This window comes from Pseudochaenichthys georgianus, chromosome 3 (assembly GCF_902827115.2).
Source record: "Pseudochaenichthys georgianus chromosome 3, fPseGeo1.2, whole genome shotgun sequence".
Taxonomy (NCBI): Eukaryota; Metazoa; Chordata; class Actinopteri; order Perciformes; family Channichthyidae; genus Pseudochaenichthys; species Pseudochaenichthys georgianus.
The window spans coordinates 52,967,339-53,039,427 of NC_047505.1; positions in this window are offsets into that span (position 1 = coordinate 52,967,339).

Consider the following 72,089-nt stretch of genomic DNA (forward strand, 5'->3'; position numbering starts at 1 on the left):
CCGGAGCTGTCCCGTCAGCGCCTTCCTGCCCGGCCTCCGGAGCTGTCCCTTCAGCGCCTTCCTGCTCGGCCTCCGGAGCTGTCTGGTCTTCGCCCTCTGAGAGCCCGGCCCTCTGAGAGCCCGGCCCTCTGAGAGCCCGGCCCTCTGAGAGCCGCGGTCTTCGCCTTCGAGCCCGGCCCCCTGAGTGCCACGGTCTTCGCCCTCCTGCTCGGCCCCCTGACTCTTCCTGCCGCTGCCTTCACTCTCATGCTCGGCCCCCTGAGTTTGCCCGCTGTGGTCTTCGCCCCTCCATGGACTCTGCCTTGCCCCCGGGCCGTCCGCCCGAGACCCCCACCTTGAACTCTGCCTTGCCCCCGGGCCGTCCGCCCGAGAGCCCCTCCTTGAACTCTGCCTTGCCCCCGGGCCGTCCGCCCGAGATCCCTTCCTGGTCCTCTGCTGTGCTCCTTGGCGGTCAGCTCAGTCCCGTCCTCCTGACCCCCTCCACCCACCCTGGTGGCCTAGTGATACGTCCCTCCGCTGGACCCCCTCCACCCACCCTGCTTGAGGTTTTGGACTTTTGTGTTCTTTTTCTGGGACGTCTGGGATCCGTCTCTTGAGGGGGGGGTACTGTCACGATCTGTCTCTATGGTGTCTTGTCTAGATCTATTTTTGGTTTTCTGTCTGCGTTTTGTCTTGTTTAAATCTGTCTGTGGTTCCCTGTCGTTAGTTTCCCTGGTGTGTCTAATTTACCCGATTGTGTTCACCTGGTGTCCCCGTGTTTTCTCCTCCCTCCTCACCTGTGTCTTGTGTGTATTTAAGTTCTGGTTTTTCTGTCTGTCTTTGTCGGTTCGTCTTTTGTTGGTGACTGAGTTCACCGGTGAGTGTTCTGTTTAGTCTGTATTAGTTTCATTATCCTTGAAATAAAGGTTTATCAGAGTTATCTGCATTTGGGTCCTGCTTCCTTCACTCAACCGTGACAGTAATATTGGTTTTAAAGAATTCAAAAGCTATAAATAAACAGCAACAGGCTCTTTAACAAGGCACTGTTAGTAACATGTAAACTAGCTGTTCACACTAATCATAATATTATCACTCAATATTAGCAAATTTTATTTTTTAAAACATATCGATGTAAATACATACACATATCGATTTGTTGTATAAATATTGCAAATCAAAACCTTTATTCACTAATAATTACCAAAAATCGTAGTTCTATCTCCTGTTATCAATGCATTCACATTGCCCGCTATGAACTTCCGGGGAACGATCCTCGTCCACATAAACCACGTGACGATAACCGTTTTTGGACTTCCGTTGTCGTAACTCTTCTATCTATATGGCGCTGGCTGCTACGATAGCCACCCGAGTGTATCGCAGCTTCCGGTTCCGAGGCCTTCTGGCTACGCATCACTCATTCACCAATGGGTAATGTTTAGATGGATTTTAGGAACTTCCCATCGATTCTATCGGCTCTAACGGTTAAAACGAGATGTCAATCATCAACATCGACCAAGGGGGGGCGATTTCACTTGTTTTGCATCAATATTGATACAGGGCACTTATATGTTATAGTTTGGATTCCTAAAGCTTTTAGTCCACCATCCCCTCATTCAAGGGAGGTTTTCACTATAAGTAATGTTTTGTTCTACATCCAACACACAGGTATATCACTGCTTTGAGAAAAAAGATTATTAATTTACCCCTTAGAAGGGAAGATATAGTAATGTGTTCTGGGAATGTCATTTTCGAGCCTGAGACCTGAAAACAGGCTCCGGGCTCAACAGGTTAAGGACGAGGGTCTTTCTTTTCCCCAATCAAATTAGCATTACCTCCCAAAGCTTCTAAAAGTCACCAGATGCCATCATAAACTAATTTGTATATTGGTGAGACAATAACTAATTAATATGCAAACAGCTTAGTGGTTAAGACATAGCCATTGAGCTGAAGATGGTTTTCCTAAAGCAGGGTTCAAATAGCAAATTTCAGAAGCTCGTAAAAATGTATTCGGATTAAATGTAATGTAACACAAATACAATAAAATCAGGACTACCTCACCTCCTCCTTCCTGTTTTGATCACATGTTATGTTAGTTGTGCACGCTGCTATGTTCAGTGCCTGTTGCATGCTGTGCAATACTACAATTTGGTGGAAGGTCTAGCAGGAGGAATAAAGGGGGCGGGGCTTCTCAGACATTCACTCCCTATAACATAGAACAAAACACTGGTGTTAAATGTTCTTAAATGAGAAACGCATGCTATCTAAGGAGAGGTGCAGGTTATTTATCCTTTTTCTGCCACAATCCTTTTTATTCTGACACCGTTAGATATTTTTGAACTGCAGGTCACGCTCAATCTTTCATCTCTTTGTAAAAAAAGAAAATCTATCAGTGGGAAAAGTCATCCGAAGCCACCTCCTGTGACATCTCAAACTGGAGCTGTATCTCTCAGAGATCACAGGTGATCTGTCATAGCAGGCAGGTGTTTTGTATTCAGGGTGTCCTTCGTACAGCATATGCTCACACACACACACACACACACACACACACACACACACACACACACACACACACACACACACACACACACACACACACACACACACACACACTGGTCTAGTCGACTGGAGAATGTCTTTGTGCCCCGTGCACTCTCCAGCCCTGCTGTTTATCATTCAATTTCCCCGACACAATCCGACTCAACGTGAAGGCGACGGAGTCAAACCTGAGGACTTGTGTTCTCTAAGCAGCAGAGTTTACCGTCAGCAGGTCAGCGTTGCTCGGAGGCTTCCTGAATGCTCGGGGGATCAGAGGCCGCCACGCTTCGATGAGCGCGGTGACAATTAGTTGAAGAGGAGGATGGAGGAGAGGATGTGAATATGTGTGGCTCTGAAAACTTTCTGTCATTGGGACTTAATGAAAATGCACAACTGAACAACGGGGCACCGAGCAGAAAGATTAAACTGGAGCTAAGCTACCAAACTAACTTGAGTGTTACGCTTTTAGAGTAACGCTTTCCGACAGACTCTACCGGTCTCTGCAGATCTGCGTCCCTGCAGTGAAGCAAACGGAGGAAATAAGAAAATGTGTCATTGTGTAGATATTGAGTATAGAAAAAGTGTCCGAATCAGGATTTGTGGTTGTCATAATGGATGATTAATTATATTGGGAATCCAGAGGTGGGAAGTGTATTTACTCAAGTACTGTTTGGAAGAACGTGTACTTTACCTATGTCCATGTTATGCTACTGTGTACTTCTACTCCTCTACAGTTCAGAGGTACATGGTGTACTTCTTCTCCTCTATAGTTCAGAGGTACATGGTGTACTTTTCCTCCACTACATGTATTTAGTACCTTTAGTTACTTCTCAGATCTGGATGAATGATGTGAAATCTAACCAAGTGTTGAATCAGACTTTAGTTCCACCTGGAGTAAATCCACCAGCTACCCTGCAGTCTACAAAGTACTTCAAACAAGCTGCACCTTCACCAGCTTTGAGAACACTTTAATGATTAATCATTATAAAACATATCACATATACAGTGGGGCAAAAATTTAGTCAGCCACCCATTGTGCAAGTTCTCCCACTTAAAAAGATGAGAGAGGCCTCTAATTTTCATCCTAGGTACACTTCAACTCTGAGAGACAGAATGGGGGGAAAGAATCCAGGAAATCACATTGTAGGATTTGTAATGAATTCATTGGTAAATTCCTCGGTAAATAAGTATTTGGTCTCCTCCAAACAAACAAGACTTCTGGCTCTCACAGACCTGTAACTTCTTCTTTAAGAGCCTCCTCTGTCCTCCACTCGTTAACTGTATTAATGGCACCTGTTTGAACTCGTTATCAGTATAAAAGACACCTGTCCACAACCTCAAACAGTCACACTCCAAACTCCACTATGGCCAAGACCAAAGAGCTGTCAAAGGACACCAGAAACAAAATGGTAGACCTGCACCAGGCTGGAAGACTGAATCTGCAACAGGTAAGCAGCTTGGTGTGAAGAAATCAACTGTGGGAGCAATTATTAGAAAATGGAAGACATACAAGACCACTGGTAATCTCCCTCGATCTGGGGCTCCACGCAAGATCTCACCCCGTGGGGTCAAAATGATCACAAGCACGGTGAGCAAAGATCCCAGAACCACACGGGGGGACCGAGTCCATGACCTGCAGAGAGCTGGGACCAAAGTAACAAAGGCTACCATCAGTAACACACTACGCCGCCAGGGACTCAAATCCTGCAGTGCCAGACGTGTCCCCCTGCTTAAGCCAGTACATGTCCAGGCCCGTCTGAAGTCTGCTAGAGAGAATTTAGATGATCCAGAAGAGGATTGGGAGAATGTCATATGGTCAGATGAAACCAAAATAGAACTTTTTGGTAAAAACTCAACTAGACGTGTTTGGAGGAGAAACAATGCTGAGTTGCATCCAAAGAACACCTACTGTGAAACATGGGGGTGGAACCATCATGCTTTAGGGCTGTGTTTCTGCAAAGGGACCAGGACGACTGATCCGTGTAAAGGAAAGAATGAATGGGGCCATGTATCGTGAGATTTTGAGTGACAACCTCCTTCCATCAGTAAGGGCATTGAAGATGAAACGTGGCTGGGTTTTTCAGCATGACAATGATCCCAAACACACCGCCCGGGCAACGAAGGAGTGGCTTTGTAAGAAGCATTTCAAGGTCCTGGAGTGGCCTAGCCAGTCTCCAGATCTCAACCCCATAGAAAATCTTTAGAGGGAGTTGAAAGTCTGTGTTGCCCAGCGACAGCCCCAAAACATCACTGCTCTAGAGGAGATCTGCATGGAGGAATGGGCCAAAATACCAGTGTGTGAAAACCTTGTGAAGACTTACAGAAAACGTTTGACCTCTGTCATTGCCAACAAAGGGTATATAACAAAGTATTGAGATGAACTTTTGTTATTGACCAAATACTTATTTTCCACCATCATTTGCAAATACATTTTTTAAAAATCAGACAATGTGATTTTCTGGATTTTCTTTTCTCATTCTGTCTCTCATAGTTGAGGTGTACCTAGGATGAACATTACAGGCCTCTCATCTTTTTAAGTGGGAGAACTTGCACAATTGGTGGCTGACTAAATACTTGTTTGCCCCACTGTATTATTCTGGAATGGACCAATCTGCACAATGACTACTTTTACTGTGGCTACTTTCACTATATTTTGATGAGAATACTTTTCTACTTTTACTTTAGTAACATTTTGATTGCTTTTACTTGTAACAGAGTATTCCTCCCACCTCTGTCTAACGCTCTCTAACTCTCTCCCTGGTCTCTCAGCAGATCTGTGTCTCTGCAGTGCTTCAGGAGGACCGATGGACTGGAACGATGCCAGCGGAGGTCCCTGACTCTGCATCTCTCTCCTGGATCTGGCCCGGCTTCAGATAAGGACAATGGCGGCCAAAAGGATTCCTGATATGTCAGCCCGGGGGTCGAAAACCCACCAGGCCGAGGCACGGATGAGTATCGCTGACTAACGCTGAGTCGCAGCGCCCGGCAGGTGGGCGTCTGTTCACTGTGGCAGCAAGAGGTAACATCAAAGACTTGTGTAAGTAATAGCGAGGCTGATAGCAGCAACGTTCAGAAAACCTCATCACGTCTGACGAGGAGGAAGATATCTCAAATGACACATGTGTGACTTTTATTACTCAATAATATTTAGCTTGGAGCTGCAACCCCAGAAACGATGGATATTAACTTGGCTGATGACAGATGAAGAGACTGATGAAGATACTTCTTTTTTTAAATCCATGTGGGGAAAATCTATGACGCCTCAATTTGTTTTTTCGCAACCGTCTTCTTCAGCTTTTTTTTGGGTCGTATTTTGACAAACAGTGAGACACAGGAAAACAACCTACAGTTACATGCATTTGTTGTTGGTATTGGTGAAAGAAAAGACTTAAGTAAGAGGACATTTAAGCATTTCTTTCGCTAAATACAGAATGATACGTTTGAAATGCAAATAGGTTTGCATTAATGCTGTAACAATGTTTCTATTTCAAGAAAAGGATTCATCTTTCTTGAAATTGCAACTAAACTGCAATCTATGAGAAACCCCCGAAAGAGTGACTTTTTGTAGAATTATAAAATCACACTTAAACATCTCTCCGGCTGCCATAGTTTACCTTTAACTCCATAAAATAACCATTAACATGCACTAAAACCTACAGAACACACTACAGGAAAGGGGGGGAACGTAATAGTGAGCCTTAAAGGGCCAAGGAAAGACTTGACAAAGCAACAAACAAAACATTTGACATTGAGATCAGGAAACTACGCCACACACGTCATTATAGTGTTATTCAAACGCTACGAAATCCAGTTTGAAATCACCTCGTTTCAGCTGCAAAACAATAATCTATCATGTTGTTATGACCTGGCCCAAAAGGCCACAACAAAAAGGAGACACACCATGTCAACGGTTATCAACATGTGTTTATTTAAAGGAAACAATCCAAATGAAATGAAGTGCAACAATAAGCAAGGCATGAGGTGTGGACGTCAGTGGTATCAGTAGTGTAAATGCAGGGTGAGGGTTGCATGAATGTGTGAGAGGGTTGAGGTGCACAAAGGAAAGCAACTAAAGTAACAACTAGTGATGTTACGTATTGCGCCGAGGCTTCGGAGCGTGTGTCGAGTAATCCCCGAAGCTTTTTGTGAAGCTTGTATCGAGGCTTGTGTCGCTTTGGGCCAGTGACGTCACCGATGACGAACGAAGCCTCGCTGCCTGTCGATACCACGTGACTGCCTCACGAAGCGATTCAGATCGGTTGAACCGTTGAACCACGAAGCTCATAATACCCATGGATGTATACTAAGAACCGTATCACCCCTCCTGTACCCGGGCCCGGTGACACGATGGAGTCAAGAGAGCTCAGACCCTCACTCATATAGAGGGCGGAACATGTCTAAGTATAAATGGATACAAGCATAAATAAATGTAGGAATAAAAACATGAATAAATAAATGAATAAATAAAAACATGAATAAATAAATGAATAAATATGTTGCAGTGTGTTCAGGGAGCTTCAGTGTGTGTGCTGTGGCTCAGCTGGAAAGCAGTTGACTCGTGACCGCAGGGTCCCTGGTTCAACGACTGAACAATACGTCTTTGTTGTTGTTTATAAAAGCTACAGCTAAATGAGATAATGTAGTTAATAAATGTATTCTTTGATATGGTTTAGCCTTTCTCCGGCTACAACGTGGTTAAGTTTACGAATATTATTAATGAATACAAATCCCTCTTTGCAATATGCAGCCTCCTTAGGCTTTTCAATCACAATCATTCAACTGGAATAAAAACAATATTGTTAACATGGAAATATGATTTAATGTTCGTTGTTTAGAGTTATTCTAAGGCTTTACTCAATGGGAACTCGGTATGAGACAGAGCACACTGTTGAGATGTCCAATCTGCCTGTTTTACACACTTTGACCAGCAGGGGGTTTGTGTTCAGATGAAGCCCATGATGGAGCCTCATGAGATGAACCCTTTAGCGAACCAATTGGCTGCAAAGCTTCAAAGCTTCATAAGGCTTCATCTCACCATCACTAGTAACAACAACATATACTCAACAAAACCGGGGGCCTGTAGGGAAAAGCCGAGAGAGACCACAGACAGGAGCAGAGAGGCTTTAAAGTAGCTGTAGAGCACCAGACCAATGCAGCCAAGACAGGACAGCCACAGCCTCTCCACTGATGAACCCACAGGGGCATCACACATGTGGAATAAACAAAACTCTAACGGAGCGTCCACACTACAGCTTCAAAAAAATCTTGGAGCTGGGCGTGTCTGGAGCTTGGGGATTTTATTCAAGCAACGCGACCAACAACCAATCACATGAATCTCCCGCCCCCGACATACAAAGCAAAAAACCCCGGGGATTTTATGAGAGCAATATATATATATATATATATATATATAAACTCCCCAAACAGGCGAAACCCTACCAGTTTCCCCCACTGTCTCTGCCACCTCCCTCCATGCCTGGTTCCTCCGGTTTGTGTCCCGGTAGGTGAAGAGGGGCTGGTCATACAAAACCGGGTGATTGCTACGCCGATAGTTAGTTTCTCCTCCGACTTTTTTTGAAATATAGAAATGAACGGCGGGATATCTCTCCCAGCTTAGACGCGGTTTAATTGGCTACGGCTTGAGCTGTCAGATTTTGGGAAACGGGATTTGATTGGCCGGCACTGGCTACTCTGGCGTCTCAGGAGACAGAAGTTGAACATTGTTCAACTTCTGACGCCGGAGACGGCGGAGACGGACCGCTCTGCTACCCACAATTCAGTTCGGCGAAAAAGCGAGGCTACGTGACGTCACCCCATTGAAAGTGAATGGGCAGATTGGAGTTTTCGACGCTGTAGTGTAGACGGGCCGTTATAGCTCAGGCAGGACATCGGATGCTGAGGCGCTCTTCACTCTTCACACGTGGACATCTAACTTCCCAGATGTTTTAAAAGTGTGAACAAGAAGTACCTGCTCTCCAAAGGGATGATTTACCTCTATAGTAAATGTTGATTCATCCTTCTCCAACTCCATCATGCAATAAGGAGAGTGGAGGCCTCTATGTGTGCGCTACCATCTGCTTCCCTTTCAAAATCATTGGGCATCATCTCAGCAGTCGGTACAGGCTTCTCCTCGTGTATTCAACAGAGGAAGAAAGCCTTCACTTGACAGTCAGACACCAGCCATGGTAGTCTGTCAGCTCCTTGTTCTCCTCTGATTCCCTCCCACTACCTCCTCTGGTCTTCTCCAGCTCGTTCCTTTCAACTAAATCGGGGAGAAAAGGATTAATTATTTGAATATATATCCGCTATTTCCCTAATTTGTAGGAGAGCGAAACGGAGACTGGTGCCCTCGCTGACCCGAATCTGCTGTGTCTAATTATTCCTTCTACCTTTCTTCAGGTCGCACCTGGTGTCACGGCGCCACACTCCAGCAATGTTAAGTGGTGCTTTTAATGGGTTTCCTGCCACAGGTTCGGTTTAAAAAGCCTGAGAGAAGGGGCAGAATCATTTAATATCTGGAGGAGGAGAGGTGAGATGAAACATTTAATTAAGCATTTCTTGTCTCCATGTCTTGCGGTTCTGTTTTAGAAGATGAATAATTGGGATTTCGTTTATTATACTTGCCACAGGCCCTCGAATGCGGTGCGGTCTAAAGATATTTAAAGTATCTTATTTCAGTGTTTACCTAATCGTTAATCAGTCTCATTTTCAAAAAGGGTTTGTATACTGTAGGTGTTTTTTTTCCAATCAATTCCTGGTCAGAGATTACACATATTAATTAATGTACATAACTGAAACCCTTTAAAGGCCAATTTATTATAAAAGTAATATAACTAATAATACAAAAAGGTCCTAATAATAATAATATATTAATTTTATATAGCGCTTTTCTGAACCCAAAGACGCTTTACATTTGGGAGGGAGGGTAGACAAACAAAACACAACAGAAAAGCAGTCAGGAGGAAGTTGATTGAGAGGGGGCGGGGCTTATGGATAGAGAGTTGAAGAGGTGGGTTTTGAGGCGGGACTGGAACAGGGTGAGGGACTCAGACTCACGGAGGTCTTGGGGGAGGGAGTTCCAGAGCTTCATAAGGCTTCTGTGTCCTGTTCCAATAAAGGTTAAAATCAGATTTCTAATAAAAAATGTGGAATTCTGAATCCCGGAAATTAAAAATGCACCTTTGGTCCGATTTTCCAAATGTAACCCACATTCTCTTTATATTAATATTGTTAGCCACGTATACGGAGTCAAATGTATATCCTTGAACATCATTTAAAAAACGTAATTTTGACCAGTATGAAAATGTTGGTTTTTATTTGGGACATTTTGGTTAGTCTTTGTCTTTTGTAGATTATTACAGACGTATTAAAGGAACACTACAATAAAACATTTAAATAACACAGATTTAGAGAAAAAAATACTTCATGTTTTTAATAATTTGTAAATGTATACTTAAAGTACTCACTTGTGTTTATACGTTGTTTTTGTGTTCACTTGTTCAACATTTTAACTCAAAAAAGATTGTCGTGCTAACGTTAGTAGGCTACGCTAACTAGCTACCACCTTTAAATTGAGACTGACACTCTACTTCAGACAATAGTAGTGAAATGCTCGTGACAAAAAATGTGGACTTACAGGAAAGACACAAACACATGGAGATTATTCGACTTCCTCTAGACGAGTAGCAGATTGAAGTATTTTTCTGTGTCTGATTATATGAATGTTTGATAGAAGACTAAAGATTTAGCAAATCAAAAGGTGAGATTGTCCCGCTCGATATCCCTTCTGCGACGTGCGTTTCTGTCCCACTCCCCTGACACCGAGGCTTTGCTTAACAGGGAGAGTTGTGACAAAAAGCCCTGGGCGAAGAAAAGGAAGGACTGTTAAATTATTTCTGTCAGACGGGGTGTCGAGTTGGATTTAGGACGACAAGGCTTCAGTAAATATGGGACGGTCCTGTGGGGGTAAGTGTGTGTCAATGCCCAACACCTGCCACAGCACACACACACACACACACACACCTGCCACACACACACACACACACACACACACACACACACACACACACACACACACACACTGACACATAGGCTACTTTACAAATTGAAACCCTATTTGTTCAGGGAGATTTCTGTGGTCACAAAGATATACATATCAGCACATGAGAGTCATAAGCTCAGGATCAGACACCATGAAGAACAAAGACTGTATATGAAGAGGAAATAGTCACGAGGAAAACCAAGATGTCGACGGTCAGAACGGTAGTCCACAAAAAACCAAGGCCCCAGGAGGTGCGCTGGACTCTGTGCCAATATTCGTTATGTCCAAACGGCGGCACTGCAACTTCCGTATCAGTCCGTGACGTCACCCGGCCCAAATCAGCTTTTTCCCATTGACTAACATCGAGAAAGAGACGTCTGTAAATCGGTGGATCTTTTTTTGTAACTAAATAAACTACCCAGTATGAACTATTGTACAGCCCTTATTAGAATCATTCGGTCCTTAAAGTTATAAATGCACTAAAAGCCGAATCTAGATTTATATTCTCTCTCCATTCATCAAGTGAGCCGAGAGTGGGAGCTCGGGGGGCGGGGCTTAAGGGGCGCATGCTCTGTGAGCGCACATACGGGTTCTTCTGCTCCGACAGCTAGGCATGCTGGGTAATCTGTGACGTTCCAGTTCTTATTATGCATCCATGACAAAAACCAATGAGTGATTTTTTGTTTTGGACTACCGTTCTGACCGTGGCCATCTTGGTTTCTTGGAACAAGAAGCATGGATGTATAAAGAGAACTTGATGCAGCGTTGGAGGCGGGAAACCTCGAGCAAAGGTACCCGTATCTTGGCCCATAGAACATGTCTTGGCCCCTCCTCCAATCGGCAGAGAAGATAGCCGCTGATTTCCAGACGTCTTTTTCCCAATGTTAGTCAAAGGAAAACATATTTTTGGGTCCAATGACGACACGTACTGAACAGAAGTTGTAATACAATGTCCGGGCACAGTTCCTGGGTCACAAAGAAAATGGACCCAGGTGCAACCAAACGCTGAACACTGAATACATGTTTAGATGACCGGACAACATGGTGTCACTGCCCTGTCAATCAAAAGGTAGCCCCGCCCTAAAGCATATGCTGTTTTACCGCACAGTTTTTTGCCGAATAGGACCATATTTCACTAAATGAACCTCATAGTGTATCGAAGAAGATTGCACTAGTGTTTTGATACCAATCACCCCTCTGGGACCATCTTTACTGAGGGAATAAATCAAAATGAGAAAGTCGGGTCATTTTCTCATAGACCTCTATACAAACGGTTCAGCCTGTTTTTGCACACCTTTGACGTCTCCCCCTGCTGGGGACAATACAGGTATTACTGGCTTTATTGATATTTCTCTGAGACACTAGAAACTAAACCAATAGGGAAGGAAGTATAAACGTAGTGCTTGTATCTGTCTTGTATGCATCCTGCTGAAGATGCCTTTGAGACCGTGCAGTGATGAAATATGAAAAACTCGGTTTATTTGCTCCCTTTTGTACATCAATAACTCTCTCCTCTTCACACTCATTCCCGTTCAGTTCCCCTGAATGTTGCCTATCAGCATAGGATGGAGATTCTTTAGTTTGTTCCCTGTTACGTCCCCAGCGTCGCTTAGGGTAAAAGGGAAAGCCACACGAAACAGGTGTTTCTTGGTAAGAGGTTGCTTTTATAATACATTCAAAATAAAGATATAACCGAAAATACAGCTCTTAAAACCAGCTATCTGTTCACACTAACGCTACACAAAACAAAGGCCCCAGATTATCACAGTCAGAGCACACTATGGGCACTTAAGGCTAAAATAGTGAGGCGTCTCGCACAAGTTCAACGCCACTAACCACTGTAGCAGAACTAGCACAGAGCTACACAGAACGTAAGGAGCACCGAGAGCCGTCTGACACAGATTCAGACCTCTCCCGTCTAACTGAGATGCACACCTCTTGTAAGAGTCCCCGGAAGGTGTGGGCAGGGATTGGTGAGTCGGGCCGACCTGCTCCAATCCAGATCTTCGGTCACGCCTACCGGAGGAGGGACAGGAAACTGGCATCCAATGGTGTCCGGGCAACGGCACAGCTCATATACATATAACATACACAGCTGGAAACAATCCCGACGGGTTAACGAGCAGACAGCAGCAGCAGCAGCAGCCGTGCCACAAAGTTAAGACACAAAGTTGTGTTAACCATGCCTACTACTAAACCTACCTAATCATTCTGAAGGACTCTGAAGGACTCGAAGGAAATCTCTACACACAATACACATAACGACCAGGGTCGTAACATTCCCCCTAAAGGCAAACCACTACACCAGGGGTGCCCACACTTTTTTGGCTGGTGAGCTACTTTTGAAATGACCAGCTCACCGAGGTCTACCAACCAAAAATAAAATCCCAATTTGCAAGGGTTGCTGAATAACACGTTTTATTTATACATGGGATAATAGGGCTGCAACAAACGACTAATTTGATAATTTGATCGTTTCATTAATCTATCGATTAATGAAACGATCAATCGACTATTCGGACTATTACTGTACGCCTTGCACAATTTCTCAAACGCTCTTATTTAGCCATCAACTTTAGATTTAGCTTGAGGTTGTTTTAGGCATGTGGAAACTAGCAATGAAGACAAAGATGAATACTTGATTCAAAAATACATATATTTAAATTAACAAAAAACATTGCTTTTTATTTAAATAAAATAAATAATATTTCACATCAAAAGAAACAACAATGTTTTAACAAATCGTATTAAATAATCTGATGACAGAACTGTGAACAGAATAGCTGAAACTTTAACAAAATAAAGAACTCAGTTACCTCTAATCATTACCCCATGTTTGTATAATTGAGTTAACTCGTGTGTTGCTGCTAGCATACATAACACCTGACGTGGAAACGTTCCTCGTGGATGGGGCTACAGAGCTGCTAGAAAGACAGTCGAACCCGGTGCATTCCTCCATCTGGATGTGGAGCACTTTTGCTAAATGTTTATACAAATTGCTCGTGTTACCGCCCTGACATGCTAAACACTATTGGCAACGAGCATTGTCCACCTCAAGACGGGTAACATTTAACCACCTTGGAGCGCTTCTCTCCGCCATCCCCGCCGTGTGTTGCTGCATGTAGCAGCCGAGTGTGTGTAAACTGCCCCGCCCCTCACACACAGACGGGGGAGAGAGATCTCGTCTCGATTGGAAAGATAAAAAATACACCATAGACGCATTTGTTTGTCTTTTTGCATGTTAGAAACGAGTTGGCGACACTAACGGCCCGTCCACACACAGGCATGAAAAAAATCTTGAAAAATCTTGGCCTGTGTTCGTCGTCCATTACATACGCCTGCCCATACCATAACCCCACCACCACCATGGGCCACTCGATTCACAACATAACCCTAACCCTACCCCATTACAAAGTAACGCGTTAGTCCCAACACTGGCAATAATACATGACCTTTCTCTTTTTCAACTCGCTACTCGGAGGGAAGTCGCTGTCATATGCCTTGTGAACACTCCGATAATGCCTCTCCACGTACCTTTCTTTGGCAAAGCGACGCTAGCTTTACAAATAAGGCAAATAACCTTTGAATGTGACATCAGAAAAAAATATTCTTCCTCTGGGTGGAAGTGGTATGTCTTTAGCTTTTTGCTTTTGTTTTGTCTATTTTAACGGAGCTGGATTTTTTTTTATGAATGACTCCACCAGCATTGTCCCGTACTGGGCACCTCTGCATACACCAAGATAAACTTTGAAGCTTATCAGCAACATACATTCTTCAGACTGGGCTTTCAGAGGACAGATTAAAGGGATTATAAAATCTATTTTTATTTAGACAAAGAGGTTTTTCTTTCTTGCTCAAGGTTCCCTAGTAAAGTTTTCATTCTCCAAAAGTAGCATCAATCATTTACAGCAGGTATAAATTGATGCATGGCTTGTAAGAGGATCCAGAACGTGTGGTTATATTAATCCTAATCAAGTTTCCCCCCATTAGCTTCAAGGGTACTTATAGAATTGATTTGAACACTTTAATTGTAATTAAGCTCCCTATCGTCCTCTGAAAACTCTGAATCTATAGAAGTCTTTGAGAAAATGACCCTACTTCTCACTTGAGTTTTTCCTTTAGTTAACATGTTCCTGGTGAGATGATCTCAATTGTTGAACGCACGATGTCAAATAAATTATGGACGGATTTAGAGTAAAATAAATACAAATGTCAAAGAAAGTCTGAATCTATAGAGGTCTAGGAGAAATGTACCTGTTCTTCTAACTTAATGTATACATTTTCTGTGATGAGATGGTCTTAACCACAAGCCCCAAGTCTTCTTCAGTACAGCATGATTTCAAATGTCTAAATTATTGTCGAATTTAGAGTAAAATAAACAAAAATGCTTTAAAAACGTCTGAATCTATAGAGGTCTATGAGAAAACTACTGTTACCTTTCACTTTATTTATCCCCTCAGTGTTGGTCTAAATCACCAGCCTCAAGTCTTCTTCATTACAGCATGATTTCCAATGTCTAAATTATTGTCGAATTTAGAGTAAAATAAACACAAAGAAAGTCTGAATCTATAGAAGTCTATGAGAAAATGACCCTACTTCTCACTTGATGTAAGTTAACATTTTCCTGGTGAGATATCTCAATTGTTGAACGCACAATGTTAAATAATTATGGACGGATTTAGAGTAAAATAAATACAAGGCGAAAGAAAGTCTGAATCTATAGAGGTCTAGGAAAATGTACCTGTACTTCTAACTTAATGGATACATTTTCTGTGATGAGATGGTCTTAACCACAAGCCCAAGTCTTCTCAGTACAGCATGATTTCAAATGTCTAAATTATTGTCGAATTTAGAGTAAAAATAAACACAAGAAAGTCTGAATCTATAGATCTATGAGAAAATGACCCTACTTCTCACTTGATGTAAGTTCACATTTTCCTGATGAGATGATCTCAATTGTTAACTCCAACTCTTGATGTCCAATTTGTAAATTATGGACGGATTTAGAGTAAAATAAATACAAAGGCGAAAGAAAGTCTGAATCTATAGAGGTCTAGGAGAAATGTACTGTACTTCTAACTTAATGGATACTTTTCTGTGATGAGATGGTCTTAACCACAAGCCCCAAGTCTTCTTCAGTACAGCATGATTTCAATGTCTAAATTATTGTCGAATTTAGAGTAAAATAAACACAAAGAAAGTCTGAATCTATAGAAGTCTATGAGAAAATGACCCTACTTCTCACTTGATGTAAGACATATCACATATACAGTGGGGCAAACATTTAGTCAGCCACCCATTGTGCAAGTTCTCCCACTTAAAAAGATGAGAGAGGCCTCTAATTTTCATCCTAGGTACACTTCAACTCTGAGAGACAGAATGGGGGGAAAGAATCCAGGAAATCACATTGTAGGATTTGTAATGAATTCATTGGTAAATTCCTCGGTAAATAAGTATTTGGTCTCCTCCAAACAAACAAGACTTCTGGCTCTCACAGACCTGTAACTTCTTTAAGAGCCTCCTCTGTCCTCCACTCGTTAACTGTATTAATGGCACCTGTTTGAACTCGTTATCAGTATAAAAGACACCTGTCCACAACCTCAAACAGTCACACTACAAACTCCACTATGGCCAAGACCAAAGAGCTGTCAAAGGACACCAGAAACAAAATGGTAGACCTGCACCAGGCTGGAAGACTGAATCTGCAACAGGTAAGCAGCTTGGTGTGAAGAAATCAACTGTGGGAGCAATTATTAGAAAATGGAAGACATACAAGACCACTGATAATCTCCCTCGATCTGGGGCTCCACGCAAGATCTCACCCCGTGGGTCAAAATGAATCACAAGCACGGTGAGGCAAAGATCCCAGAACCACACGGGGGACCGAGTCCATGACCTGCAGAGAGCTGGGACCAAAGTAACAAAGGCTACCATCAGTAACACACTACGCCGCCAGGGACTCAAATCCTGCAGTGCCAGACGTGTCCCCCTGCTTAAGCCAGTCATGTCCAGGCCCGTCTGGAAGTCTGCTAGAGAGAATTTAGATGATCCAGAAGATGATTGGGAGAAGGTCATATGGTCAGATGAAACCAAAATAGAACTTTTTGGTAAAAACTCAACTAGACGTGTTTGGAGGAGAAACAATGCTGAGTTGCTCCAAAGAACACCTACTGTGAAACATGGGGTGGAACCATCATGCTTTAGGGCTGTGTTTCTGCAAAGGGACGCAGGACGACTGATCCGTGTAAAGGAAAGAATGAATGGGGCCATGTAATCGTGAGATTTGAGTGACACCCTCCTTCCATCAGTAAGGGCATTGAAGATGAAACGTGGCTGGGTTTTTCAGCATGACAATGATCCCAAACACACCCGCCACGGGCAACGAAGGAGTGGCTTCGTAAGAAGCATTTCAGGAGGTCCTGGAGTGGCCTAGCCAGTCTCCAGATCCTCAACCCCCATAGAAAATCTTTAGAGGGAGTTGAAAGTCTGTGTTGCCCAGCGACAGCCCCAAAACATCACTGCTCTAGAGAGATCTGCATGGAGGAATGGGCCAAAATACCAGTGTGTGAAAACCTTGTGAAGACTTACAGAAAACGTTTGACCTCTGTCATTGCCAACAAAGGGTATATAACAAAGTATTGAGATGAACTTTTGTTATTGACCAAATACTTATTTTCCACCATCATTGCAAATACATTTTTTCAAAATCAGACAATGTGATTTTCTGGATTTTCTTTTCTCATTCTGTCTCTCATAGTTGAGGTGTACCTAGGATGAACATTACAGGCCTCTCATCTTTTTAAGTGGGAGAACTTGCACAATTGGTGGCTGACTAAATACTTGTTTGCCCCACTGTATTATTCTGGAATGGACCAATCTGCACAATGACTACTGTTTACTGTGGCTACTTTCACTAGTATTTTGATGAGAATACTTTTCTACTTTTACTTTAGTAACATTTTGATTGCTTTTACTTGTAACAGAGTATTCCTCCCACCTCTGTCTAACGCTCTCTAACTCTCTCCCTGGTCTCTCAGCAGATCTGTGTCTCTGCAGTGCTTCAGGAGGACCGATGGACTGGAACGATGCCAGCCGGAGGTCCCTGACTCTGCATCTCTCTCCTGGATCTGGCCCGGCTTCAGATAAGGACAATGGCGGCCAAAGGATTCCTGATATGCAGCCCGGGGGTCGAAAACCCACCAGGCCGAGGCACGGATGAGTATCGCTGACTAACGCTGAGTCGCAGCGCCCGGCAGGTGGGCGTCTGTTCACTGTGGCAGCAAGAGGTAACATCAAAGACTTAGTGTAAGTAATAGCGAGGCTGATAGCAGCAACGTTCAGAAAACCTCATCACGTCTGACGAGGAGGAAGATATCTCAAATGACACATGTGTGACTTTTATTACTCATAATATTTAGCTTGGAGCTGCAACCACCAGAAACGATGGATATTAACTTGGCTGATGACAGATGAAGAGACTGATGAAGATACTTCTTTTTTTAAATCCATGTGGGGGAAAATCTATGACGCCTCAATTTGGTTTTTTCGCAACCGTCTCTTCAGCTTTTTTTTGGGTCGTATTTTGACAAACAGTGAGACACAGGAAAACAACCTACAGTTACATGCATTTGTTGTTGGTATTGGTGAAAGAAAAGACTTAAGTAAGAGGACATTTAAGCATTTCTTTCGCTAAATGACGAATGATACGTTTGAAATGCAAATAGGTTTGCATATAATGCTGTAACAATGTTTCTATTTCAAGAAAAGGATTCATCTTCTTGAAATTGCAACTAAACTGCAATCTATGAGAAAACCCCCGAAAGAGTGACTTTTTGTAGAATTATAAAATCACACTTAAACATCTCTCCCGGCTGCCATAGTTTACCTTTAACTGCCATAAAATAACCATTAACATGCACTAAACCAACCTACAGAACACACTACAGGAAAGGGGGAACGTAATAGTGAGCCTTAAAGGGCCAAGGCAAAGACTTGACAAAGCAACAAACAAAAACATTTGACTTGAGATCAGGAAACTACGCCACACACGTCATTATAGTGTTATTCAAACGCTACGAAATCCAGTTTGAAATCACCCTCGTTTCAGCTTCAAAACAATAATCTATCATGTTGTTATGAACCTGGCCCAAAAGGCCACAACAAAAAGGAGACACACCATGTCAAACGGTTATCAACATCGTGTTTATTTAAAGGAAACAATCCAAATGAAATGAAGTGCAACAATAAGCAAGGCATGAGGTGTGGACGTCAGTGGTATCAGTAGTGTAAATGCAGGGTGAGGGTTGCATGAATGTGTGAGAGGGTTGAGGGTGCACAAAGGAAAGCAACTAAGTAACAACTAGTGATGTTACGTATTGCGCCGAGGCTTCGGAGCGTGTGTCGAGTAATCCCCGAAGCTTTTTGTGAAGCTTGTATCGAGGCTTGTGTCGCTTTGGGCCAGTGACGTCACCGATGACGAACGAAGCCTCGCTGCCTGTCGATACCACGTGACTGCCTCACGAAGCGATTCAGATCGGTTGAACCGTTGAACCACAACGCTCATAATACCCATGGATGTATACTAAGAACCGTATCACCCCTCCTGTACCCGGGCCCGGTGACACGATGGAATCAAGAGAGCTCAGACCCTCACTCATATAGAGGGCGGAACATGTCTAAGTATAAATGGATACAAGCATAAATAAATGTAGGAATAAAAACATGAATAAATAAATGAATAAATAAAAACATGAATATAATGAATAATATGTGCAGTGTGTTCAGGGAGCTTCAGTGTGTGTGCTGCGGCTCAGCTGGAAGCAGTTGACTCCGTGACCGCAGGGTCCCTGGTTCACGACTGAACAATACGTCTTTGTTGTTGTTTATAAAAGCTACAGCTAATGAGATAATGTAGTTTAATAAATGTATTCTTTGAATATGGTTTAGCCTTTCTCCGGCTACAACGTGGTTAAGTTTACGAATATTATAATGAATACAAATCCCTCTGTGCAATATGCAGCCTCCTTAGGCCTTTCAATAACATCATTCAACTGGAATAAAAACAATAATTGTTAACATGGAAATATGATTTAATGTTCGTGTTTAGAGTTATTCTAAGGCTTTACTCAATGGGAACTCGGTATGAGACAGAGCACACTGTTGAGATGTCCAATCTGCCTGTTTTACCACACTTTGACCAGCAGGGGTTTGTGTTCAGATGAAGCCCAGTGATGGAGCCTCATGAGATGAACCCTTTAGCGAACCAATTGGCTGCAAGCTTCAAAGCTTCATAAGGCTTCATCTCACCATCACTAGTAACAACAACATATACTCAACAAAACCGGGGGGCCTGTAGGGAAAAGCCGAGAGAGACCACGACAGGAGCAGAGAGGCTTTAAAGTAGCTGTAGAAGCACCAGAACCAATGCAGCCAAGACATGACAGCCACAGCCTCTCCACTGATGAACCACAGGGGCATCACACATGTGGAATAAACAAAACTCTAACGGGAGCGTCCACACTACACAGCTTTCAAAAAAAATCTTGGAGCTGGGCGTGTCCTGGAGCTTGGGGATTTTATTCAAGCAACGCGACCAACACCATCACATGAATCCTCCCGCCCCCGACATACAAAGCAAAAAACCCCGGGGATTTTATGAGAGCAATATATATATATATATATATATATATAAACTCCCCAAACAGGCGAAACCCTACCAGTGTCCCCCACTGTCTCTGCACCTCCCTCCATGCCTGGTTCCTCCGGTTTGTGTCCCGGTAGGTGAAGAGGGGCTGGTCATACAAAAACCGGGTGATTGCTACGCCGATAGTTAGTTTCTCCTCCGACTTTGTTTGAAATATAGAAATGAACGGCGGGATATCTCTCCCCAGCTTAGACGCGGTTTAATTGGCTACGGCTTGAGCTGTCAGATTTTGGGAAACGGGATTTGATTGGCCGGCACTGGCTACATCTGGCGTCTCAGGAGACAGAAGTTGAACATTGTTCCAACTTCTGACGCCGGAGACGGCGGAGACGGACCGCTCTGCTACCCACAATTCAGTTCGGCGAAAAAGCGAGGCTACGTGACGTCACCCCATTGAAAGTGAATGGGCAGATTGGAGTTTTTCGACGCTGTAGTGTAGACGGGCCGTTATAGCTCAGGCAGGACATCGGATGCTGAGGCGCTCTTCACTCTTCACACGTGGACATCTAACTTCCCAGATGTTTTAAAAGTGTGAACAAGAAGTACCTGCTCTCCAAAAGGGATGATTTACCCTCTATAGTAAATGTTGATTCATCCTTCTCCAACTCCATCATGCAATAAGGAGAGTGGAGGCCTCTATGTGTGCGCTACCAATCTGCTTCCCTTTCAAAAAATCATTGGGCATCATCTCAGAGTCGGTACAGGCTTCTCCTCGTGTATTCAACAGAGGAAGAAAGCCTTCACTTGACAGTCAGACACAACCAGCCTGGTATCTGTCAGCTCCTTGTTCTCCTCGGATTCCCTCCCACTACCTCCTCTGGTCTTCTCCAGCTCGTTCCTTTCAACTAAATCGGGGAGAAAAGGATTAATTATTTGAATATATATCCCGCTATTTCCCTAATTTGTAGGAGAGCGAAAACGGAGACTGGTGCCCTCGCTGACCCGAATCTGCTGTGTCTAATTATTCCTTCTACCTTTCTTCAGGGTCGCACCTGGTGTCACGGCGCCACACTCCAGCAATGTTAAGTGGTGCTTTTATGGGTTTTCCTGCACAGGTTCGGTTTAAAAGCCTGAGAGAAGGGGCAGAATCATTTATATCTGGAGGAGGAGAGGTGAGATGAAACATTTAATTAAGCATTTCTGTCTCCATGTCCTTGCGGTTCTTTTTAGAAGATGAATAATTGGGATTTCGTTTATTATACTTGCCCAGGCCCTCGATGCGGTGCGGTCTAAAGATTATTTAAAGTAATCTTATTTCAGTGTTTTACCTAATCGTTAATCAGTCTCATTTTCCAAAAAGGGTTGTATACTGTTAGGGTGTTTTTTTCCAATCAATTCCTGGTCAGAGATTACACATATTAATTAATGTACATAACTGAAAACCCTTTAAAGGCCAATTATTATAAAAGTAATATAACTAATAATACAAAAAGGTCCTAATAATAATAATATATTAATTTTATATAGCGCTTTTCTGAACCCAAAGACGCTTTACATTTGGGAGGGAGGGTAGACAAACAAAACACAACAGAAAAGCAGTCAGGAGGAAGTTGATTGAGAGGGGGCGGGGGCTTATGGATAGAGAGTTGAAGAGGTGGGTTTTGAGGCGGGACTGGAACAGTGGTGAGGGACTCAGACTCACGGAGGTCTTGGGGGAGGGAGTTCCAGAGCTTCATAAGGCTTATGTGTCCTGTTCCAATAAAGGTTAAAATCAGATTTCTAATAAAAAATGTGGAATTCTGAATCCCGGAAATTAAAAATGCACCTTTGGTCCGATTTTCCAAATGTAACCCACATTCTCTTTATATTAATATTGTTAGCCACGTATACGGAGTCAAATGTATATCCTTGAACATCATTTAAAAAACGTAATTTTGACCAGTATGAAAATGTTGGTTTTTATTTGGGACATTTTGGTTAGTCTTTGTCTTTTGTAGATTATTACAGACGTATTAAGGAACACTACAATAAAACATTTAAATAACACAGATTAGAGAAAAAAATACTTCATGTTTTTAATAATTTGTAAATGTATACTTAAAGTACTCACTTGTGTTTATACGTTGTTTTTGTGTTCACTTGTTCAACATTTTAACTCAAAAAAGATTGTCGTGCTAACGTTAGTAGGCTACGCTAACTAGCTACCACCTTTAAATTGAGACTGACACTCTACTTCAGACAATAGTAGTGAAATGCTCGTGACAAAAAATGTGGACTTACAGGAAAGACACAAACACATGGAGATTATTCGACTTCCTCTAGACGAGTAGCAGATTGAAGTATTTTTTTCTGTGTCTGATTATATGAATGTTTGATAGAAGACTAAAGATTTAGCAAATCAAAAGGTGAGATTGTCCCGCTCGATATCCCTTCTGCGACGTGCGTTTCTGTCCCACTCCCCTGACACCGAGGCTTTGCTTAACAGGGAGAGTTGTGACAAAAAGCCCTGGGCGAAGAAAAGGAAGGACTGTTAAATTATTTCTGTCAGACGGGGTGTCGAGTTGGATTTAGGACGACAAGGCTTCAGTAAATATGGGACGGTCCTGTGGGGGTAAGTGTGTGTCATGCCCAACACCTGCCACAGCCACACACACACACACACACACACCTGCCACACACACACACACACACACACACACACACACACACACACACACACACACACACTGACACATAGGCTACTTTACAAATTGAAACCCTATTTGTTCAGGGAGATTTCTGTGGTCACAAAGATATACATATCAGCACATGAGAGTCATAAGCTCAGGATCAGACACCATGAAGAACAAAGACTGTATATGAAAGAGGAAATAGTCACGAGGAAAACCAAGATGTCGACGGTCAGAACGGTAGTCCACAAAAACCAAGGCCCCAGGAGGTGCGCTGGACTCTGTGCCAATATTCGTTATGTCCAAACGGCGGCACTGCAACTTCCGTATCAGTCCGTGACGTCACCCGGCCCAAATCAGCTTTTTCCCATTGACTAACATCGAGAAAGAGACGTCTGTAAATCGGTGGATCTTTTTTTGTAACTAAATAAACTACCCAGTATGAACTATTGTACAGCCCTTATTAGAATCATTCGGTCCTTAAAGTTATAAAATGCACTAAAAGCCGAATCTAGATTTATATTCTCTCTCCATTCATCAAGTGAGCCGAGAGTGGGAGCTCGGGGGGCGGGGCTTAAGGGGCGCATGCTCTGTGAGCGCACATACGGGTTCTTCTGCTCCGACAGCTAGGCATGCTGGGTAATCTGTGACGTTCCAGTTCTTATTATGCATCCATGACAAAAACCAATGAGTGATTTTTTTTTTGGACTACCGTTCTGACCGTGGCCATCTTGGTTTCTTGGAACAAGAAGCATGGATGTATAAAGAGAACTTGATGCAGCGTTGGAGGCGGGAAACCTCGAGCAAAGGTACCCGTATCTTGGCCCATAGAACATGTCTTGGCCCCTCCTCCAATCGGCAGAGAAGATAGCCGCTGATTTCCAGACGTCTTTTTCCCAATGTTAGTCAAAGGAAAACATATTTTTGGGTCCAATGACGACACGTACTGAACAGAAGTTGTAATACAATGTCCGGGCACAGTTCCTGGGTCACAAAGAAAATGGACCCAGGTGCAACCAAACGCTGAACACTGAATACATGTTTAGATGACCGGACAACATGGTGTCACTGCCCTGTCAATCAAAAGGTAGCCCCGCCCTAAAGCATATGCTGTTTTACCGCACAGTTTTTTGCCGAATAGGACCATATTTCACTAAATGAACCTCATAGTGTATCGAAGAAGATTGCACTAGTGTTTGATACCAATCACCCCTCTGGGACATCTTTACTGAGGGAATAAATCAAATGAGAAGTCGGGTCATTTTCTCATAGACCTCTATACAAACGGTTCAGCCTGTTTTTGCAACCTTTGACGTCTCCCCCTGCTGGACAATACAGGTATTACTGGCTTTATTGATATTTCTCTGAGACACTAGAACTAAACCAATAGGGAAAGAAGTATAAACGTATGCTTGTATCTGTCTTGTATGCATCCTGCTGAAGATGCCTTTGAGACCGTGCAGTGATGAAATATGAAAAACTCGGTTTATTTGCTCCCTTTTGTACATCAATAACTCTCTCTCTTCACACTCTTCCCGTTCAGTTCCCCTGAATGTTGCCTGATCAGCATAGGATGGAGATTCTTTAGTTTGTTCCCTGTTACGTCCCCAGCGCGCTTAGGGTAAAAGGGAAGCCACACGAAACCAGGTGTTCTTGGTAAGAGGTTGCTTTTAATAATACATTCAAAATAAAGATATAACCGAAAATACAGGCTCTTAAAACCAGCTATCTGTTCACACTAACGCTACACAAAACAAAGGCCCCAGATTATCACAGTCAGAGCACACTATGGGCACTTAAGGCTAAAATAGTGAGGCGTCTCGCACAAGTTCAACGCCACTAACCACTGTAGCAGAACTAGCACAGAGCTACACAGAACGTAAGGAGAGCACCGAGAGCCGTCTGACACAGATTCAGACCTCTCCCGTCTAACTGAGATGCACACCTCTTGTAAGAGTCCCCGGAAGGTGTGGGCAGGGATTGGTGAGTCGGGCCGACCTGCTCCAATCCAGATCTTCGGTCACGCCTACCGGAGGAGGGACAGGAAACTGGCATCCAATGGTGTCCGGGCAACGGCACAGCTCATATACATATAACATACACAGCTGGAAACAATCCCAGACGGGTTAACGAGCAGACAGCAGCAGCAGCAGCAGCCGTGCCACAAAGTTAAGACACAAAGTTGTGTTAACCATGCCTACTACTAAACCTACCTAATCATTCTGAAGGACTCTGAAGGACTCGAAGGAAATCTCTACACACAATACACATAACGACCAGGGTCGTAACATTCCCCCTAAAGGCAAACCACTACACCAGGGGTGCCCACACTTTTTTGGCTGGTGAGCTACTTTTGAAATGACCAGCTCACCGAGGTCTACCAACCAAAAATAAAATCCCAATTTGCAAGGGTTGCTGAATAACACGTTTTATTTATACATGGGATAATAGGGCTGCAACAAACGACTAATTTGATAATTTGATCGTTTCATTAATCTATCGATTAATGAAACGATCAATCGACTATTCGGACTATTACTGTACGCCTTGCACAATTTCTCAAACGCTCTTATTTAGCCATCAACTTTTAGATTTAGCTTGAGGTTGTTTTAGGCATGTGGAAACTAGCAATGAAGACAAAGATGAATACTTGATTCAAAAATACATATATTATTAAATTAACAAAATTAACATTGCTTTTTATTTAAATAAAATAAATAATATTTCACATCAAAAGAAACAACAATGTTTTAACAAATCGTATTAAATAATCTGATGACAGAACTGTGAACAGAATAGCTGAAACTTTAACAAAATAAAGAACTCAGTTACCTCTAATCATTACCCCATGTTTGTATAATTGAGTTAACTCCGTGTGTTGCTGCTAGCATACATAACACCTGACGTGGAAACGTTCCTCGTGGATGGGGCTACAGAGCTGCTAGAAAGACAGTCGAACCCGGTGCATTCCTCCATCTGGATGTGGAGCACTTTTGCTAAATGTTTATACAAATTGCTCGTGTTACCGCCCTGACATGCTAAACACTATTGGCAACGAGCATTGTCCACCTCAAGACGGGTAACATTTAACCACCTTGGAGCGCTTCTCTCCGCCATCCCCGCCGTGTGTTGCTGCATGTAGCAGCCGAGTGTGTGTAAACTGCCCCGCCCCTCACACACAGACGGGGGAGAGAGAGATCTCGTCTCGATTGGAAAGATAAAAAATACACCATAGACGCATTTGTTTGTCTTTTTGCATGTTAGAAACGAGTTGGCGACACTAACGGCCCGTCCACACACAGGCATGAAAAAAATCTTGAAAAATCTTGGCCTGTGTTCGTCGTCCATTACATACGCCTGCCCATACCATAACCCCACCACCACCATGGGCCACTCGATTCACAACATAACCCTAACCCTACCCCATTACAAAGTAACGCGTTAGTCCCAACACTGGCAATAATACATGACCTTTCTCTTTTTCAACTCGCTACTCGGAGGGAAGTCGCTGTCATATGCCTTGTGAACACTCCGATAATGCCTCTCCACGTTACCTTTCTTTGGCAAAGCGACGCTAGCTTTACAAATAAGGCAAATAACCTTTGAATGTGACATCAGAAAAAAATATTCTTCCTCTGGGTGGAAGTGGTATGTCTTTAGCTTTTTGCTTTTGTTTTGTCTATTTTAACGGAGCTGGATTTTTTTTTATGAATGACTCCACCAGCATTGTCCCGTACTGGGCACCTCTGCACTACACCAAGATAAACTTTGAAGCTTATCAGCAACATACATTCTTCAGACTGGGCTTTCAGAGGACAGATTAAAGGGATTATAAAATCTATTTTTATTTAGACAAAGAGGTTTTTCTTTCTTGCTCAAGGTTCCCTAGTAAAGTTTTCATTCTCCAAAAGTAGCATCAATCATTTACAGCAGGTATAAATTGATGCATGGCTTGTAAGAGGATCCAGAACGTGTGGTTATATTAATCCTAATCAAGTTTCCCCCCATTAGCTTCAAGGGTACTTATAGAATTGATTTGAACACTTTAATTGTAATTAAGCTCCCTATCGTCCTCTGAAAACTCTGAATCTATAGAAGTCTTTGAGAAAATGACCCTACTTCTCACTTGAGTTTTTCCTTTAGTTAACATGTTCCTGGTGAGATGATCTCAATTGTTGAACGCACGATGTCAAATAAATTATGGACGGATTTAGAGTAAAATAAATACAAATGTCAAAGAAAGTCTGAATCTATAGAGGTCTAGGAGAAATGTACCTGTTCTTCTAACTTAATGTATACATTTTCTGTGATGAGATGGTCTTAACCACAAGCCCCAAGTCTTCTTCAGTACAGCATGATTTCAAATGTCTAAATTATTGTCGAATTTAGAGTAAAATAAACAAAAATGCTTTAAAAACGTCTGAATCTATAGAGGTCTATGAGAAAACTACTGTTACCTTTCACTTTATTTATCCCCTCAGTGTTGGTCTAAATCACCAGCCTCAAGTCTTCTTCATTACAGCATGATTTCCAATGTCTAAATTATTGTCGAATTTAGAGTAAAAATAAACACAAAGAAAGTCTGAATCTATAGAAGTCTATGAGAAAATGACCCTACTTCTCACTTGATGTAAGTTAACATTTTCCTGGTGAGATGATCTCAATTGTTGAACGCACAATGTTAAATAAATTATGGACGGATTTAGAGTAAAATAAATACAAAGGCGAAAGAAAGTCTGAATCTATAGAGGTCTAGGAGAAATGTACCTGTACTTCTAACTTAATGGATACATTTTCTGTGATGAGATGGTCTTAACCACAAGCCCCAAGTCTTCTTCAGTACAGCATGATTTCAAATGTCTAAATTATTGTCGAATTTAGAGTAAAAATAAACACAAAGAAAGTCTGAATCTATAGAAGTCTATGAGAAAATGACCCTACTTCTCACTTGATGTAAGTTCACATTTTCCTGATGAGATGATCTCAATTGTTAACTCCAACTCTTGATGTCCAATTTGTAAATTATGGACGGATTTAGAGTAAAATAAATACAAAGGCGAAAGAAAGTCTGAATCTATAGAGGTCTAGGAGAAATGTACCTGTACTTCTAACTTAATGGATACATTTTCTGTGATGAGATGGTCTTAACCACAAGCCCCAAGTCTTCTTCAGTACAGCATGATTTCAAATGTCTAAATTATTGTCGAATTTAGAGTAAAAATAAACACAAAGAAAGTCTGAATCTATAGAAGTCTATGAGAAAATGACCCTACTTCTCACTTGATGTAAGTTCACATTTTCCTGATGAGATGATCTCAATTGTTAACTCCAACTCTTGATGTCCAATTTGTAAATTATGGACGGATTTAGAGTAAAATAAACAAAAATGCTTTAAAAACGTCTGAATCTATAGAGGTCTATGAGAAAACTACTGTTACCTTTCACTTCATTTATCCCCTCAGTGTTGGTCTAAATCACCAGCCCCAAGTCTTCTTCAGTACAGCATGATATCCAATTTGTAAATGATGGTTCAATTTGTAAAATAGACACAACACCATAGTTCACAAATGAATGGGTGACGTCACGGTGATAACGTCCAGTTCTTATAAGCAGTCTTTTGTCTTCCACTGAGCTTTCGACCCAATATTGGTAACCTTAGTTTCCACAATGGAAGCTTGGGCGGTGGTGGCGAAGTCGATAGGGACTTGGCTTGGCAACTGGAAGGTCACCAGTTCAAGTCCCGGCAAGAGCTACTGAGGTGTCCCTGAGCAAGGCACCGTTCCCCCACACTGCCCACATGGCAGCCCACTACTCCTAACACTAGGATGGGTCGAATGCAGAGAAACAATTTCCCCACGAGGGATTAATAAAAGTCCATCTTATCTTATCTGGCTGCACCTTCATCCAGACCTCAAATCATTTTAAAAACCTTAAAGCATCCATAAAACAGCTGTTTATCGGTTGGTATTTTTCGTGATTTAGTGTATTTTTAATTACCTCAAATGATGTATTCTTACTGATTACACATAGCTGCTGCTGTTATCTGATTACTCAAACCCCCTTACAGTAGTTGTAGTCGGAGAAGTACAGCTCCAACCGTGCTCACTTGCAAACAAACTACTTGAGATGCCTGGAGAAGATATTTCTTCTTCATCTTGCAAAGATACATTTCCCTCGTCAGCTGATCAGCGAGAGAGCCAGAGAGCTGAGATCGCAATCCCCTAAAACGATCATTTAATTGGTCTATAGGTCATGGGACCAATGTGCCGTGGGACTGGAGCTTCTATGCTCTCTGGCCAAGCTTAAAGCGGGAGATATGGGAGAGGAATAATGCGATGTGATGGTTGAGAAAGATACATTAAGGAGGGAATTGACAAAGAATGGATGGAAGCCGCTGAAAGCTCTATGAATTGTGCTTCATTAGCGCCCGCTATCCATCCTGTTCCACGGTCCCGTGGAAACACCCGTAAAGTTTGCTCGCATGGCTCTATTTCAAACTAACATAATTCACCTACAAGCCCCTATGAAGCTCATACATTAAGTCAGGGGGGTCAAACTCAATTTCATCACGGGCCACATCAGCATTATCGTTGCGCTCAAAGGGCCGGTTGTAACTTTAAGACTATATAAAAATACATATATAAATATTTAATATATATAAAATAATGTTATATTACATTATTGGCTCTGCATTGGATTATTATCGGATAGGGTATAACTTTATAATTAACTACGTGTGAAAGGAGAAGTTTAGGGCAAATAATTGCAAGTCTCTTCAGTGGGAATGTCACAAAATGATTAAAAAACAAAAGCCACAAAAAGGTGACATTTTGGAAAAAAGGCATATTTTTGAAGAAAAAAAGTCAAATTCTGAGAAAAAGGTCAAATTTGAGATGCATTGTGGGACATGTAGTTTATGGGCAACGCTTCTGTAAATCAGCATGTAACCATATAATAAACATATTATATTCTTTCAGAGCTGTTGTGGGCCACATAGCATGAAGTCACGGGCCGGATTTGGCCCCCGGGCCTTGAGTTTGACACCCCTGCATTAAGTGATGTTATAACTTGTTAAATCTACAATTTTACAAAGAACAAATGTTGAGTTTTACAGCGGGATATGCACAGGACTATTTGTGTTTGTCTTGCTAGGGTTAGCGCTTGTTGCAATGCAGCCTCATGGTGACAGCTTGAAGCATAGTTAACCCTTTCAGTCAGACAACTCACGTGTTCCTTTAACATGTTTATTAGAAGCAGCATATAGTTGAATTTGGCGACTAGGCTCGGGCATCATCACTCCACAGATATACATAGCACGATGAGTGATGATTAGATAACTAACCCCCGAGCCTACAGGTGGAAGCTGGGGTGGACGCTGGGGTGGTGGTGGGGCAGCGAGCAGCAGCGACGTAGAGGTAGCTGCAGCAATAGCAGCAGCAAGCAATGCATGGAGTTGGCTCGAGTTGACTGCCTGAACTAGCTCGCAGGCTTCACCCCATTTTAGCACAATGGACGGACAAATGAACTCAATAACTTCATATCATTCATCAAAATGCAACGAGTGGCACCAAAGACATAGTTTGGCAGACTAAGATTGAAGCGGCCGATAGCTCGACGAACTGCGCTCATTAGCGTAAAGTAAAGTTTTGCAGCTGAGTGCAATTCGTCCTTTTTTTTGTTGCTGAGGCCAAGGTGTCAGTGTGAGGGATGAGAGTCAGCCCGAGCCAGAGGTTTGTCCAGGAGTGCCACTTCCATCCAAACCTCGGAGGCAATTGAGAAAGGAAAGGGAAACACGTGAGCCAAGGATTTGGGAAAGCAGGGAGAGGGAAGGAATTATTTTTGTCTCATGTATATTGGCATGCAGGGGAGCTTTATTCATTTGCATGACACAACCGTCACTGCATTGTGTCCCTGCATCCTAAAATAAATCAGTTCTTATACATGTGCCAACCCTTTGAAGATGCTACTAATTGTGCTGTTACAATGTGCGGTGTTTAGGGTCGGTCTTTGTGAATTGGGCTGTTTTTGCATTGACGGTTATTTGCAAATAAAGGACCAAATTGCTGCCAAATGTATGCATATATTATATTATCAAATATCTACATGATTTGCAGCACCATAAACTTTTTTTGAAGGTGATTTGACAATTAGATTCTTTATTTTATAAATGTTTCCAGATGTAGTGGCAGTGTTAGAAATTAAAATCAATATTTAATGATATAAGATAGTTTAAACATACAGTAATGTTATAACTTTGTATTGTGAAAATACTTCCGGTTAGTTTTCGCCTGCGGTTAAAGTTTATTTTGAAAAGCTATTCCGGAAGAGATCTCCGAAATACCAACAGCAGCTTGACTTCAGGTTTTAACGGAAAAGTAACGATTGCAGCCGATAAAATGCAATAAATGAAAAGTCATTAAGGAGAACATGAGGAGAAAAGGCGTGTTTAGTTATGTAATGAATGTACAATGACAAAATCCTCTGTTATGTGCGATATCGGACATTGGTGAAAGGAGGGCGGAAGAGTACGCCACAGCCGCCATTGAAGAGGGAGGAGCCAAATGAGATGTCAGGTAGTGATGGGTCGTTCGCGAACGATTCGTTCTTTTTGAACGAATCGTTCGCGAAGTGAACGAGATGAACTGATTCCTCCCACAAAACGATTTGTTTGTTTGAGTCGCCGCCTTCCGCCAAAAGCTAAAGAGGACGAACTTAAAGAACTGAACCTACAGTTCTTTTATCCCTTTCTTTCAAGAGGAGGGTCCCGTTAGGGCCCCTCAGAAATACTGGATGTTCCGTCTACACAGAGTTGGACTCAGTTAGACAACTACCACAAATACAATTAAGTACTTTACTGTTGGACTCAGTACTAGTTGGACTTCTACCACAAGTAGGCTACTATGAAGTTATTTTACTGTGTACTTTCAGTTATTCTCTGTCAAACTTCTGTGGCAGAAAATCATTTTATCTCTCATCAAATATAGCAGAAAACATGCAGTTTGACAGAGGATTAAAACTGTAATCAGAGCCCTCTCATCTGAGCTCCGTTACACACACACAGGAGCGGGACATCCTCCTCAACCTGTCCGCCATAAATGCCTCAGAGGACGGATACCTGAACCGTAGCGTCCAGTTAGCTTAGCCGCTAGCTTAGCGATAAATACACACAGCGTTGTATTCTCCTCCCCCTGTCGTCCCTAAAAGCTTCAGAGGGCGGATAGCTGAGCTCCGTAGCGTCCCGCTAATGTGAAACACACACACACAGCGTTAGCGGGACATTCTTCTCCCCCTGACGGCCCTAAAAGATTCAGAGGGCGGATAGCTGCCGGGCTCCGTAGCATCCAGCTAGCTTAGCTGCTAGCTTAGCGATAAATACACACAGCGTTGTATTCTCCTCCCCCTGTCGGCCCTAAAAGCTTCAGAGGGCGGATAGCTGGGCTCCGTAGCGTCCCACTAGCTTAGCCGCTAGCTAAAGGTAAACATAGATGGGTACATAGAATATGAATAAATCGTCACCGATGTAGAGGATATATTTTTGTATTCACTTTGAACTCGGCCAAATGGAGTTTAATGCTTTGGGATTTAAGTTAGGCCACATAGTACGTGCATGGGTTTGAAAGTATAACGTGCTAGCCTGCTGTAATACATCGTCAGGCACACACTTATGAGATTTATCAATGGCCAATTATATTTCTTAAATAATAAGTAGCCTATTCCCAGAAAATAATTGATGGGGCAACAAGGTGAGGTGTAAAATGTGTTTTAATATCATATATTTTACGCCAGCAAACTTCTTGTACGGTCTTCGGCAGTAGTGAAGACTCACTGAACGAATTAAGTACAAAGACGAATCGTTCGCGAACGTGCAAATCACCAGAAGTCGTTCGCGAACCGGTAAACGAATAAATGCCCATCACTAATGTCAGGTGTCGGAGCTTTGTGGAGTCTCTAGGCTTGTTTGAAACAAGCGAGACCTGCGCAGACCTGCGCAGTTGCGATCAACGTCTTTCTAGTGCGTTGCATGATGGTTGGTCATTTTGTCCGACTTGCTCTGGAGGCTCGCCCACATGAGACGCTGAAATCTCGCGGGACAAAGACGCCCGCAGCCTTGGGGCGCAGTTTCCCTCCACGGGCTGCGGAAGCGAAATGCTTGATGGGAAACGACTCGCTGGTATCTCGAGCTGAACGCTCATTGGTGGGTTTTACCCCGTGCTGCTGATGAAACTCTCCAATTGGCTCGGCAAAAGTTTCTTGTTGTTTTGTGTGAGTTTAACGTCGCTACTTCCATTAACATTTTCATCGTTGTTCCACAATGTTTATCATCATGAAATTAATATCTATATATTTTATACTATACTTGCACTACTTACCGTTTTGATACTTTATATATCTTAGCACAGGCATCCTCAAAGTCCGGACCGAACCACAACTGTCTCTGGACTCTGAGAAAATTATACTTTTCATATGTATTATCTGTGTTATCGGCGAGACATCGCCACAACACCACGAGTCAACATTCTCCGCTATGTCCACTGCAAACAGTGCTCTGCATATCCGACTGTTCCACTGTCTGTGTGTGTCTGTCAACGCATTGGTCCAATCACATTCAGCATCCCGTCAGCGTTTTTTTCCCCCCACCAACAGTCTGCGAATCAGAGGCACTTTCAATCTCTTTCAACCTGTCTGAGTCAGAGCGAGAGTTTAAAAAAAAAAAGTCAGAGCGAGAGTTAACAGCTCATCTAGTTGCATCTGTACTGTAGCTAGTAGCCTATAGTTTCACCTACCGGGGTGGCATGGGGTGGCAACTGCCACCCTAAAAATAGGCCTTGCGACCCCAGCTGCCGCCCCAGTTGGCAGCTTTGTTTTGAAATAAAAGTTGTGGCTCATCGGACATTTATGAGAGAAAGTCTCTAATGTCCGAGTGCAAGTGAATGCAGCACAAGATGCACGTCATGTAACCTCTCCCCCGGCCCCAGCGCGAGCGTGGAAATATGATTGGCAGTGGTTTCATTTCAACGGGACGGTGAAAAACGAGAAACATTCGGACCCAAGCACTGAAGGAATGAGGTATTTGCGGCTGTACTCAGCATTGAATCAAAACTCACTAAAGCTTTGATCTTAATAAGTTTATGAGGCGTTTTGCTGAACAAAATGGCAATCACCGCATTCAGCTGTAATAGACTTGATGCTCTGCTCACGGATGAGCATACAAAACTATTAAGATGATGACCTTACGTGTGTACATATATTTTTTTCTTTGAGGGGGTCTGCCCCCAAAAAACAGTTATAAGTCCTGAGAAAGTCAAATAAGACGGTGTGTAAAACTACACTGCCCAGCCAAAAAAAAGTAACCACTTTGATTGAACTAGGCCAGTAGGTAAGGACACTCCACTGGATAATAACTGAAGTATAAAGAATGCATGACTGAAGTGATGGAGACCAGGTTGAAGGCAAACAAAAAGAGGAAATAACAGGTAAAATCAAGCAAATCCCCTCTCAGATTCCACAGCAACCAGAAGAATGGAATAAAAAATGCAGTGCATTTCCTTAGCTGTGGGTGAGTCCACTGACACCACTGACAATGCTCAGTTGCTGGTGTTTGTGAGTTTTTATGATGAGGCAAAGGGGGAGTTTGTTGAAGATGTGTTGGGCCTGAGGAACCTCAGTGGACACAATGGGGCACGAAAGAGGGTGCAGCTGCCTTTATTCATAACTGTGCAGCTCTTACACTGCGACTCTGAGGGATCAAGCACAGACACAATAACAATGAAAACTGCTGCATACAGATTATTTTTGTTTTTGCAACCTCGTGTTAAGAATCTTGTTGCAATTGTTTAAAGGTTTCAATGACCGTAATGAATGGACCTTTGTCTTATTGAAAAAAATGTTTTGGACCTTTAAGATTTGTATTTGAGTGCCCCTGTCTTAGCATATTCATCCACACTGTTCATACTGCTCAAAGGCTGATATATACTGTATTCATACCCCTCACTGTTTGTTCATCATTCAAGTTGTTTGCAATCCGCCAAAAAACCAAGAGAAGAAGAAGACGAAGCCGACTCCGAGCTGTCCGACTTCAGGCGAGCTTTTTGAGACCTCCCCCGGCTCCGATCGGCTATTCTCGTCTACTTTCGCGGCGAGCCGCAGCGCGTCTCAAACAAGCCTTCTTTCTTCACGGCCGCGACTGCGAGAGGGAACTGCAGCTTCCCCCTCTCTTTCTCTCTGAACCATATCTCTGCTCGTAACATTACCGCGCCATTTTAATTAAAGTACCCATTTGAACATTATGCCACTCCATTGGTCTCATTTATCCTAAGCCTCTCTCCTGGACGTGAGAATAACGAACAAAGCTAATGGCAGTAAAAGCCGTGCAATCCTTTTGTGAAGGGAAGATTTTCAAAAGGGTTCAAATTGCATTGATTTTAAAAGTAAACATTTTTAAAAATCAAAGGTTTGAAGGTTACATGTTGAAATGTGTAGTATTGACAAGACCAACACGTATACCACAATGAATAACTCAAATTCTCCGTGGGTTGGAAAGGCGATCTGAAGGTAAAACTGCACCAGATCTTTGTTGATTTTACTGAAGCTGTTTCCTTAAGTTCCCCACAACCAAACTGAAATGATTGTTCTGGTTGGCGATGATATAAATATCCTCAAATAAGGTGGTTTGATTTATGGTCAAATAAAGGGAGCGACTTCTATCATATCAGTGATGGGTGACATGAGATATCCAATATCCAGTTCCATTATCGTCCTGATAGGAATCTGTTTGCAGTATGTGTGTGTCTTTAGGTTGAGATGGAACGAGTGTCTGCAGAGACTCAGCTAGCTTTCAACGAGTCGATCCGAAGGTCTTTTATACCTGCAGGGAGACAGGGAGGAAGAGAGTCAAGGTCTTATTAGTATTGAAACGTATTTATCCTGAAACAGTTCTAGTGTGTGGTTGCAAAACCTCCAAACAGCTCTACTGGGTGAAGTGGTTGAAAACAACATAATTCACTATGAAGGCCAGATCTATCACCAGAGCCAGAAATCTCATTTGAGTGTATCATCTACTATGTGTGTATGTGTACGAACGACCATACATGGAAAAGTACTTGGATCTGTGTGGTTCTCAAAATGTTCTCTACTTATGAACTCCTGCTTGTGCTAATGACCTGTTTCGCTCTGCATCCGTATACCGGACACGATGCTGCTTTCTTTCAGGTCTCCTTGGAAAAAAACAGCTTTAATCTCAACAGGCTCGCTCCATTGTGAAACAAGGTTAAATACAGTCAATGCAAGTTAAATATGAGGTCAAGAAAGTAATTAATACTGCGCCGTGTTATTTTAGTTCGGGTTTGTCCCAGTTTCCCTGCAGTTTGCCTGATTATCTGCTCTCGCCGGCTAATGAAAACGAGAGTGTAATTCTCACATGCTTGTTAGCTAACATAGCATGACGGATAGTCATTTTTTACTGCTACAGTACAGAGCGTACTACTACTGATGTAACTGCTAGGGATGCACAATCACCTTTTTTTGCTCCCGATCCGATTCCGATCATTTGATTTTGACAATCTGCCGATACCAATTTTTCCCGATCCGATCTTTATGCAATGCATTAAGAGAAAAAAAAAAGGTAACAGATAACGGCTGGTCATCCAACGCGATGAGTTCAGCTATCTTGGCTGTTATTTGTTTGGCCTTTTCTCTGTTCTGGGGCAGTTTCTCTTTCCTTTTGAAAGTCTCTGAAAGTGTCGGTTGTTTCAGTGCCGTTACCCGAGTGGCCGCTGTGTACTCGTCGTGTTGTTGTTGGTGTTTGTTTCTCAGGTAGCGTATTAGATTGGTCGTGTTGAACGTAGCTCTGTTCTTTCCACCACGCGGAACCTCCGCCTTGCAAACATTGCATCTGGCTGTTACACTGCCTTCGCTTTCAATTTTATAATACTTCCAAACTCCTGACATTTTCTCTGTCCCGACTCCCGAGTCACCAGCTGGACGTAGCCTCTCGTTAGCTTACTGCTACTATCAGACACTGCGCCCACTCTGTTGCCAGCTTTGAGAGAAATAAGCAACCAGGTCTGAAAACAAGCCCAAAAGAAGCAACACATACATGATGTTGTGTCATTTTAAATCAAAACTAAGTCCTCAGGATGACTTTAAGATGTGAACATGGTCATTTTTGTTTTGTAACATTACATTAAAAAAAAAGATATATGTTATAAAAAAAAAAATTTAAATCCCCGATTTTTTTCTCCCGATTCCGATTTTTTGAAAATCACGTGATCGGCTCCGATCCCCGATCACGTGATCGGATCGGGACATCTCTAGTAACTGCCATTGTCTGCAATGCTACTGTACTGCTGTTAATGCAACCCATTGTGCTGCCGTCTGTACGTTAAATACGAAGCTATTAGCATCTGTTTAGCTTAGATTAGCATAACGAGACAGCTAGCATGGCTCTATTTAAAACTATCATATTCCACCTACAAGCCTCTATAAAGCTCAGACATTAAAGGTCTCCTATTATTCTGTGTTTCATCAATATATAATAGGTCTGAGATATATACAAACATGTATCTGAAGTGTTTGGCTCCCAACTCATTCATCAACGATGCAACGAGTGGCAACACAGACAGCCAGATAATCAAATACAAGATGACGTGTGAACAGACCATCACAAAAGACTCTTCTTCTGAAGTCTCTATTTGTCTCCTCCTCTCAGTGTTATTGGAGTAGAAAACCAATCGCAGCTGGGTTGTGTGGACGAGAAACTAATCATGCGGGAAACAAATATTCAAATTCGCCTGCTTTTTGGCTTCGCTGCCATGTTTCCGCCTCATAGAGTTCATCTAACTGGTTTCATGCGTGTCTTTACCACATCGTTAACGAGTCGACGAGGCGAAACACTGCAGTGTCCTCAGATAGCCGAGGACAGACATGTGAAGAGGATTATTCAACCTCTGCCTGGATCTCTCCTGGAAAAGGCTTTCTCTGCCGTTCTCCTCGGTTTCTATCTCCAAGGCTTTGTGTCTGTGACCCCTCCGACACCGGTGTGATGCCGAATGCATCGAGAGGTTCTGTTTGTCTTCACCTTTTGCCACTTCCATAATGATTCTTTATATTGGAGGAGATTTCCTACCAGTGGCAATACCTGACACCAACATTTCCCCTGGGCATTTCATCAAAAGACAGGTCTTATTGTGGGTGGTGTGATACTTCTGTCGAGGCAAATTAGGCGAAGAATAAATGGGGTGTGTATTATTTAAAATGATTCTACTTTACAGCTTTAAAATCTCCATTCCATTTCACACACGAGAACATCTCCGGACACGCATTAATGAGCAATATTTAGGCTCTTTAATGAATGTGTGGCATGTAAATGAATTCACATCAGTGGATTTAGTTTAATATCCGATGTAAATATAGGATGAAAGCTTGTTTTAGGGCCGGTAGGACATTTATATTCAGTTTCAAGACATTAGTGTAGAAGCTGCTGGATGTATCCCAATGACACTTGAACTGGTCTTGTTACATGTTTTTAAAAAGGCTTTGTTAAAGAGACATGGATTATGCTAACTATGGACGAATAATGATGCATTTTAAGTCAATTTCTCGCCTCTAATGATAAAGATAATCGCTGCACTTTGCAACTCTGCACATTGGCAGCCAATTGTGCAAGTAACAGATGTGTTCAAAGTGTTTCATGATGCAGAAATAACATCATGTCAGAACTAAATATGGGAAAGTCTTTCCTACAACGTTAGCTCATTTACAGTTTAAATTAGTGCTTAATTAATGTAATTTTCTCGGCAGGAGAACTAATTAAACATGAAATTAATTTTCATTCATTCGTGTTTTCTCAAAGTACTTTCTCAGGGGCATTTTGTGGCTTGATTTCAGAGCCGGCCGTGTTAAGGTTACAGGAACAGAGGGGAATGGGATCGGGAATGACGTAAAGCAAATGCCCTGGGGCTCAATCGTTCATGGTGGGGGGGGGGGCGCCTTACTCCGTCTTTCTGGCTGTTTGTACCTGTGTACTCTCATGTTCCGATTAACCCAGCTTCCCCCAAATCTCTTTTTTTGTGTCCATATCTACGCCGGGATCCGGAGTCGAGGCTAATCCTGTTGCTGTAGTCCTGTGTCCTGGATCCTCTATCCTGAGTCCTGATCTGAGTCCTGGACTTCGAGTCGTGGCTGAACCTGTCTCTGCGGTCCTGCCTTGGGTCTCGTCATGCTGCTTCCCTGATGGCTTCCTCAGGATTGTAGCTGACATCCTCGTGGATTCATCTTCTTAATACAGACACATGCATTTCCTAACATTCGGTCTATATGCTGTAAAATGTATTATCTCTTGGATTTACACACGGCATCTACTGCACGTCTGTCCGTCCTGGGAGAGGGATCCCTCCTCTGTTGCTCTCCCTGAGGTTTCTCCCATGTTCCCCTTTAAACTGTGGGGTTTCTCTGGAAGTTTTTCCTTGTACGATGTGAGGGTCTAAGGGCAGAGGGTCTAAGGACAGAGGGTCTGAGGACAGAGGTCAAAGGACAGAGGGTCTAAGGACAGAGGGTGTCGTATTGTCATACTGATGTTCTGTACAAACTGTGAAGTCCACTGAGACAAATGTAACATTTGTGATATTGGGCTATAAATAAACATTGATTGATTGATTGATTGATCGATTGATTGATCGATTGATTGATGGTGGGCGCCATAACCCTTGAGCACCATTTCTGCGTTAATAGCACAGCTCAAAGTGCATGCAGCAGATGTTTAATTCAGAGTTTATAACCTGTAAACTTAAATGGCCATATCTAAAGAAAGAAGTCACTTACCCGTCATGGCCGTGCTGAAAGGTTTTTTGTATCTCTAAAAGGTTTATTTTTACAGATGTGAATGCTGTATGTTTAGAGTTCACTTTGCTTTAAATAAAGTATTTATGAGCGAGTCGAAGCAGCAAGGGTACACGTCTCTGTGTGCATCACACACTGATTAATGTGTGTACTCACACACTCCGAGGTCAAAACAGAACACGGTGCCTTTCAATGATGGATGGGTTGACAAGAGGGAAAGAGAATAATATCACTAATTACCTCCGCCAAGGAGGTTATGCTGTCAGCTCAGTTTTCCTGTTTATCTGTCAGGAAGATTACGGGGGAAATACTGCTGTGATATTAATGAAATGAGGTTAGGACCAAGGATGAACTCGTAACATGTAGGGCAGGTCGGAATCAAAGAGCAGATACATAAGTCATATTTCACTTTTGTTAGCATTTTGTGCTAGGGCATGTCTGCTGGATTCATGTAGTGTGAGAATAGATGGGGAACATTACGCCCCCTGAAGTATTAACAATACGCCCCCCTGAAGAATTAACATTACGCCCCCTGAAGTATTAACATTACGCCCCCTGAAGAATTAACATTACGCCCCCTGAAGTATTAACATTACACCCCCTGAAGTATTAACATTACGCCCCCTGAATAATTAACATTACGCCCCCTGAAGAATTAACATGACGCCCCCTGAAGAATTAACATTACGCCCCTGAAGTATTAACATTACCCCCCTGAAGATTAACATTACACCCCCTGAAGAATTAACATCACGCCCCCTGAAGTATTAACATTACACCCCTGAATAATTAACATTACGCCCCCTGAAGTATTAACATTACGCCCCCTGAAGTATTAACATTACGCCCCCTGAATAATTAACATTACGCCCCCTGAAGAATTAAAATGACGCCCCCCTCTGAAGAATTAAAATGACGCCCCCCCCTGAAGACAAAACAGCAATGACCCTAATGATTTCAATAACAGCTATAAAAGTCTTTGTGCTGGGTAGTTGTATTATTATATGCTGATCTACAGACCTCTCTTTCCCAATGTCAACGTGAAAGGTAGTTTTTAGACCAAATGACTTCACAGACTTGAACGTAAGTGTAGTACCACCGTTTGGCCACTACGAAATGGGCTTCAACGCCCGTTGCACTTCCTTTGGCTTCAATAACAGCTTGTTCTTTAAATGATTAAGCAACAAAATACAGACATATATCATTTTAAGTGTCCATGTTGTTGATCTAAACTTTGTTCACATTCGTACAGACAACTTAAATCAAGAAATAAGTTATATCTGGGAGAAGTTCACACTAGAACTTCTGCTCTTGTGGAAGGAGTTTCGGGGATTTGTGAATCTGATGAGGATGCCTCCCAGACGTCTCCTCCTCCTGGCGGAGATATTCCCTGGAGATGGCTTTGGGGTGAACGCAGAACTGCACTGAAGGAATATCTAATCTAGCTTGAACAAAAACACATCCATATCAAAAAGAGTTGCAGAACGTCGATGGCATGTTTTGTCTCCTGCAGCTGAAAAGTGAAACACAGAGCATTGTAGTTCTGCATAATTTAAGTAAAACATTTGTGTGGAAAAGTGCTTTATAGTGTGCTAAAATTAAGCCTTTTTCTACAACTGCGTTGCTTATTTCCAGCTTCAATTTGTGCCTAGTTTCATGGAGGATTCTGGAGAATTGTCACATTTCCTGGAACCACCACGTACTGTAAAGCCAAATGGCATTTAAAATGTAAAATGGTTTTATGCCCAAGTCCACTTTCTGGCAGGCGAAATATAGTTCCTGTTGATTCATGCCAGACCATCATGTAGCAAAGTGTACATTGAGCGCTGGTTTTGCAAAACGTAGTTAATAGTAAAGAACATTCCTCATAAGAAACTATCCAATAGCTGATGCCGTCGGGTAAAATAAGGCGAATCTCCGAAAACTGTAGATCAAGCTTTCTCTTTCAGTTCAGTTTCAAGCAGAACAGACTTTTGGATGTTTTCCATTCCCACTCTTGAAATACACAATAAGGCTGTTCAAAGACGGCAGTGTGTACAGTGTGTTTAACCTCTGTGGTGAAATATTATTAAGGATGCAGCAATGTGGGGTATTGTGCCCGTGAGAGTGTGATCCTTGAAGGAGAAAGCATTATAAGACATCATAAATGAAAAGAGGCAGCCCATAAAAGTCCCTGAACACAGCTTCTTCTCTCTCCTACAACATTTAATTCCACTTATAAAGGAATCTAATAGCTGTGGTATCAGTGTAGAGAAAAGCACAACGTGTAATTTGGTCTACTGATTTCCTGAGGAGAAAACTATGGTGGCCAATAGGTTCAAACGCGCCGCAATGGGCCCAAAATACTGTGTGTGTAGCACTTTATCAGGTCATTGCGACCCCTCAAAGTCGTGAGCCATTCACACCTCCTTCATACAGAGCAGTGTACCTTGCTTTAGGAACTCGTCCACACACCTTGGATACATCGACATGTTGACTTCTTCTTCTTCTTCTTTCGTATAACGTTAGATGTCCAACTCGGTGTCGTGTAACCATGCCCGCATCTCTGGTCCTAGGTCGAAGAGGCTGGCTTCCGAGGGTGGTCTATATAAGGGGCAGATGGTGATTATATGGACAGCGGTCTGCTCAGGGTCACCGCACTCGCATGCCGCACTGTCCGCCAAGCCCCACGTCTTCATCGAGGTTTTAAAGCGACCGACCCCAGTTCGTAGACGGTTCAGAGTGGTCCACTGCCGGCGCGGTAGGTCGTCTCCTCCAATGGGTGCCATCTCCTGGGTCCCAGATGTAACGGTGGATTCGGGAGGGCCCGGCTGACTCCCACGCCTGCTTCCAAGCTGCTGCCAACCATGCATCTCTGGAGATGTCCTCAGAGGTGGAGTTGAGCATCTCTTGAGCTGCTATGTTGTAGGGGTGGCGGGACTTGAGTCTGTTTGGAGGTGCTGGAGTTATTGTGGTGTTGTGCAGGATGTGCCAGTCATATTTGTGCTTTCCTGGCCAGGGCAAGGCCGGCCGGTGCTATTCCCGCGAGGACTGGCAACAGGGGTAGGCTTTAAGCATCCAGTTATTATGAGGGAGATATTGATAGCCACGTCGACCTTTCTCGCATGAGGGCTTCTGCTCCAGACTGGGGCGCAGTATTCCGCTACAGAGATGCATGTTGACTGCATGGGCTGGGGTCGAACCCACAACCTTCTGGTTGAAAGACGACATCACTCCCTTTTTAAAAAAAATATTTTATTGTAAAATGTGCAGCTGTTTACATTTTATTTACAATACTACATAATATATACATGTATACCACTTCTCCATTCAACATCACTCCCTCACAGTCGCCAAGCACAAATCAAGCAACATCTCACCAACTTAACGACACATGTCCAGCGTTTACTTAAAGCGTAAGAAGCTCAAAACACGATGTCCACAGCTTGACTTGGCGCGGTCGATCTCATTCACCCTCGCGGAAGTATGCCAGTGATTGACGTCATGAACACATTCACAACATCTGAACTCTCTCTGTGCTTTGCATTTTCTCATCCGCACTACAGCTGGTATTTCAAACACTAATGGTGCAATCATTCCTCATGCATTCACATTGTGGGAGAAGCAGCATTAGCAGCTCAGTTGAGCACGTGAGTAATTAGGGCGTCTCTACAGGGTCTCGAAGGCCAGATGGAAAACTTTGCTTAAGAATTAAGCTGATGATTGCGATGCCATAAACAACCACATAAAGTACAACTCATCTCTGTTTAATGGAACTTTCCAGACGTGTTATTTAAGTATGTTGTTTATTGCTTCAACAACCATATTTCCCCTCTGTAATAAGTCATGTTATCAGCTTGTACTGCAGACCATATGCTCCGACAATGGCCAAAGCTCCTGTCTTCTCTGCTTTTTATGTCCCCAAAATAACTGCCAGCGCTATAACTGGAAGCATTACAGCCTTAAGTAGTGCTACACATGTACACAGTGTGAGACAGTGTAGCTTGCCAAGGTCGAGCTTGCATTAAGGGACAGTCTGTTTTGGATGCATCCTGCTTCAAGCCACTCAGCACTAAGTAAGCCTGTGGTTTCTTTCAGGACTCCATGTGTGAGGTTTCTGCGATTGCGTATAGGTATGTTTTACTCCCTAGTGATGGTGGGTGTATTAGCTTGGTGAAGTTAGTGATGGTTTAACCTGGGCTGCCTTCACCTGCCCACTTGGGTTTTGTGAATACAGAGAGAGGGAAGTTCAATATTCTGTTGACCGCAATTTCTACTTACTATCACAATTACTGGGACTTTTGTTTGGACTGCCTACAGCCGCAATAAGGACCTTTGCCCCACTTAAGGGCCATATTTTCCATGAAACCAATTAAAGGTGGGGTAGGTAAGTTTGAGAAACCGGCTCGAGATACACTTTTTGTTATATTCCATGGAATGCTCTTAACATCCCGATAGCAATGAATATCTGAAGTGCTTTGACAATAAATACATGAAAACATGTCATCAGTGGAAGCCGTGGCGCTGTAAAAAGTACGACCAATCATCTGAGCCGGCTAAAGTAACTGGATGGCCTACCTGCCTGTCAGCCTTCCATCTGGGCACAAGCTTATCTCGTGCCCTCATTGGTCATGTGCGCGTTCGTGTGTGTTGGAGGAGGGGCTCTGTGAGGAAGTGGCAGATTTTTTCCAGCTGTGTATTTTCAAATTCTAGCGAACTCGAGCCGGTTTCTCCAAAATTACCTTCCCCACCTTTAAGGAACCAGAACAAACATACCGGCAGTGGCTGGCATTATCCTAGTTTTACATTAAGTTGAAGAATGGTAGTTTAATATCTCCGTAAAAGAAGACTTGATTCCTCTTTGCGTCCCTATTTACCTTTGATAGGAAATGAAACATAACACATTTTAACTTCAGGTTTTAGACACCAGGAAAACATTTGTTATCATATGAGTTATTAATATTGTATTCCAATTCTGCATATTTGTACACATTGGCTTATTAGCGTCCAGTAGTGTCTACAGTATTATTCAATAATACAAATGTGGCATCAGTATACTCAGTGCTTGTTAGCGTTTCAATACTATATTTGCTTTAGGATTTACTTCAGACTCACTGCTGCAATCTGTTAAATAGTGTTCAGTTTTCTCTCGAGATATCGCAAGAGCCCGATAGAATCGTTACATCCCAAAATGCAAAAATCTATCTTTTTAGGTCTCAAGTAATCCTGTGAGAAGCTACTGGCAGCATGTATTACCGTTTCTCATGAAAACGACCCTTCTTCGTCCCCCTTGGGTGTTTGCTTTCTTCCAGTTTCACACCAACCGTGACACAAAACATCAACAACACGCTCACCATAGACGCCCCGAATCATGACTGGATATACTCACAATTGCTCAATCGGGCATGACACAGATTGAGAACGAGTGAACTGGCATGTTAAGATCACTGGGTGTGAATGATTCGGACATTTTATTTCTCACATGAGTTCCTCGGGGTTACTTCTAGATATGTGTATTATTCAAGGTTGCTTTACATGTGTTGAAGAGGATTAAGTGACTTTTGGAGTTTATATGGTATCAGATCAAGGAAGGCAAGGCAAGTTTATTTATATAGCACTTTTCAACACAAGGCAATTCAAAGTGCTTTACAAAAAATGAAAGACATTAAGCATAAAAAAAGAAAAGCTAATAAAATAAACATTAAAAGGAAAAGTACAAGTTAAAAGTTACAGTGCAGTTTAAGATGTGAATAGTTCAGTTAAAAGCAGCGGCAAAAAGAAAAGTCTTCTTGCTGGATTTAAAAGTAGTCAGAGTTGCAGCGGACCTGCAGGTTTCTGGGAGTTTGTTCCAGATGTTTGGAGCATAATAACTGAACGCTGCTCTCCATGTTTAGTTCTGACTCTGGGGACAGAAAGCTGACCAGTCCCTGAAGACCTGAGAGATCTGGAGGGTTCATCATTTAGCAGGAGGTCAGTAATGTATTTTGGGCCTAAACCATTCAGTGCTTTATAAACCAGCAGCAGTATTTAGAAATCTATTCGTTGACACACAGGAAGCCAGTGTAAAGACTTCAGAGCAGGAGTGATGTGATCCACTTTCTTAGTGTTAGTGAGGACTCGAGCAGCGGCGTTCTGAATCAGCTGCAGCTTTCTAATAGATGTTTTAGTGAGACCTGTGAAGACACCATTGCAGTAGTCCAGTCTACTGAAGATAAAGGCATGAACAAGTTTTTCCAGATCCTGCTGTGACATTAGTCTTTTAATCCTAGATATGTTCTTTAGGTGATAGTAGGCTGATTTAGTAACTGTTTTAATGTGACTGTTGAAACTCAGGTCAGAGTCCATGACTACACCTAGATTTCTGGCTTTATCTGTTGGTTTGAACATTGCAGACTGAAGCTCAGCGCTAACTTTTATACGTTCTGCCTTGGCTCCAAAAACCATGACCTCAGTTTTATCTTTGTTTAATTGGAGAAAGTTCTGACACATCCAGTCATTGATTTGTTCAATGCACTTACTCAGTGTTTGAATTGGAGCATAGTCTCCTGGTGAAATGGTTACGTAAATGTGTGTGTCATCTGCATAGCTATGGGAAGCCAATAGCTTAGTATTTATGTAATGTGGTTTTCTGTTTACTTCAATTCAAATCCTACATGTCTTTTAAATCATTCATTCAAACACTGCTAGAAAAGTACAAAGATAAACCATGGATATATGTGAAATAGGACAGTCCGAATAGGTATCTAGACACCAAACCGAATTGATTTACACTATATATTACTAACACATGTATTAAACAGACACATTAACAAGCTAACACTAACCAAAAACCCTCAAACTAATCTACTAAAATGTTCCAATTAATCAGTCTTCACGTTGGTTTAATATCGGTCAGATATCATAACCACATCATTATGAAAGGTACAAATAATGGTACGAATTGAATGCATTTCAGAGTAATGTACTATACTAGAAATACTTGATACAGTATACCAAGGCCACCTTACACTCGACCAACGATGAATAACTCTTGCAGCAGCATAAACAGAAATGATTTACACTATGTATTACTAACACATCTGGAATGGAAAGTTAATGTATTGAACAGACACATTAACCAAGCTAGAAAACACCTAACCAAATACTCTACAACTAATCTACTAAAATGTCCAAAACATTTAATTGATTTTGAGTCATTTCATTTGAGTGTGCCATGTAGGCTACTATACTAGAAATACGTTAACACTTTATATTAAGGTACACAAATGAACCATCCACTAGTATAGCATATTAGCAGTATATTGGCTCTTTATTAGTCATTATAAAACACTTATTAATGCGTTATTCTACATGACCGTATTCTACAAGTAATAAGCCATTGTTTTTTCCTCAATAAACCTCTAATTAGTGCTTATTTAATGTAAGTAAGGACGTTGTTGTACATGCGTTTTGGTCTTAATATGCGCTGCTCAATATGGGCCTAATAAGGCAGTAGTACCACAAGAATAGTAATTATCCCATAATAACACTTAACAAATATTATGGTCTGTTCTTATGTAACAAGACATGAAACTATAAGTGTTAATTGTGTCGAAATAAAAAATGTTTAGGTATTTCTATCTAAGAATATGTTTTGGGGTATTGACAGTTCAGCTACCAATAGGTGACATGTACCTGTATGTTTCATATTTACACATTTATATGTTTGTAAAATGTGTACTGAAGGTTAGTTAGACAGGAAACCGGGTACAGGAAGTAGGAGAACTGAATAGCATGGCAGTACACTGCTTCTAGTTTTCCTCTGCAACCTGAATCGTAAAAGGGTCAAGCACGTCAGAAAGCAATGCCTTTAAGTGTAAGCCTTACACTGTAAGGATTGGTAACATGTATTGTGTTTATGTGATGACATCTGGAGATGTTTAAAGTCAATGAGAAAATGCGTTAGCATACACGCTAGCGTTAGCCATGCTAGCCTGTTGCACAACTAGCATTAGCTATATTCACCTTGTTTACACTTAGCGGTCCTATGTGTTAATCTGTGTATGTTACACTTGCATGTATGAGATCATTAAGTGCCTTGTAACTTCTTTTCTTATAGTTTTACTCCGTTTGAATGTCAGTGGACTGCAAATAAGTCAATAAAGGAGCATGGCTGCTCATTCCATGGCTCTCAAATGGTTTGGCTGGCTGTTTAATCTATGTTCACACTGAGACAGTACAACACAGAGAGAACAGTACACCTACTGTGTAAATACATACAAGCCGGTCACTATGATCACAAATACATAAACTCTGTTAAAAATCAGTTTTTATTAAAAAGTACAGGCTGCGTGTGTCCTCAGTCTCTGAGCCTCTATTTAGTGGTTCATTAATAAAACAGATATTTCAACGTGTGCCTACTTTGTTCATGTACTGTTTAAGTTAATTTCAGTAGTTGTGTGCTATAATGTATTTACAAAGTGGGAAGAGGTGGCAACTTTAGAATAGGGAACCTGTTCAGGTCAATTAGAGTCAAACTATAGCTATAGTTAGCTATCGGAGCTATCTGCAGCAGCTAACATCTGCCTGGAGCTATCTGCAGCAGCTAACATCTACCCGGAGCTATCTGCAGCAGCTAACATCTACCTGGAGCTATCTGCAGCAGCTAACATCTACCTGGAGCTATCTGCAGCAGCTAACATCTACCTGGAGCTATCTGCAGCAGCTAACATCTACCCTGAGCTATCTGCAGCAGCTAACATCTACCTGGAGCTATCTGCAGCAGCTAACATCTACCTGTAGCTATCTGCAGCAGCTAACATCTACCTGGAGCTATCTGCAGCAGCTAACATCTACCCGGAGCTATCTGCAGCAGCTAAATCTGCCTGGAGCTATCTGCAGTAGCTAACATCTACCGGAGCTATCTGCAGCAGCTAACATCTACCCTGGAGCTATCTGCAGCAGCTAACATCTACCCTGAGCTATCTGCAGCAGCTAACATCTACCCTGAGCTATCTGCAGCAGCTAACATCTACCGGAGCTATCTCACCAACCACAGCTTTCAGTATGCCACCAAAGAAGGTGCAGATGGACAGCAAAGAAGGAAAACCAGAGGAGGATCTGGTCTCTCTTGCTCAGGTAACAGAGTTACTAAATCAGCAGAAAGACATGTTTACTGCACTCTTACAGCAGCAACAGGATAACTTCAGAGGCTTTGTTAAAATGATTATGGATTCCACTAACACGAGGCTGGATGCCATTACAAGGGAGGTTCAGGAAATCAGGTCTAGCATTCAATTTACTCAAAAGGATACAGATGACATGAAAACTCAAAATGTGAAACAGTCTGTACACTGTCTATGCAAGCTGACATCTTGAGAAGCCTGTCAGCTGTCACTGACAAAATGGAATATGCAGAAGGACAATCGAGAAGGAGCAACGTGGTTCTTGACGGCATCGGTGAGGAGCCTGGGGAGACCTGGGCGCAAACTGAGGAAAGGTGGTGAAAGACATTCTTGTGGACAAACTCCAGCTTCAACGAGGCATTGAGATTGAGCGAGCTCACCGCACTGGGAAGCCAGCCGCTAACAACCCAGACCCATAGTAGTGAAGTTCCTGAGGTTCAAGGACAGATCAGCGGTTTTGGGAGAGCCACAAATCTAAGAGGGACGAACATCTACATTAATGAAGATTACACTGAAGCAGTCAGAATGAAAAGGAAAGAGCTACTCCCTAAATTGTGGGAAGCGCGGGAGAGGGGAGAGATTGCCTTCCTGAGGCATGACAAGCTGATAATCCCCCCCCACAGCACTCCAGAACCTAATTGTATCACTGGACTTTTAAGGTATATCTGATATGAACTAATTATGAACACATGAATGTCACATTCTGTTAATCTGCCAAAGAAGGGAATGTTACTTGCTCACTTGAATGTGTGTAGTTTGAGGAATAAGGTGCATGAACTCTGCCATTTGGTAGAATCAAATAATATACACATACTGGCTATCTCAGAATCACACCTGGACTCATCTGTTGATGATTCAGAGGTTGCAATGCATGGTTACAATCTGTTCAGAAAGGATAGAGATAAGAATGGTGGCGGAGTTTTGATCTATGTACAAAATCATATTCCAGCTAAAGTACGATACGACCTAATGAAAAATGAAATAGAAGCTTTATGGTTACAAATACAATTGCCAATTTAAAACCCATATTAATTGGATGCTGTTATAGGCCACCGAGTGCCAATTCAAACTATCTAGAGCAGTGTTTCTCAAACTTTTTCATACCAAGGACTAGGGCTGTCCCGAATACCATTTTTCGGGCTCCGGATATTCGGTAGTAATCAGCAGCGAATATTCGAATATTCGGTGCGAGAGGTTTTTTTTTTTTACAAAAAAATGTCATAACACGCTCCAAGACACCTGACAACATGCTGTTAAGCAGAAGCGCAGAAAGAGCATACTATTTCAATTTATATTTATTTATTGTCTCAGTACTCGCATACATTAAAACTAAATGTGTCCTCTGCATTTAACCCAGCCGCAGTGCAGCGCCCGGGGACCAAATCTGGTTCCAAATTACGTCTATAACGTTTTACAACCTGAAGATACAAAACACATATTTATGTGATAACAACAATACTTTTAATAACATAGCCGTAACAGTAGGCCTAACAGTGTAATACTTGTTACCGATACAGTAAACAGTATTTAAATAAATGAACGAAAAATAAATGAAGTGTGCCAAATATGTGTCAAGAAACTGGCCGGTGGCACAACAACTCTGAAAAGTCACCGGATGCTGTAAGTACTAGCCTAGCTTAGCTTAGCTGTTGTCAAGTTGCCATGATGAAGCTGCTTTATCCGCCGTTTAAACAGTAACGTTACACATGATAAATCGTGCACTTACTTTGCTTGGAAAATAGTTGCAAGCAAGCAACCGAATTGTCTTTTTATATTAGTTTTTCAATTTGATCCGAATAGTGAAAATAATAGGAGCAATGTGGGAACATCTGGGGCTAAGGCAATTATTGGCATACATTTTCTTCTAACCGTCGTCCAATTTAAAATGGTCCCACACAGCTGAAGTCTTCGGCATTTTGTGTTCAGGTGTGTGAAACGAGGTGAAGCGTGCCGTTTGCGTTCGTGACTGTGAGTGAACGCGATGTCAGGAGCACAGGCTGAGATTGTATATCATTTTTTAACAGTGCAAGAATATGGCAATTCGCCTTTATTGATAGCATACATTTAGGAAAAAAAGAAAAAAATTGAAAAAAAATTAAATAACGAATATCCGAATAATGAAATTAAAACCCGAATAGTTGGCCAACGAACGAATATTCGAATAGTCGAATATTCGGGTACAGCCCTACCAAGGACCACTTAACCAATACAAAAACACTCGCGGACCACCTAACTCCACAATATCCCAAAACACATCGTTTTTATAGAACAGATTACAAATCGCCTGAAAATGGTACAAACCGGCGGCATCATGTGTGACGAAGGTGTTGCGCTGGGCTATATCATGCAATCGAAAGTGAAACTTAAGCTTGCTCCATTGCGGAGATATTCCCGCGAGAGTGCGGAAAACTTAAATTAACTTATTTATTTAAAATGTGAAATGTTACCAATACGCTCACGGGCCACCAGTGGTCCGCGGACCACACTTTGAGAAGCACTGATCTAGATGGTATTTGTGAAATGGTAGATAATACAGCTGAGTGTAATAGCGAAATATATTTCATGGGAGACCTGAACTATCCATGCTTCAATGAGAAGTGCCCCATGTGGAAGATTGCATTAGCTGCCAACATGTGTAATATGACCTCAGGCAGTGGCGGCGCCAGAGTATTTTTGTTGGGTAATCTATGGTAGGGCTACCCCATACAGTGGTGAGGCTCAAGTCAGTATTTGTAATGTAATTACATACACGCTATATCGCCCCTTGACAGTGAAACGCCACGCGTGAGGCTTTTATTAGCTTTTATTAGTCACCTTTTATCAGCTAAATTACATCGAGAGCAACAGGTGTGAGTTAAACAATACAATAGCCTATTCTGCTAATTCCACGTTGTTACACAACATGCTACGCAGCGGCAGAAACAAGAAAAAGTTGGCATATAGAATTGACACAGAGAGGGAGAGAGAGAGAGAGACAGCCAGACAGACAGACAGCCAGACAGACAGACACAGGTAAACAGAGAGAGACAGACGCAGCACACAGCAGGTGGCCTGTGTCTCTATTGTCATACAAAACTCTTTTTCAAATGACCCATTATTACAAAATATATTCAAAACTCACTCTTCACTCTTCAGGTGGGTCGTGTGACTCTGGCACCTGTTCGACTTGTACCTCAATGCGAGGGCGTTTAAGAACAAATCTATCCATCCGAAATATACAATTAATCCTAGAAGTTCTGCTGTCTGCTGCAATTTGCGAGTTTGGGGACTTTTCACTGAACGTGACGAATCGACGTATCAGTAATGCATAATGCAGTAATGCACCCAACGTTTCGTTGCTCTGATTGGCTGTAGGTCTGTTCAAATTGCATTCGCAGGCATTTTGATCTGACCGCGGCCGCGCTGATATTATAACGCCAGAGAATTTCCACACCTTTAGTGTATAAAACTCCCCCACTACTTAGACTATTCCTTGCACCCCTCTAGCATAAGCCCGAATGGTCTCAACCATATTGCGTGAGTAACGTGCACTTGTTGTTGCAGCAGGATCAGTTTGTGTGTTGTGGACACGACGGGTAGATTTTCGCAATCCGTGTTTTCAACGTGCTTACTTTAACATACTTTTTCATGGTCGGGCTAAGGTAGGGCTAAGCCATTTCTTGGTATGGCTGTAGCCTACCCCAGCCATACCCTGGCGCCGCCACTGGACTCAGGTAATAACATCACCAACCAGAAGGGCTATAAATAAACATGGGCTATTACAACGACCCTGCATTGACCACATCTATACTAACCGGCTGTAAGGGGAACTTCTGTGTAGCAGTGCAGTGGGAGTCACCGACTCAGGGAGGAGACACGTCGAGCAGGAGCTTTGATGTCAAACACTGGAGGTTTATTTGGAGTTACGGCCGGAGAATTCACATCACAAGTCACAGCAGTCACGGTCTGACTGCACGGGTGGTTGCCACATCAATTCTGGAGCGCCTCTCTCTCGGTCAGCCCATTGAACTGGTTTCAAAAGAGAGCAATCAACATATCTTGATAAGATAGTTTAAACCAGTTGGGCACACTGAGTCACTTGCGTCCGTCACTTATGGCCTCGAAGATGTCATACCTTGGAGTCCACAAACAACAAAGAAGGAAGTGTCCCAGTGCACCCACAACAACAGACCATCTGTGACCTAGTGTCGACCGGTCACAGAATGGGAACAATAACATTATGGCTCACGAGCCTATGTCCTTAAAGGAGATAAACAGACGGTTGGTCCTGTACGTCATATCTAGGAGTCTAGGTCAATACTTTCCCTAGCACAGGCCAGAGCACTGCACTAAAGCGTTGTCACTCACAGTTGGCTTAGTGATCATAATCTAGTTGCTGTAGTACGCAAGACCAAAATGCCTAAGGCTGGCTCCAAGATAAATGATAGAAGGTCTTATAAGGGGTTTAATCAGGGACACTTGTAGAGGAGGTAATAATGTGCAATGCTTTGATGTTTGCCATGAGGAAAACCCAGAAAAAAGTCTTTCATGGGAATTGCCGATCAGCGTGTTCCTATGAGAAATGGTTGCTAGGGCTTCGGTTCTGTTGCTATGTGTTGGATGGAGAGCTACCTGACTAGGAGAAGGCAGCGAGTGTTTTTCAATGGGAGCTTTTCTGAAAGTAAGGTGTTGCAGTGCAGGGTCCCACAGGGGAGTTCGCTTGGGCCTTTGTTGTATTCTATATTCACAAATGACCTTCCTTACGTATTAAATAAGTCCAGTGTAATAATGTATGCTGATGATTCCACAATGTACAGTACAGCATCAACATGCAGTGAGTTAAACTATCTTAAAATAGAGATTAAAGCCATAGCAGACTGGGTCAACAATAACAAACTGGTACTCAACATTGCAAAAACAAAAGCAATGGTGTTCGGATCCAGACAGATGTTAAGCAGCAATCCTCATTAAGCCTGACGCCGGCTGGTCAGCCAGTGGAACAGGTACACGAGACTAAGTTGCTTGGCATTGTTCTTGACTCTGGTTTACGGTGGACAAGCAAATTGACAGTATCCGTAACTAAAATGGGAAGGAGCATAGCTGTGGCGAGAAAATGTACAAAGTATGTAACACCAACCACTTTGAAACAAGTCATTCAGCCTCTGGTTTTGTCACATCTTGAGTACTGTCCGGTCATATGGTCATCAGGCAGCAAAAACCATTTACGGAAATTACAAATAGCTCAAAACAAGGGCTGTCAGACTAGCTCTCCACTGTTCGAAGCGCATTCATATTGGAGTTATGCATAGAAGCCTATCACGGCTTTCCGGTTGAGAAACGTCTGCAATCTCGTGTTATCACTTTTCTAAAAAATGTCCAATTTAGCAAAAAAAACACTGTATTTTTATGATCAAATAGTTTACACAAGAGACGAGCATGACCATAGGACTAGACAAGCTACATCAGGCCATCTACGGGCACCTAAACCCAGGACCAAGCTACATCAGGCCATCTACGGGCACCTAAACCAGGACACATCTTCTGAAATCTTCTGTGTCTTATATCTATAAAGGAATGGAACTCATTGCCACACTACCTCGCTGACATAGAGTCCAGAGCCTCTTTCAAGAAGAGATTGAAGGGCCATCTACTAATGACCACGTACCCTTGTGAGCTGTGAACCCTAATTTAACTTGATCGCATGTTGTTGATGTGATGTTTTTTAATGTTTAATGATGTCAGGACTTATGTCCTAAATGTTGCTGTATTATTGCTGTATTGTTTTAAGTATCGGACCCCAGGAAGAGTAGCTTTTGTCGAGAGCAAAAGCTAATGGGGATCCTTAATAAACATAAATATAAACACGACACTTTAAAATGGGGACATATTCTTAGATATGAATACTACATTTTTAGTTATTTAGACTTAATTAACACTTATAGCTTCATGTCTTGTTACATAAGAATAGATCGTATTTGTTAAGTGTTATTACGGGAGAATGACTATTCTTGTGGTTCTACTGCCTTATTAGGCCCATATTGAAGCAGCGCATATTAAGACCAAAACAACTTGCTTACTTGCAATAATAAGCACTAATTAGAGGGTTATTGAGGAAAAAACTAATGGCCTATTACTTGTAGAATATGGTCATATAGAATAAGGCATTAAAAGTGTTTTATAATGACTAATAAAGAGCCAATATATGGTGAATGTGTGTACCTTAATATAAAGTGGTTACCAAAAATACTTGATACTAAAATGTCCCAAACATGTAATTCATCAGTGTTAACATTGGGAACATATAATAACCACATGTATGTGGTTATTATGTTTCCCAATGTATTGTGTACATTTTAATAGACTTTTAACTACCTGCGGTTTTCTCATCATTTGGGGCGACCATCTGTCCGCGGGGATAACCAATGATTGTCAATAACGGTACTAATTAAAATAGAATATCCATCAGTTTTGGATCAAATATTAATCAATGGTATACTATGCTATTCTATGATGGGTATTGTAACTGCATTACGAGGGAGACACTGCAATTATAGAATAAACTTGTGAATCATGGTTTACAAAAAATTAAAGGGCACACAAGCATGTCTTTCTTAAGATGTATATTTAATTACTGATAACATATTAGTAATCTTAAGGAAATATATTAATTTGGGATAAATTACGGTCGCCCGAAATGACTTTTATTACGGCCGTGTCCTAATAATTCAACTTAAAAATACTAAAATCTCTTAATTTGGCGGTTTTGCATAATGCATGTGTACACTACATTCAAAATGTTTGAACAATGGCCAAATATATCCTTATTTTTGTATTTAAAAATTGGCATATTCAAAAGTCTTATCCGTCAATGACCCATACATATTAAACGGTAAAAATAATGGTACAAATTGAATGCATTTCGGAGTAGACTCATTTCATTTTAGTGTGCCTTATATTACAGTATACTAGAAATACTTGATACAGCATACCAAGGCAACCAAACACTCGACACCCATTGACCAATGATGAATAACTCGTTCAGCCGTGCAAACACACACATGATTGGCTGTGATTGTGGCTGAAGCAGCTCAGATAACAGTGTTTTGTAGCTGATGGCTGTAATTGTGTGAGCGAGCAGTGGGGGGTGGCTCTAAAGGGCAGAAGTCTGCGTGGCGCTGAACTGGCACAGTCCGGCTGCGACGAATAACAGATGTTGGCTGACAGGCACAACCATTTGTCATTTAACTGTCTAAACAAAACAGGCCGGAGGGTTCGACACAAGTCAATGTCACCAGCTTGGACGACGAGGAACGGATCCAAACATTTCAATACAGTTGAACCCCTCACTGACTATTGAGCCTCTTACGGACATGGGCTCAGTTTGTCCTGCTGTGTGTTTCTCAGAAGATACTTGCTCCTCTTTTATTATTCAATAAGTGGCTCATGTTACAAAGATCTGTCAAACTGAATTCCTGGAGCTCCGGAAAAAGAGCTTGCTGAGCAGGTAATGCACCAGAGTTTTTGTTATGGGTCCCTATTCCTACTTTAAAGAGTCCTCTCCTGCCGATGTTCAGGTGTATATCAGTATGTAGTGTCTCTACTTTAAAGAGTCCTCTCCTGCTGATGTCCAGGTGGTAGATCAGTATTTAGTGTCTCTACTTTAAAGAGTCCTCTCCTGCTGATGTTTCAGGTGTATATCAGTATGTAGTGTCTCTACTTTAAAGAGTCCTCTCCTGCTGATGTTCAGGTGTATATCAGTATGTAGTGACTCTACTTTAAAGAGTCCTCTCAGCTGATGTTCAGGTGTATTCCAGTATGTAGTGTCTCTACATTAAAGAGTCCTCTCCAGCTGATGTTCAGGTGTATACTAATCAGTATGTAGTGTCTCTACTTTAAAGTGGTTCCTCTCCTGGCTGAATGGTTCAGGTGTATATCAGTATGGTAGTAGTCCTCTACTTAAGAGTCCTCTCCTGCTGATGTTCAGGTGTGGTGATCAAGTAATGTAGTGTCTCTAGATTCTTAAAGAGTCTCTCCTGCTGATTGTTCAGGTGTGAGAATCAGTAGGTAAGTGTCTCCTACTTAAAAGAGGCCTCTCCTCCTGCTGATGTTCAGTGAGTATATCAGTAATATAGTGTCCTCTACTTTAAAAGAGTCCCTCCTGCTGAATGTTCAGTGTCTATCAGTATGTAGTGTCCTCTACTTTAAAGAGTCCTCTCCTGCTGATGTTCAGGTTGTAATATCACGTTAATTAGTGTCTCTACTTTAAAGAGTCCTCTCCTGCTGATGTTCAGGTGTATATCAGTATATAGTGTCTCTACTTAAAGATCCTCTCCTTGCCGATGTTCAGGTGTATATCAGTCTGAAGACCAAAGCCTGAGTGTTCCCCGATCACGCCATCACTATAGATTTCATAGAATAATATCACTGTCTTGTATCACTTTTTGTAAAGCTCCCGCTCAGTCTGCAGGATGATAACAGAGTGAGGCTTTTTGCCATGTTGTTACTTTACGACGCTGAGATTTACCACGGCAGTTTAAGCAATTAAACCGAAAACTCAACTGTAAATCTTGATATTTTACTAGCGTGAAATTCATATGCAGTTAAATTAAACGTTACAATGCTCAGTTCAGCCCCCACCGCTAATAAACAGCTGCACCGCGGGGAGTAGTTTATAGCTCCAGCAAATGAGAAATTGACCATTAATAGTCAACTCTAATAAAAAGCTTGGTTGTCTCACGCTGTATTTCAATGGCTATTGTTCTAAAAAGATTGTCAAAAGCCAATTCTGGACCGAAGCTGTGAAACGCATACATCCCTTTGTGGTTCATTTTTTTCAGGTTTCATGGCGCCATTGTTTTTGATGTTCTCCAGAGAGTGATGGCTTCTTTTATTACCATCCACATCCCTCATGTTTGACAGGGCTCCATATTCACCTCAGAGCTCAGGGGCTCGGCTCGGACATTTCTTCCGGACGCTCAGCTCAAGGTCAGCATCTCCACTGGCGCAAAAAAAAGCCCAGTTGTTTTTTGTACGTCTGCAGCCAGATGCCGCTTAACTGCATTCGGATTTGCTCCTCGCTCCCCCCCCTCGCAGCATGATTGCATGTTATTTCGTGTAGCTGTCATAAAGCTGCCCTGAATAACTGTGACAAAATCCCCACCGATGAAGCAACAATACATCAACGCCGGAGGAGCCATGATGCAAACAGCCGAGGCCTGAAGCCACACAAACCACTTGCCTTCAATGGCTAAATCCAACCCCAACTGCTCCGTTCCCTCCATATCCTCACCCTCCCTACGAAAATGAAAAATGAACAATATTATCTCTCCACAGACAGCAGCCAAAGGATATATATAGAATTCAATTGCAGAAGAGATTGGACACAGAGATCCCGTTGTGAGAGAGGCAGAGTGTCCAGGGGGCCAGCTCTAAATATGAGCAGACACGTATAGAAAAGGATGAAAGAAAAGACATTCACAGTTCGTGCATTGATCCCACACAATTATCCAGGGTGACATGCAATGAATAAGAGATGGAACGAACAAAAGAAGGGATCAAAGATAGGATGACGCAGCAAACTGGAGGAGGAGACGCTCTTCTTTATATCAAAAACCTCCCAATTTAAACAAGAAAGATTAATCTTGGACATTGGAATGGGAGCTCATATAGTGGACGACGTAACACAAAGGGCTCGATCATACCGAGACGTTACAACGGTTTGCCACCAACACTATTGGTACCATCGGTATTCATTACGGTTCAGTGTGACAGGCATGCGTTTCTATAGAGTTTTAGACACATATAAGTAAAACAAAGTCCAACTGCATCACCACGATTCTGTTTTGATAGGTGTCTTCCTATTTCGCCCCTTTCCCATATCGCCCCTTTTTACATGAGAAATTATACTTGTTTTGCTTGGTCGTGGGTCTTAGGGTTTATAGATCTAATGAAGCATCCCATGAAGCATTGCATGAAGTTTGTTGACGAATCAGAGGCTTTTGTTGGGGCTGCATGGGAAAGGGGCTGCATGGGAAAGGGGCTGCATGGGAAAGGGGCTGCATGGGAAAGGGGCTGCATGGGAAAGGGGCTGCATGGGAAAGGGGCGAAGTGGGAAAGGGGCGAAGTGGGAAAGGGGAGAAGTGGGAAAGGGGCGAAGTGGCAATGGGGCGAATTGGGAAAGGGGCGAAGTGGGAAAGGGGCGAAGTGGGAAAGGGGCGAAATGGAAAAGGGGCGAAGTGGCAATGGGGCAAAATGCGAAAGGGGCGAAATGGGAAAGGGGCGAAGTGGCAATGGGACGAAATGGGAAAGGGGCGAAGTGGCAATGGGGCGAAATGGGAAAGGGGCGAAGTGGGAAAGGGGCGAAATGGGAAAGGGGCGAAGTGGGAAAGGGGCGAAATGGGAAAGGGGCGAAATGGGAAAGGGGTGAAGTGGCAATGGGGCGAAATGGGAAAGGGGCGAAGTGGCAATGGGGCGAAGTGGGAAAGGGGCGAAGTGGGAAAGGGGCGAAATGGGAAAGGGGCGAAGTGGCAATGGGGCGAAGTGGGAAGGGGCGAAGTGGGAAAGGGGCGAAATGGGAAAGGGTGAAGTGGCAATGGGGCGAAGTGGCGAATTGGGAAAGGGGCTGCATGGGAAAGGGGCGAATTGGGAAAGGGGCGAAGTGGGAAAGGGGCGAAATGGGAAAGGGGTGAAATGGAAAAGGGGCGAAGTGGCAATGGGGCGAATTGGGAAAGGGGCGAAGTTGGGATGAGGTGAAGTGGGAAAGGGGCGAAGTGGGGAAAGGGGCGAAATGCGAAAGGGGCAAAATGGCAAAGGAGCGAAAGTGGGAAAGGGGCGAAGTGGCAATGGTGGCGAAGTGGAAAGGGGCGAAGTGGGAAAGGGCGAAGTGGGCAATGGGGCGAAGTGGCGAATTGGGAAAGGGCGAAGTGGGAAAGGGGCGAAGTGGCAATGGGGCGAATTGGGAAAGGGGCGAAGTGGGAAAGGGGCGAAATGGGAAAGGGGCTAAATGGGAAAAGGGCGAAGTGGCAATGGGGTGAATTGGGAAAGGGGCGAAGTGGAAAAGGAGCGAAATGGGAAAGGGGCGAAATGGGAAAGGGGCGAAATGGGCGAAGTGGGAAAGGGGCGAAATGGAGAAGGGGCGAAATGGGAAAGGGGCGAAATGGGAAAGGGGCGAAGTGGGAAAGGGGCGAAATGGGAAAGGGGCGAAATGGGAAAGGGGGCGAAGTGGGAATGGGGCGAAGTGGGAATAGCTTGGGGGCGAAATGGGAATAAACTGTTTTGATACCAATAACAGGACCCAAGAGGAGACAATAACGTTACTGCTACAGTTACGTTACATTATGTAGTAATTTCGTCATTATCATTATCTAATTTATTTTCCCAAATAAGTTAAGAAACTGTGACTGTAGGTCTCGTTGTAATTGGGGCTAAAGAAAGACATATGGTATAATGTAAGATGTCGCAGGAAAGTAAAATCTGTTGGAAGTGAAAAAGTGTATAGACTGCATTGCATTAGTTGTAGTTTACTTCCTGTGTACTGACCTATTTTAGTTATTTGTTGTTGGAGGTTGAATGTGATTAGATGTTTGACCAGGTTACCATCCATTAGCACAGGGGTGGGGAACCTTTTTTTACATTACATTGCATTTAGCTGACGCTTTTATCCAAAGCGACTTACAATAAGTACATTCGACCAGGAAGCAGTGTTGGGAAAGTTCACTTTCTACATGAACTAGTTCAGTTCACAGTTCACACATTTTAAAATGAACTAGTTCAGTTCATAGTTCATAATTCAAAATGTTGAACTAAAGTTCATGGTTTCAAAAATGAACTAATTTATAGTTCATAGTTCTTTTTTCAATATGTTGCTGCGAGCTATTATTTGTCTCCTGTACGATGTTAATGGGCCATTTAAATGTTTACAATATCCTCAGAGGGCCGTACAAGTTATTGACCTCTGCTTAAAAAAACTAAAATCACAGCTCATTCATTTCATTCTGTGCAAAGAAAAAGCAACCTCTTAATCCAGATATCTCACCATGACTCGCGTATGCATGCACGTGCACGGTGTGGCGTGACCACCAAAACAGAAAGATATGGACACAAGATGTGTGCAAATGTATTTAGTTTCCTATTCATGTGAACATGATTTAAGTGGGGGGGGGACCTAACCTCCTCTAAGGGGATCCGGGGGGCATGCTCCCCTGGGAAGATTTTTTTTAAATGTTGAAGTTAAAAGCATCAATCTGGTGCACTTTGAGAGCAACATTAGGAGAGCTATGGACACATCTCTCAACACCCAAACACAACTGTAAGCAGATTTTCTTTTAATTTATGGATATTTGACAAATCACTCCCCTTTCAAACTGTATTCTTCTTTATTAATAACTATCATATAGTATTTTATACCTGTTTACTTTATTCTCTTATTTTTTTTATAACTATAATGATCATATAAAGATGTGCCTTTACCTCACTGGTTGTAGACAAAGCTTCTTATATTCGTTAGCATAGCTAGCTAACCAGATGCTAATGATAACAACAAAGTTATTGACTGTATGACAGATGAGCAGATCGCCACTGGGCTTTCAACTAAAGACACAGACACGCAGAAACTGCGGCATGTGTATGGACTTTCTGCCATTTCTGAAGTGCTGGAGTGGCGTTCTGGTGCTCTCCGTCAGAACTGCACCCCTGTCAGTCGAGACATATACCACGTGATGACACGTTAGGCTCGTGTTGTGTTCAAGGACCCTGATCTTGGCCAGGAAAAACAGGCACTTCCTTGTTTAATTATTTTGCGGTCTAGATTTCTTTCATTTTTTTATTTTTTGCGTGTGTTTATAAATTACCTCGAGGGCCGTACCAAATTGTCTCGCGGGCCGTATACGGCCCGGAGGCCGGAGGTTCCCCACCCCTGCCGTAGAGTCTCACTCTGAGCGAGTGCTGCTGCAGCAGCTGCTCTCGGCTTCGTCCATACTAATTCATTCATTCATTCATTCAATGCTCGCCGGTTCCACATTGTTTGTTGTGAGGAGTCTGATATATTTAGTATATTTATATTTTAGTGCGACAGCCAGGGGTGACAGGCGCGTACGCGTCACAGGCAGCTTGCTGTTGCCAAATTGGGTGGTTTTCCGCATTATTTTGAAGCCTGTTTACGGTGTGTTTTAACTGGGTTTTCGGCTGAAAGGCATATGAAATCTGGTACACTTTTGAACGCCGTTATAATACAGTGCTGAGAATGAACGCACTTTTGAACGCCGTTATACACCGCTGAGAATGAACGCGTTCTCAATTACGTTCATCTAGCGGAAATACAGTACGTTCAGTTCACGTTCGCCCAAAATATGAACGCGTTCAATGAACGATCGTTCATGAACGCGTTCAGGTACATCACTGCCAGGAAGACACAACCTTGAAGAAAACAGAATCATAAAGTACATCAGGTTTCATAGAGCCAAGTATTTCAAGTGCTACTCAACTGGCTTTAGATAAGCCAGTCCTTTATTAGTATATAAGTGCTTTGTTAATAGTTATATCGCTCGAAGTGGAGTCGAAAGAGATGAGTTTTCAGTCTGGAAGGTGTGTAAGCTTTCTGCCGTCCTGATGTCAATGGGAGCTCATTCCACCATCTTGGAGCCAGGATAGCAAACCCACGTGTTTCTGCTGATGGGAACTTGGGTCCCCCTCGCAGTGCGGGTGCAGCGAGCCATTTGGCTGATGCAGAGCGGAGTGCACGCGCTGGGGTGTACGGTTTAACCATGTCCTGGATGTAGGAAGGGCCAGATCCATTCGCAGCATGGTACGCAAGCACCAGTGTCTTGAAGTGGATTCTAGCAGTTACCGGAAGCCAGTGGAGGGAGCGGAGGAGCGGCGTGGTGTGGGAGAATTTAGGAAGGTTGAAGACCAGGCGAGCCGCTGCATTCTGGGTGAGCTGCAGAGGTCGGATGGCACATGCAGGTAGACCAGCCAGGAGGGAGTTGCAGTAGTCTAGTTGTCCTCTCAGGGGCCATTTCAATGTTTTCAACATCCTCCGAGGGCCGTACAAATGATTGACCTCTGCTTAAAAAAAATAAGATCACAGCCCATTCATTTGGCCTTTCTTTCATGCTGTGCAAAGAAAAAGCAACCTCTGAATCCAGATCTTACCATGACTCGCGCATGCATGCATGCACGTGCACGGTTCTCGCATGACCAGAAATATATGGACAAAATGTATGTATCCATGTGAACATGATTTAACCTCCTCTAGGGGGGTCCGGGGGCATGCTCCCCCGGGTAGATTTTGTTTTTTAAATGTTGAAGTTAAAAGCATCAATCTGGTGCACTTTGAGAGCAACATTAGTAGATATATGGAAACATCTCTCAACACCCAGATGAAACAGAACTGGAAACAGATTTACTTTTCTTTATGGATATTTTACAAATCACTCTCCTTTCAAACTGTATTCTTGTTTATTAATAACAACTTTTTTTACTGTCATATAGTAATTTATACCTGTTTACTTTATTCTCTCATTTTTGTATAGCTATAATGATCATATAAAGATGTGCCTTTACCTCACTGGTTGTAGAAAAAGCTTCTTATATCCGTTAGCATAGCTAGCTAACCAGATGCTAATAACAACAAAGGTATTGACTGTATGCTCAGTATGACAGATGAACAGATCGCCACTGGGCTTTCAGCTAAAGACACAGCCACGCAGAAACTGCGGCATGCGTACGGCTCCTTATGGGTACTGCAATTCTGCTGCTCTCCGTCAGAACTACACATGTGGCCGTTTCTCAATCGCGAGGATACTGGCTTCCAAGCCAATATTTCAAGGATGCTACGTCATCGAGTGCCGCCGAAGGACTGTTCCAATCTCCAGCATACTTGGAATTCCACCGAGGCCGCGTCCTTGGTTTGGGGGAAATTTCGAGGCTGCTCATGGGTAGACTTTGCGTCCTTAAAATCCCCACAATGCTTTGCGCACGGACCAATTTCAAAAACCCTTGCGGAGAATGGCTGAACCGACGCAGCACACATATGTAAGTATGTGGTGGCGTAGAACATGTGTTGGTAAATATGTTACTTTGTTACATTTGTTTGTTATCACCAAAAATGTGTTCCTGAAAGTAAAGCAAGTTCATAATTAGATAGACATCGTGAGGTATTTACTTTCGGTACAGTTTATGTTGAAACCGTTAGAGAGAGTGGCACACTTGTTAGCCTGTTCCATTCTTCTTCGTTTTCCGAAGCCGTGGCATGGAAGCATACTTGCTTCGTTTCAGCCGTGAAATGGAAGTACGCGACTACCAAGCCAGCATCCTCGAGATTGAGAAACGGCCCACGTGATGACACATTAGGCTCGTGTTGTGTTCAAAGACCCTGACCGTGGCCAGGAAAAACAGGCACTCGCTTGTTTAATTGTTTTGCGGTCTAGATTTGCGGTCTAGATTTCTTTCCCCACCCCTGCATTAGCACCTTGCCTCTTTCTAATAGATGTCATATGATTGTTAGTTAGTGGCCCCATCTGTATTTTATTGTTGCTCTTGATTAAGCAGATGCATTTTCTATGAACCCTCTGAGTCTAATTTGGCTCATGTAATTGCTTTCACTCTTCGATTGTTGAATGAAATGTTTCTTTGCGCTATAGTGCTCAGTTTAATTGAATCACTGCTCAGCCTGTACATTGGGTTAATTATTATGTGTAGCGGTGCCTCTCTCGCCTGCTTATCTTTTAGTGCGGTGGTTTCCTCTAAAAAGTGTCCCCTCTGTGCTTCCTATAGAGGAGCTGAATTCACCTTGCTTTGTGCTCACTGACTTTGATGTGGAGAAGTCTGAGGAACAGGAGCCGAAAGAGGCACAACACAACTAACAACACAACTAACAACACAACTAACAACACAACTATTCCATTAGGAGACACTTCTGCAGTTTCAAATACAAATTAAAAAAGCCATAAATGTACCAAAACACTTGCAATTGAAGAAACATGTTCACAGATGTTTACTTAAAGCGGCATAAACAAAACGCTGCAAATACAAAACGCTTCAAGAAGCTGAAAACAAAATGGAGACCAGGGGACACTAAAAGGAGATGCACGCAGCTGGGAGACCAGGGGACACTAAAAAGAGACGCACGCAGCTGGGAGACCAGGGGACACTAAAAAGAGACATACGCAGCTGGGAGACCAGGGGACACTAAAAAGAGATGCACGCAGCTGGGAGACCAGGGGACACTAAAAAGAGACGCACGCAGCTGGGAGACCAGGGGACACTAAAAAGAGACGCACGCAGCTGGGAGACCATGGGACACTAAAAAGTGACAAACACAGCTGGGAGACCATGGGACACTAAAAAGTGACGCACACAGCTGGGAGACCAGGGGACACTAAAAAGAGACATACGCAGCTGGGAGACCAGGGGACACTAAAGAGTGACAAACACAGCTGGGAGACATGGGGACATTAAAAAGTGACGCACACAGCTGGGAGACCAGGGGGACACTAAAGAGTGACAAACACAGCTGGGAGACCATGGGACACTAAAAAGAGACGCACGCAGCTGGGAGACCAGGGGACACTAAAAAGAGACATATGCAGCTGGGAGACCAGGGGACACTAAAAAGAGACGAACACAGCTGGGAGACCAGGGGACACTAAAGAGTGACGCACACAGCTGCGAGACCAGGGGACACTAAAGAGTGACGAACACAGCTGGGAGACCATGGGACACTAAAGAGTGACGAACACAGCTGGGAGACCAGGGGACACTAAAAAGAGACGCACGCAGCTGGGAGACCAGGGGACACTAAAGAGTGACGCACACAGCTGGGAGACCAGGGGACACTAAAAAGTGACGCACACAGCTGGGAGACCAGGGGACACTAAAAAGTGATGCACACAGCTGGGAGACCAGGGGACACTAAACAGTGACGCACACAGCTGGGAGACCATGGGACACTAAAGAGTGACAAACACAGCTGGGAGACCATGGGACACTAAAAAGTGACGCACACAGCTGGGAGACCAGGGGACACTAAAAAGAGACATATGCAGCTGGGAGACCAGGGGACACTAAAGAGTGACAAACACAGCTGGGAGACATGGGGACATTAAAAAGTGACGCACACAGCTGGGAGACCAGGGGACACTAAAGAGTGACAAACACAGCTGGGAGACCATGGGACACTAAAAAGAGACGCACGCAGCTGGGAGACCAGGGGACACTAAAAAGAGACATATGCAGCTGGGAGACCAGGGGACACTAAAAAGAGACGAACACAGCTGGGAGACCAGGGGACAACTAAAGAGTGACTCACACAGCTGCGAGACCAGGGGACACTAAAGAGTGACGCACACAGCTGCGAGGACCAGGGGACACTAAAGAGTGACGAACACAGCTGGGAGACCAGGGGACACTAAAAAGAGAGGCACGCAGCTGGGAGACCAGGGGACACTAAAAAGAGACATATGCAGCTGGGAGACCAGGGGACACTAAAAAGAGACGAACACAGCTGGGAGACCAGGGGACACTAAAGAGTGACGCACACAGCTGCGAGACCAGGGGACACTAAAGAGTGACGAACACAGCTGGTAGACCATGGGACACTAAAAAGAGACGCATGCAGCTGGGAGACCAGGGGACACTAAAAAGAGACATATGCAGCTGGGAGACCAGGGGACACTAAAAAGAGACGAACACAGCTGGGAGACCAGGGGACACTAAAGAGTGACGCACACAGCTGCGAGACCAGGGGACACTAAAGAGTGACGAACACAGCTGGGAGACCATGGGACACTAAAAAGTGACGCACACAGCTGGGAGACCAGGGGACACTAACAAGAGACATACGCAGCTGGGAGACCAGAGGACACTAAAGAGTGACAAACACAGCTGGGAGACATGGGGACATTAAAAAGTGACGCACACAGCTGGGAGACCAGGGGACACTAAAGAGTGACAAACACAGCTGGGAGATCATGGGACACTAAAAAGTGACGCACACAGCTGGGAGACCAGAGGACACTAAAAAGAGACATACGAAGCTGGGAGACCAGGGGACACTAAAGAGTGACAAACACAGCTGGGAGACCATGGGACACTAAAAAGTGACGCACACAGCTGGGAGACCAGGGGACACTAAAAAGAGACATACGCAGCTGGGAGACCAGGGGACACTAAAGAGTGACGAACACAGCTGGGAGACCATGGGACACTAAAGAGTGACGAACACAGCTGGGAGACCATGGGACACTAAAGAGTTACGCACACAGCTGGGAGACCATGGGACACTAAAAAGTGACGCACACAGCTGGGATACCAGGGGGACACTAAACAGTGACGCACACAGCTGGGAGACCATGGGACACTAAAAAGTGACGCACACAGCTGGGAGACCAGCGGACACTAAAAAGTGACGCACACAGCTGGGAGACCAGGGGACACTAAAAGGTGACGCACACAGCTGGGAGACCAGGGGACACTAAAAAGTGACGCACACAGCTGGGAGACCAGGGGACACTAAAAAGTGACGCACACAGCTGGGAGACTAGGGGACACTAAAGAGTGAGGCACACAGCTGGGACATATATATCCTATATATATGCTAAGGTCCCGCTACTGACACGATGGCAGTCATTTAGTGAACATGTGTGTAATTAAAGCCATGATATCAAAATCTCACTCCAGCCAAGTACCCAAAGTTGGCAACCCTGCTTTAGTGTCCCCTGGTCTCCCAGCTGTGTGCGTCACTCTTTAGTGTCCCCGGGTCTGCCAGCTGTGTGCGTCACTTTTTAGTGTCCCCCGGTCTGCCAGCTGTGTGCGTCACTTTTTAGTGTCCCCTGGTCTCCCAGCTGTGTGCATCACTCTTTAGTGTCCCCTGGTCTCCCAGCTGTGTGCGTCACTTTTTAGTGTCCCCTGGTCTCCCAGCTGTGTGCGTCACTTTTTAGTGTCCCCTGGTCTCCCAGCTGTGTGCGTCACTCTTTAGTGTCCCCCGGTCTCCCAGCTGTGTGCATCACTCTTTAGTGTCCCCTGGTCTCCCAGCTGTGTGCGTCACTTTTTAGTGTCCCCTGGTCTCCCAGCTGTGTGCGTCACTGTTTAGTGTCCCCTGGTCTCCGTTGTGTTTTGAGCTTCTTTCAGCCATTTGTATTTGCAGCGTTTGATTTATGCAGAGCTTTTAGTAAAAATGGCACATGTTTCATCAAGTTGTTGAATGTTTTCTAAATGCTGTACACGTTTTGTGAAGTTGGTCAATGTATTTCTTCATTTTCATGTCATTTCTCTCCTATGAAAGTCGTTGTACAAGTTTGCAGGCATTGCTCTCCGTAGAAAAGACGTAAAACAAAGTCTTCATAATTCTCTACTTTGGGGAAATGAGGTGCAAAGTTTCAAGAGGATTGCTGTTCTCTCTCTTCGGCTTTTATTTGTTGAACAAAGCTCAGAGGAAGCTGGCTTGTTTTGGCGGATTAAGAGCATCCTAGGCAGGATTACAACAGTTTAGAATGTGGTATTTAGAGAATAAGGGGCTAAAATAGTAAGAAACAAACAACCATCGGGCTCTGTTGTGGAATAGACTGTGCAACAGTTGATGAGTTCTCTGTGAGGCTCGTATCTGTATTAGACACACGGGGCTCGGAGCTGCAGCATCAATCACGGGAACATAAAACCAAACGCGCCTTCAGGTGAATCCCCGTGGCCCGTCGTCTCCGAAAACACTGCAGTCACAAAATGTGTTTTCACTCCAGTCTGACTGTGAGCATGGAAAGGGACTTCGAGCTTTGCATTTAAATTAGATTGGTAATGTGTATCCGCGTTGGTCTCGAGTGTAAGCATTACTTCTTTGAGTACATTGAATAATTGCATTTTAATGTCACTTTCTCGCAGGATTTGTTATATATTCCTAGTCTTGGTGCACACGACACCTTATGTAGCGGCCACAATCATATAGAACTAAAGCAGATAGTTAACTTAACAGCCGCCGAGGCACTAGTTAGCGGATCCAGGGCAATGATCCAGGTCCAGACAAGATTCTCCGTTGTGCATTTTATTCCAATAACAAAGTACAACGAACAGGTTTCCTATATCTCGTTCCTTAAGCCTTTCCTATGGCTTTCCCTTGTGTAGCTTGAAACACCCTGGTAAAAACCGTTTGCCTGCTCGTGCTCTGGCTCCCACTTCCACCCGTCTCCAATATATACAAGTACACCAGGTGCTCGAATCACCCAGTGCCCAAAACATGCCTTCAAAAGCATAGAAACTACTTTAACTTAGGACACTAACTAAGAATACATTTACAATAAACACTATAAAACAGCAAGAAAATAAATGTTAAACTATTAAACAATATAAAGAGATATATAGCTCCAACACCTTACTTTCAATCACACTCGATATGTGCATGAGAGACATTGTGCTTTTCTTGATTTTGCGCTTTTTTTGTCAACATTTAACCTTCATTTATGGGTTTCTATCATGTCCACAGCAGGTCGAGGTGTTCTCTCACGGGACCACTCATTTTATCGCCATCAATTCTGAACATGTTCTGGATTCTATGGAAATAACTCGCAAAGAAAGCACTTTATATTCTAACGAGAACATTTGAAGCACATTTTCTTCCAACATTTTTATTATTTTCCAGGCATCAAAACCAAATGCTTAAGATCATATACTAAGTAAATACAACCATACATGCAGCACAGTACTTACAGACATCCAATCCAATCCAATCCACTTTATTTATATAGCACAGTTTAAAAACAGAGGGTTTGCCAAAGTGCTTCACAATGAACATAACATTATAATAAAATATAATATTACACGAATAGATAAAAAAAGCACACATAAGAATAAATACAAGGCACATAAAGGCTATGGACAGACAGTGAAAGCATACAAATAGGTATGACATAGCTCAGACTGACTGGTAAGCGAGGGAAAAGAGGTGGGTTTTTAGGCGGGACTTAAAAGCTTCAAGAGTGGGCGACAATTTAACACGAGGGGGCAGGTCGTTCCAGAGCCCGGGGGCTACCGATGAGAACGCTCGGTCTCCCCTGGTCTTTTTCTTTGTTTTTGGGACTACAAGCAGCAGCTGATCAGCCGACCTCAACAGGAAACAGTTTGTCTCCATCAGTGGCTCAAACTCACCCCCGGCCCCAGTCCACCACGGTGTACCCCAGGGCTCCGTACTTGGCCCCCTCCTGTTCACCATTTACATGCTCCCCCTCGGCCAGATCATCCGACATCATGGACTCAACTTCCACTGCAACGCTGATGATACCCAACTTTATCTCAGCACCACTCCATCCTCCCAGCTCCCCCCTCAGTCTCTCATCAACTGCCTGCATGACATCAAGACATGGATGTCTTCAAACTATCTGAAGCTGAACAGCGGTAAAACAGAGCTCATGGTTGTGGCACCCAAGGCACTGCTCCAGAAGGTTGGTGACTTCGTGCTTGAGGTCGACGGCTGCTCCATCTCCCCATCTCCTGAAGCCCGCAACCTGGGTGTGATCCTCGACTCCACCCTTTCCTACCATTCCCATGTCAAATCAGTGACCAAATCGGCTTTCTACCACCTGCGGAACATTGCCAGACTCCGACCGTCACTCTCGGAGTCGGTTGCCGAGACCCTGGTGCATGCATTTGTCACCACCCGCTTGGACTACTGCAATGGTGTCCTGTTCGGGGTTCCCAACAAAACCCTGGACAGGCTCCAGTATGTCCAAAACTGTACAGCTCGGGTCCTCACACACACAAAGCCGTGGCAGCACATCACTCCCACCCTCATCCACCTCCACTGGTTGCCGGTCAAGTTCCGCATAACTTACAAAGTCCTCCTCCTGACCTACAAGTCCCTCCATGCCCTTGCCCCCCAGTACCTATCGGACATCCTCGACCCACATGCCCCACCCCGGAACCTGCGGTCTTCAGACTCTGGCCTGCTCACCACCCCCCGCACCAAACTGAGAACCTTCGGGGACAGAGCCTTCAGTGTGGCAGCCCCCACCCTCTGGAACGCTCTCCCTGCGGAGATTCGCAACATCCCCACACTGGACGCCTTCAAAGGGCCCTCAAGTCCCATCTGTCTGCCAAGGCTTTCGGCCCCTAATCGATCTGTTGTTTTGTCTGTCTGACCTTTGTTTTGTTTTGTTTTGTGTGTGCTCGCCCTATTCCTGTAAAGCGACCTTGGGTCCCTTGAAAGGCGCTATAGAAATCTCAGTTATTATTATTATTATTAAAGCCCTTGAGGGGGTGTACACCTGTAAGAGGTCGGAGATGTACTCTGGGGCCAGCCCATTAAGAGATTTAAAAACAAACAATAACATCTTAAAATGGACTCTGAAACGGACAGGAAGCCAGTGGAGCGAAGCCAGAACTGGTGTGATGTGGTCAAACTTGCGGGTTCCTGTGAGCAGCCGCGCCGCAGCGTTTTGTACAAGCTGCAGGCGGGCCAGCGACATGATGGTAATGTCACAAGGAATAGGCTGTGTTAGGAATTGGATAAAGGGATTACCTTTCAGAACAAACGATGAGATTTACTTTATTGAAACTGTAACAAATATCATGTTATGACCATTGCCTCATATCTTGGCCACAGTGTGATGCAAACGCAAGGCCTCTCAGGGTCGTGTGTGAGGGTGAGATATCCTCATCCTCTTTGAGCAACAAGTATCACCCCACGTCCCCATAGAACAACCTGTGGACGTTGTGAAACTGAGAAGTGTTGAAGCGGATTGCCACCATGTCTTCTCTCTTCTCGACAGGAGATGTTTCTATGTTCACTGGGCCTTATCTTCCCCAGTTTAAAGAGGACCTATTTGTGTTGTGTGTCTCTACTGTGACATGTTTACCTGCTTTCATTTTCAGAAAGGTCTTTATTTTTCCTATATACTACCAAGGCTTTTGACTGAGTAATAAAATACCAATATTAATAATTGTCATTGATTATTTCCAGGTATTTCCAACACGTTTTAGAAGTACAACAAACTTTAATGCACTGGTGTAAAGTTACCAAGGATATTTACTAAAGTACTTTACTTAAGTACACTTTTGAGGTACATGATGTACTTTTCCTCCACTACATGTATTTAGTACCTTTAGCTACTTTACAGATGTGGATTAATGATGTGAAATATAACCAAGTGTTAAATCAGACTTTAGTTCCACCTGGAGTAAATCCACCAGCTACCCTGCAGTCTACAAAGTACTTCAGACTAGCTGCACCTCCACCAGCTACCCTGCAGTCTACCAAGTACTTCAGACTAGCTGCACCTTCACCA